A 72,089-nucleotide genomic window follows, 5' to 3' on the forward strand; every position below is an offset into this window, starting at 1 on the left:
CGCTTTGATTGCTACTTCAATTAAATATTACGGAGAAATGAGGTCGTCCATTAAAATCCAGACTGAGGCAAACGATAGCTACTTTTTAGGTAGAATGTTTTCCACAAAAATAATGTTTTGTATTGTTAAACATCAAAGTTGGTTATTATTGTTTCATGTGTTATACACAAATTTGTATCATGTTATACATACACATCTATTGACCTACAACTTATTGTTAAAACTCTTTTTGATGCACAAAAAAAATGATGTTAATATTTGCCTCAGTGTTTAGAACTTATATTTTCACTTCGTGTTCTAGCTATTTTTTTCAAGGTCCTTTGAACTATAGTCTAGTTTACTGAGATTTTAAATTAGCTTGGATCAATTTTTCAGAGCTAAAAGTACCTTGAACAAACAATTTGTGCGGGGACTGGCAGAATACCTCGATTTATCTGAGTTGGTGACACAACAAGGTCCGACTATCCATGTTTTAAAGACTATATGATTGGTATGTTCAGCCTATCAGCTATGTACAAATCATTAAGGAGTAATAACGATAGGTCGTCTCGGTAACGGGATATTGTCTTTCGCATGGGGATGTATTTATTTCGTCATACTTTACGCTTTAATGAAAAAGCCATTTAAAATAAAATCGTTTTTGATGTGTTTTGTTATTTGATTTTGCCATGTGATTATGGACTTTCCGATTAGATTTTCCTCTAAGTTCAGAATTTTATGAATATGAAAAAGTTATGCGCGTACTATTTTTTTCAGGTTATAAATGGATCAATACATTATATAGCTATAATTGTAAATATACTATCTTTAGAAAACATATTTATAAAAAATTCTTTGCTCGCTATTTTTCTTGTTTTTCTGCTACGCAATTAAATTCTTAACACATATGACATCTGAACGCTAACAAGAGGATCTTTCTTTCAATGTTAATGCTTGCCTTATAAAGTTAAACTGAACTGATAAAGTAATAACTTTCTTAATGTAAACTGTTGTTACAAATTTAAACAATGCAAGAAAGTAACCACGTGACGTCTGAATCACTTTTATCGATGTCTCAGATTGTTAACCTATGATATTACGTAAAGGCGATAAAAAAGCTTAAAAAATATACCGAACTTCCTTGTAATTTAAAAAAGGAGGAAGAGGGTATAATACTAACTAATCAATCAACTGGACAATGGATAAAAATAGTGGTCAAAGAGAATTAATATTTGACATTCTTTTGTTTGTGTAGCGTTCCGGATGAAGGTAAACCAGAATAGAGCTTCTAACGCAAACAATTTACATATATTTTTTTATTTATTTTGGAAAATATTGGGTTGACATACATTTTTTTCTTCTTTTGTATAACTCTGGTTAACTATTAAATCTTATATATAATCTTACAAATCACTCCTCAAGATTTGCAAACATCTTTTTCACAAAACTCATATTCCTAAACATCATAACATATCTACATATAATTTAGACTTATGAATTGTTATCAATAAAATTTTAATTTCCGACTATATTGTATCCATCTAATGAGTTATGCCCTTTTTCAACTTATTTTTATAGTCTGTTATTATGTTGAACTTATACACCTCTGTTAACGGGAATGGTTGAGCGCTTACAAACATGTTCAACAATTTCACATTATTCATGTGCCTGTCACAAACAAGGAACCTGTAGTTCAGTGGTTGTGGTTTGTTTTTGTCTGTCATATTGTTTTTTTTTTATAAATTATTTAGTTATAAATTCGGCTGTAAGTTTTCGCAATTGAATTGTTTCATATTTTTTTATGTCGGGGTCTTTTAGATCCGACCATACTGTATGTTTTTTTACTAATTGTTCAAGGCCATAATGTTACCATTTTGTGATATCATCCCCTTCAATTGAACTTTGGTGTAGTATTGTCTCATTCTCAATCATACCAGAATGCCTAATTTTTAAAATGATCACAATATCACACATTTTTGACGTATACCGCTTCGAAGGACAACAATCTTATTTGATAACTTATATTTCTATTTTTCTATTTTTGGTGTTGAAGGGTGACTGCAGATATAAAACAAGGCTTCGATTTCTAATTCCAAAAACGACTTCAACAAACAGGAATTTTTCCCGTATTGACTAAATTCTTCGAGTTTTCAAGCTTACCTAGAACATTTAAGAGTAATTAAGATAGGTCGTCTCGTTGTCATGATAATTTATTTCGCTTGTGCATGTATTTATTCTATCATACGGTTATCAAATATTTTTTTTTTCAGAAAATAGCAAAACCCTGAAAAGAGAGAGAGAGAGAGAGAGAGAGAGAGAGAGAGAGAGAGAGAGAGAGAGAGAGAGAGAGAGAGAGTAATAAGATAGGTCGTCTCGTTGTCATGATAATTTATTTCGCTTGTGCATGTATTTATTCTATCATACGGTTATCAAATATTTTTTTTTTAGAAAATAGCAAAACCCTGAAGGCACACATTATATTTCCTTGGCTAAAAATTCAACCATCCATCATAGTGCCATATTGCTAACAAGAAAAACTTCTCTTATAGGAATTTCATACGAATTTAAAATCAGCACGTTCGATAGAACAGTATTTATAGGCAAGCCTTTGATAACAACTTTTTTGATTTTCTGCCACGAAGTTGAGAGCTCCTATGAGGACCTTTCATTCAACATTAATACATGTATTTTACATTGTAATAAAGTACACTGAAATTATAAATTATTAACTTGTAAACTAACTAACCGTGGACTGTTTCGTGAGAATAGAACAATGCAAGAAAAATGATCGTGAGACTTCCAAATCAGTCTTAATGCTGTTTACGTGTTGTTATGTATTTTTATATTATTTATTTACGTATTTGTTTTGCTGAATGTTCTTGGTTTGTTTGTCCTGTTTTCCTGTCACGTAGTGTTGTCATTTTGCGGTTTTATAACATTTCCATATAAACAGGAGGTTTGGCTAGCCATAAACCAAGGCACCATTTTTTTCTTAAAACGTCTTGTACCAAGTCAGAAATATGGCAATTGATATCAAATAGTCCGATTGTAGTTCAGTATTTTGGTTGTTCCGTATTTTTTTCTTTTTTTGGATGTGCTTCCATCGGTTTTAGTTTTGTAATCTGAAAATGAAACGCTAGCAATCAATGAACAAGGGAAAAAGAAAGTACTCAATGAGAAATAAGATTCATTTAAAATGAATTGTTGGTGTTTTCAGGATGAAAGTAAATCCAGGATAGATCTTCGGATGGATACATACAATCTCTCTCTTTCTTTTTTTTCTTTCTTTCTTTCTCTTTTTTTCTTTCTTTCTTTCTTTCTTTCTTTCTTTCTTTATTTTTGGAAATGTAAACGGTTGTAAGAAAGGTTTTACACCAATTTTTAAGTCTAAATGGTTGCAAAGTCCCATTCCATTTAATTGTTTGCCAATTGTTTTTCATGTTTTTGTCGTATTGTAATGATTTTAGCACTGGTTAAGGTACATCTTGAGTGAAAGATAATGAAAATAGTTCTTTATCTGATTGTGAACTCTCATGCTCAAACTGCAATATGGTGTCTTCTGTTAGACTATAAACCATTGAAGTGACAGATACATCTCAAAGTGTATGCTTTAATACCCTCTTGGTGTGTCTAACAAACTTTGAAACATAATGTTCTTGTCTCTTTTATCCTATAACGTTGTCCTCTGTTATCTCCTTTAAGCCCAATTTGCAACGGTATTGTCTGTGCATATTTCACTGTTTAAAAACAGGCGGTCGATATCTGTTGTTTAGAGGGAATGATTTTGAAAAGTCAACATGAACGTTACTGTATTTTGGTTAAATATGTTAATTGCGAATTGTTACATTTTGTAGTCATTTTATATGTATTAGTATCAACAAGTACATTATTCAATAGGTTGAAAGTGATTTAAGTTCATGAAATATAAAAAAATTGATAGAATAGATTTTTCTGCAGTTCTCAATGTACGCATGTGCGAACAACTTTCATTGGAATTCGAGCATGGACTTGTTTAAAAAGCGAAATAAACACGTCATATTAGAATGATGATTTATGAGTAGGTTGTAAAACTGGAATAAGAGGGAATAATGAGTATGAACAGGCATTTTGATTTCCAATATGTCACTTGTGACAACCTCAAATAAATATTGTAGAAGCAAATGATATAATACGAAATAATGAGTATTTCTTTAGGGTATCGTTAAACTAAATTCATGCTGGAATCGCTGTGCATTATATCTGTCGATTCACACAGTCAAATAGATGCCAAATTGACATAGGTCATTTTTTTCCAATCGTCTAGAGTCTTTTTAATCATACTCACACGCCAAAGATATTGTAGACGAATTTCTCCTCCGTTTTCGGTTCTCAGTTCTGTGGATTATGCTACAACTTCATCTTAAACCACAATCTGATTTAAGGATGTTCGCTTTTCATGTTTTGGGATTTTTGGCAGATTTTCGGAATCCTCTGGTTTTATCCATTTGAATGCCTTAAAAAATTTGCCCATTGACCCCCATTTTTCGTTTATAAATCTTTTACATGTATAATTATAAGCCATCTGTAAAAGTCTTTTAAAATCTCTGTTATTTTTTTAATAGTTTTTGAGAACTTAAACTTGTCAATTATAAAGCTATGAAAAATCAAGAGATAACATTTTCCCGCAAATATTTCAATGGCTAATATCCCGAAAACCAGCACATTGACCTATATATTTGTTTGGCTTTTTTGTCCCTTTATTTATCCCCTGTCAATATATTAGTGATATGAAAAGCTTGGTTCTTCTTTAAATTGAGTAGCGAACTTCTTTAAAACAGGTACCATCTCCATCATAAAGGTAAAATTGGCGCTATATGTGTTGCAAAAAATAAAAAATATCTATAGAATGATAGATGTTCATGACAACAAATTAAACAGGAGAATAAAAATCAGAAAAACAATTGCAACATATATTTGACATCGCTGATATCAAATAAATTAAGGAAACGATTGAACGAATTAGTAATTGTCGATTCACGTTCGTCTAGTGACAAATAATTCGTTTATATTCAATACTATACATGTACACATGGTGCCAAATAAACATACATTTTTAACTGAAAAACCAACATACGTATTCGAATATTACATTACAACAAAACGAGTAGAAGATAGTGTACTATCCCAAATAATGGAAACATCCTCGTGTTCGTTCTTATAATCCACAAAGACAGCGCTTATAGACTGTGCATGCAACAGATACGCAGACTTAACACAGATCTAATATCACGAAAAAGAAAAATCGTTCCACCACTACAATGATACTTAAATAACGAATCTTATTTTGACCGTTTAATCTTGATCTTAGAATAAAGTCGCAACTATTTTTTCTCTCTGTAAAACTGTTTTCAATGAAAAAAAAAGATACAGAAGTTTAGTTACCTTGTTCTTATATATATATATATATAGAGAGAGAGAGAGAGAGAGAGAGAGAGAGAGAGAGAGAGAGAGAGAGAGAGAGAGAGAGAGAGAGAGAGAGAGAGAGAGAGAGAGAGAGAGAGAGAGAGAGAGAGAGAGAGAGAGAGAGAGAGAGAGAGAGAGAGAGAGAGAGAGAAATAAGTAGGGTAAATATATGGTAAAGCTAAAACCTTATTACTGCAGTTGTAAGTCGATCCAAAAACTCCAAAGGTTCATTCTAGATAATGCATGGGTCATAGGCGGATCCAGGGGGGGGCCCTTTCGTGGGAAAAATTTGGTTGATTATATAGGGAATCACTGAAGCATGACCGGAGCGGGCCCCCTCTAAGGTCAGTCAGTGGGCCCCCCTTATGAAAAGTTCTGGATCCGCCACTGATGGGTTTACTTAGCTTAAGGATGTTAATTACACTTGTTTCCGACTTTTTGTCAGATATTCGGAATACATGTAGTATTATTATAAGTTTTGGCCCTCTAGTTATCTTTTTACAATTTTATAACATACTGATTAAAAAGCCATCTTTTTAAATCTTATAAAATCCTTGTTACTTTTTCATTGTTTTTGAAAGAAAAGAGGTGACGATTTTAAAGGTATGAAAAATTTAGTGATAATCATTTCCCGTCGAAATCATTTGATTATATTTCAAAAACAAAGAAACGGACCTGTAATTTTATTTTTGCTTTTTAAGTTCTGTTAATAATAAACTATACTATCAATTTATATAAATAATCTGATCGGACAAAATGACAAAATGGCCGAACGCAGAGAATTGATACTCTAAATTAAAAATCGATGGTCTCTTATCTAGCAGAATAGAACTTTAATATCTATGAATTTGAGCATTTTTATACAGAATGGACATATCAATTTTTGATTTTTTTGCGAAGTTTCCCTTTAACGTTGAATGTATTTCTTTCTAAGACAACATACTTGTGTCTACGTTTGCCATTTTTTTGCAATGTCAGCTCTTTGGATTTGTCTTTAGTTTGTAATGGGAAATACATGTGTAACGTGTGCAAAAGTAGAATGTTTAAATACTATAGCATTGAAAGTGTCTTAGATTGTATGTTTTCTAAAATAGTTTTTAGAATACAAATCTGATTCTAGAATAGGACGTTTCACAATAACTTTGAAGCCCGGTTTTAATGCTGATAAAATTAATGTTAGTAGTTTTAAAAGTGGTTCGTGGTGCTCTTGAAAGACGAAACATGATACCGTTGTTTGTTAGAACCCTTCTGTAGTTAAGGTATCTATCTATATATATTAATACAGTGATGGCAGATCCGTGAAGTTCTTCCATCTTATGTCGAAACTCCAAAGAAACATAGAAAAGACCAATATTATTCCAGAATTTCCTTTTAAGTATCGTGTTTTTTTGTTGAATTTCCAATTGTGAATTGTCCATACCTAATTCATTAATCAAGTAGTTTATGCAATGTTATTTACACACAGAAAAGATGTTGTTTGGGGCTTTGTTTGTGGGGATATCAACAATATTGTCATGGAGGTAAGACAAATGTTTTGCAACATTTAAATCATTAATGATTGATGTAGCATGGGTATTGATAGACCCATTCAGTTTTTAATTCCGATTTGTATCAACGACCTAACAGCCGTAATCCACTGGAAAGAGTATCTACGTCTTCTTTCTCGTGTTTAACCTATTGCTTGGCATAATCTTTGACTACAACATGTACAAATGGCAATACTATGTTATAAATCAGGTCGGTACCGATGCTTTGGTTTACAGTCCAACAGCAACCCAGAACATTTAAATGTCACTTTAAAATTTGTTGCGTACGAAATGCTTTACTGAATTAAACACAATGAAGAGCGCGCTTACACCAAAAAATCTACACACAGAAACTTTTTTTTGTACTCAATATTCAATCCTCATATAATTTATTTCTCAATTCAAAAAGTGCAATCACAAAAAAACTGAACTCTGAGGAAAACAGGCAGTCCAAAATCAAAAGCTGAAACACATCAAACGAATGGACATGAATTGTAACATTCCATCTTTCAACTCATATACAAATTGAATGAAATAAATTTCAAACAAACTCAAGGTCTCATTGGCACTCATAACACATCTTCCTATACCTATCAAGGTGTACTCTTCGTATAACAATTTCAACCATCAAGAATTTGGGCCTCAGTGGCAGAGATCTAAGTAGAAACTACTGTAATCACTAACCAGTCAAAACTGAGGTTGTGAGTTTGAATCCCGCTCGTATTGAGTAGGATTGTCAGTTTTCCTGTTGAATGTCAGTGTTTTTTTCCCAGGCGCTCTGGCTAACTTTACCAATAAACACACTGGCAACCAGGAAATAACCTAAAGGCGTTGCTTAAAAGTGCCTTTAAAACACAAAAAAAAACCCAAAACAAATACCTTCACATGTTTTTATACTGCAACTTCAATTGATACATTCTTTGACAAAAAACATATGAGTACGTAAAAAATTATTTAATAAACTTAACTTATGTAACGATATATGCATGTTCATATATTTATCATTTTTTCTTATCTCTGATAAAATTCGAAAACACTTTAACAGACTTCTTGTTTCGCTTCAAAATTAAGTAAGAAGCAAAATCCCTGAGGTTAATAGATCTACATTTTATGGCAGTTGTTAGTGAGTATGTCCAGATGTTGTACAAGTTACTGTTAATCATAGCATCTATTCCGTGGATACCACCATTCGAAATCCTGTGTTTGCAATGATATCTGACGTAAATTCTATATATACATAATTATCATGAGAATAAACAATTTCAGAATAAAGGGTCCCAGTCCAGCTTGCCAACTCAGATATCTTGACATAACAGCGATATACCTAAAAAATATAAACATATATTTAGTTTTGCATCGCGTTTGATATGGCCCCTTTACAGTATCCGTACTTCAGTTTAAAACCCAGTCATGGAAAAACATTAAAACTACTGTAATCACTAACCAGTCAACACTGAGGTTGTGAGTTCGAAACCCAATCGTCCGGGTGCACTCGACTCCAATCTTAATTGATTAGGATTGCCAGTTTTCTTATCGAAGGTTGGTGGTTTTCTGCGGGCAATCTGGCTTCCTCCCCCAATAAAATGTGCTGACTTTCTTGTTACGTACAATCTGATATATATGCTACATGGTGATTATATTTCACAAATGAGGTATGCGACACGAAATCAACATGATAGCAAACCACCGAGGAGCTATGTTGAATGTCAAATAAAATTGGGTCCAGTAAAATTGTGTTGAGATGAAATCCAGAATAATAATAAAATCATACCTTCTTAGGAATTCTGAATACCAAAAGTTATGAAACCTCAAAACTGCCTAAACAGAACAACCAAAACTGTCAATACGTATGAATAAAAAAATTGAGTATATTATGTCAAAGACACCCCAACCTAACAACAAACATTGACTACAAAATGGAATGCATCCAAAGAGCTGCATAGACAGTTTCTCAGATAAATTAAATCAAGCTTGAATTGCCTTGTCCATAAAACTTGTGAAAGTGTAACCAGAGACTACCAAAGATCTTTTTGTCTGTTTAATATTCGAAAATAAACAGATCATAAAACAACTGCATGTATCTTCATGCTTTATTCAAAAAAGATTATTTCAACAATTTTACCTTGACAGCTGCTAAAACACGTCAATTTATAATAATTTTGATACAGTTATATCATCTAAAAAGATAAACGACATCACATTTGCTTTATTTAATTAAAGGTCCAGTAAAAAACTGATGTTTGGTCGTGAGCACAAAGCTCACTTAATTTGTTCCATGCATTTTATCTCAAAGTTTATATTGAAGTTCGCTCAAGCAATCGCTGTGAGCAATTCCACTGGTCCAACCTTTTCCATTTTTATTGTCCTTAAATGTAATGATCATCAGCTTCTATTTACATTTTGACATTTTGCCAGCGTGCGAGTTTACAAGAACATTTAACTTCCTTCCTACAAACCTGAAATTTCCGAATGCGGTTGAGTAACCGTTATTTGAATTATTTCAACAACACAGATCTTTTACACATACTGTATTGGTTTGGCAATAAATACAAGCCAGCGGTGGGTTTGAGGCTGACGCAACAGTGTCTGAGAACCAGAAAGTTAATTTGACAAGGCCTTATATTGCAGTCTTTGTCCTGTTTTTTTTTTTTAAATTTATTGCAGACTTAGTCCTGTTATTTAAAAGAACATTTCAATGTTATATTTACAGAGTAAAAATGTCTATACCAACAAATGAACAACAACTATCTATGATTTTTACAATGAAAAGAATACATCCCTTTCATAAAATACCAAGTTTCAGAAACTTTTAATTTTTCTAGATTTTTGAAATTTGGGACAATATGAACAAGTGAAACTGCGAGCTACTGCTCACTGATGATAGCCCCGCCGCAAGTGGATAATTTAATAGTGTAAAATCACACAAGTGTTCGGTAAACAGGAAATTGTCGAGTGATGAATCTGAAAACGCATCACACGGTATAGCAGACTTATATAAACCCTGAAACAAAATTTCAGAAATTCTCGTTTTCTAGATCCTGAGAAAAATGTGACGAAAATATTCATGGCACGGACGGACTGACGGACGGGTGGATTGACGGACGGACAGACAAAGGTAAAACAGTATACCCCCCTTTTCAAAGCGGGGGTATTGTAAATAAACAGCTGCGCCATGAGCGCATGATACGCTCGTCGTCTTGTGAAAAAAACATAATAAATGTTTTTGGAATAACACGGGGGTTGTACAGGAAGTCATGATAAGTATATCCTTACTTATTCCTTATTCCTGCTAAATAGGAAGTTTATATGAGAGACAGAAAAAAAATTGCTCACAACATGTTTCATATGATCCCAAATTGAAGCATTATATATCATAATCCTGGGCTTGCTCAGGTTAATAAGTAATAAGTGAACCTTTACTTTATGTCAAGGCCACACACCTTTTTTCACAACTGAGTGATTTTTGTCTGACCACTACTATATAAACACAGCCTCTTTATTTTAAAAGGCCGTACATGGTTAAGTGGACTCGATTTAGTACACGAAATAAAGTTTTGCAACAGACTCTGTTGTAATAACTTATCCCAATCGGAAATATTGAAAATAAATTTCAAAACTTGGCAGAATCTGTCAGCTGTTTATACAGAAATTATGTCGCGCTGTACATCGCGTTTGTACATCGCGTTTAAGCGACAGCGAAAGATATGATAATGACGATGAAATATCTAAATTATTTGCATTAGATTCATTTTCTGGTTTTTCTCAATGTGAGAACATTAATGACACGGAGTTGGATAACCAGGAAGCACAAATATTAATTGCCGAGGACATCCGAATGGCAGTAACACAAAAACAACAACAAACTGAAAATTAAGAGTACAAGCTCTACAAAGGCAAGGCTTCAGCCAGTAAGCAAAAGACACCTTAAAGGCAGGTGACTGAGATAGACAATGAGTTGCCATCAGGGAGCGGAATAACAGTAAGTCCGGTTAAAACGTGATAAAGGTACGAAGGCTACGACACCTCGCACAACCACAGGCACAGTAAAGAAAAATGCTGTAAAGAATCAGCTTGACCAGCCAGAGTTACTTAAAACTCTATTTAAAGGTTTGTCGGATACCCTAGTATCCACATTGAGTCAGAATAATGAAAAGTCACAAAGACCAATATTTAAAGCTTTGTCGGATACTCTAGTATCCACATTGAGTCAGAATAATGAAAAGTCACAAAGACCAATATTTAAAGGTTTGTCAGATACTCTAGTATCCACATTGAGTCAGAATAATGAAAAGTCACAAAGACCAATATTTAAAGGTTTGTCGGATACTCTAGTATCCACATTGAGTCAGAATAATGAAAAGTCACAAAGACCAAGTAGTAATATTGACATGGAATTTTCTGAGAATGAGTCTGTAACCGATAAGCAGGTGATTGACACCAACTGCAATATTTTTTTTCTGATGAAGAGAATGAACCTCAAATTGTTGCATCAGATGATGAATTTGATTATGACCTACCTAAGAGTTTTGAAGGTGATAAAAAATACGTTGTAGAGGTAAGCCCATCATTGTCTAAAGTATTTGACAATATTTGTAAAAATAAATCTGATGTGTCAGTAATGACAAGAGACATGAAGATACCTGTAAATTGTAAAAGTCTTGTAGCACCCCCAGTTAATGCTGAGATATGGCACTTCCTTGAAAGAAAAGCTAAAACTGCTGATTTTAATCTGAAAACTATACAACAATCGCTTGGTTGTGGTATGGTACGGTATCGTACCATTGATAAGAGTTGCTAAAAATTTTTTAATTTAAAACTCCAGATGTAAAATTTATGAGAGAAAACATTTCTAAAGCTTTGGCAATTTTAAGCAATACTCACTTTGAGCTATCAATTAAAAGACGGTGTCTTTAAAGCCACACATAGACAAGAAATATCACCAACTTTGCAATCGCAATGAAGATGTAGGTTCTAGCCTTTTTGGAGATGAAGTTGGAAAGCGATTGAAAGATATCAATGAAATTAACAAAATAAACACGAACATTACTAGTAGCTTTAATAGAAATTCAAATAACAGAGGAAGTTTCAGGGGAAGAAGCCGTTTTTAGGCAGAAGGGGCTATCAGCCAAGACAAAATTGATAGGAAACAGACCCAACACCTTCAATCAGAAAAGAAGATTTTAAAGGTGAGAAATAAAAGTGTAAATATTAAAAGAAAGTCGAGTAAACTGAATTTTGTTTATTTCAAATTGAAAATATTTAACCAAAGGCAATTGGATTATTTTTACGATTAAGGGATATAAGATAGAATTTAATTAAAAGCCGAATCACGAAATTCTGTTCCTATAAAATTTAACAATAAGGAAAAGGCCCTTATTGATTAAGATATAGTTGATATGCTCGAGAAAGGTGCTATCAAAGAATATTCTGATGAATCAGAACAGTTTATTTCAAATATATTTCTAGTAAAAAAATAGGCCAGACATCAATTTTAAACTATTGTATCAATTTATTAGCTATCACCATTTTAAACAAGAAACGCTAGATTTGATTTTAAAAGGAATTTCTAAAAATAGCTTTTTTACATCTTTTGATTTGACAGATGAATATTTTTCCATTTCAATCTATGAATCAGACAGAAAATATTTAAAATTCATATAGAATGAAAAATTATATGAATTTCAATGTCTACCATTCGGTATTGCTTCTGCTCCAAGAGTATTTACAAAAATACTGAAAGTAATATTTTCATATATTCGGAACATTGGTATTGATTCATATGTTTACATTGATAATTCCCTTTTGCAAGCAGACAACTTTGATTTTAGGCAATTCAAAATACAGAAAGGGTTAAAACTTTTATAGAGCCAGTTGGGTTTGACATCAATATTAAAAAATCAGTTTCTATTCCAACAAATAGAATTATATTTTTGGGATATATTATAGATTCAGTACTATTTAAGGTATTTTTACCAGAGGAGAAAGTACAGAAAATAATTGAACTGTCAAAGAAAATGCTTAAAGCTCACAAAGTATCAATTACAAGTCTAGCACAATTAACAGGACTTTATTCATCTGCACATTATGCAGTACAATATGCTCACTTGTTTCATAGATATTCAGATTTAGACAAAACACGAGCTTTAGCTTTACATGCATCAAATAATAATTTCAATTCGTTTTTGAATATCTCAGTAGAAGGCAAATCTGAAATAGTTTGGCGGTAAGAAAATGTTAAAACAGTTAATGGGAGACCTATTAGAAATGATTCCCCAAGTTATTATGTACATACAGATGCCTCCTCAATGGTTGGGTGGGGGAGGGGGGAGGAGGCTGTTTTCATGGAAAGCAAACTCAAGGTGATCGGAGTTTGGAAGAGCAGTATTTACACATTAATATTCTAGAATTAAAAGCTATCTATTTTAGCATACTATCACTTTGTTGTCACTTAGAAAGAACACACATTTGTGTAAAATCAGATAGTTCCACACTGTAAACTATATAAATAATCAAGGAGGATCAATTTTACCTTTATTATAAATAACAACACAAATATGGCATTGGTGTATAAAAAACAAAGTTTTACTACTGGCTGTTCATATTCAAGGGAAAGAAAATATTATACCAGATAATTTATCAAGAAATTTTAATGACAAGGAAACTCAATGAACCGGTTTTTAATGAAGTAACCAAACATTTTTTCATCCCAGAAACAGATTTGCTTGCCTCAAGGCTAAATAAACAATTGAATAATTTTGTAAGCTGGTCTCCAGATCCTGATGCTTATGCAACTGATGCTTTTTTCATTTTCATGGCATAAATTATATTCTTATATATTTCCTCCTTTCAGTCAAATCAGCAGAGTACATAAAAGATAGAAGACGATCAGGTAAGTAGGGCAGTTTTAATCGTCCCTGTATGGACAACTCAGTTATGGTATCCAAAGTTATTGAAAGCATTAATAGATTTTCCTGTAAAATTGCCTCAGTTGTCAAACTTGAACAAATCAAAGTCATGCAATAAACACAAGAAAAATGTTTCTTATCGCATGTCTTGTTTCATGAAACATCTCCTTAAAATCAAGGTTTGTCAGACAAAACTACAAAAATCTTTCTTAAATCTTGGAGAAAGTCAACCAATGTTCAGGGATATTCAGTATGGATACTCTTGGAGAAGCTTGGTTTTGTGGTGTAATTCAGGACAAACTAGTCCCACTTCTCCATCTGCAAAGTTACTCTTAGATTATCTGTCCATGTTGTTAAAAGGACGATCTTATAGCTGTATAAACAGTCACAAATCAGCAATATGTCAGACACTGACTTTATTGGGTAACTTATCTTTTGAAAATAACATTTTTATTCGAAAGGGCTTCGAGGGTTAATATGTAACCTCCCACATTATATAATCAGTTATACATCCGTCCCAAAAATAAATATTAAGACCAATAAATGCCAATAGTGGTTTGGGTTTTTAAAAAAGAGGCTGGTCACGTCTCTGCACGAGCTTATATAGCAGTGGTCAGACAAATCAAAGAGCAGAATGCTCTGAGGGATACCATTGCCATAGTTTTCATTGACACATGTATAGCAGTTCTGCCAACTTTTCATTAAGCAAATGCGTGAGATTTGGCCAAAATTAAAAAGATCAAAGAGGGGGGGAATAGATCCAAGGATACTGCCGCAAAAAAGCGTGAACTTGCGTGAGTCTCACGCATTTTTGGCAGCTCTGGTACAGCTGGATAGTATTATTTTCAAATTCAACTGCACATGCAAAATGTAAAAATTTGAATAGTCACTCAACTTTAAAAATAGGCAATCCTGGATACAAATGTATGAGCAATTTACTTGTGTTTTATTTTTGTACTATCAATTCCAAGTTTACTTTCCACAGCAGTCACCGAGAGTGAGAGAAGGTATTTCACTTCGTATCTTGTCATCGTTAATTCTAGGAGGAACCCCATTTCTAACTCTTTAAATATTAATTTCCTTTTGGGTTCGTGGGAATGACTCCTTTCCATACACACTCCTCTGTTTAAATTGAGATCGTTCTTAATATAATACGACGTTTATCGACATCTAACGAGTTAATTTTTCTTGACAAGTCGTATTGTATTTTGACTTTCGATTTTGACGGAAAATACTTCCGGAAGGGAGATAACTCGAAACGATAATATGGAAGACTCCATTTCGGCTGAAGGGGTGTTATAGGTAAACACTACATTTATTTTAATTTAAATGATGCATATGATTTAAAATTATGCAACAACAATAACCCTCAATAGCAGACAGACATAAACAGAATCCCATGAGTTTCAAATTAATCAATGAAGCGGGGAATCCAGAGCAACCACTCAATCTGATACCCCTTGAAATCAAGAAAACTATACGCATGCGCATTAATACATAAACAAACCCGCGACTTGCGATTTGGAACAAGAACGTTTATTAAATGATATCATGAATGGTTCTCCATTTCTTTATGAGAGTACAGTATCAAATATCAGTTTCATAACGGTAAAATATGGAAAAACTCCACTTCAGTTCTTATATGACAGAAATAGAATTATCGGAATCCAGAGCACTCTCGCATTTATCAAAACTGGGGAATTCCCTCTGACGTGTTTCTAAATTTATAAAAACACTAAATATAAATACTGCTTAATTCTGATTTTCCATGTTGTTAAAAACACGCATATAGGTCAAGGAAATATCAAACATGAAGATTATGAGAAGAACATTACAGGAAAGTTGTTTATGTTTAATCCTTTTGCTTGTTTTTACCTTTTAAAGCAAGACATTCATAAGAATCTGAGATGTTGCTGAATGTTTAGAATAAAACAGTTGACGTGAGGGAATGCAGCATGAGTCAACGGTAAAAGTCTACAGATTGCTTGAAAGCAATCGTATCCCAAAAAATCACTCAGCTATGAAAAAAGGTGTGAGGCCTTGACATAAAGTAAAGGTTCACTTATCACTTATTAACTCTCAAAGCCCTTTGGCTTCTTCATATAATGCACCTTATCCTTCACATCATAAATGATGCTTGGATAAGGTAACAATAATTCTGATTAAGGGAGCAAAGATTTTAGCAACAAAAATTTTACATATCAATACATAAATTGAAAACGTTCATAAAACAGAAAGTGGAGAAAATAGAGAAACAAAAATTGTTACGACATATTTCAGTGTTCATGGTATAATGTTTCTCTACAATAAATTCCACATATTTTAAGCGTGTAAATTATATTAAACTTTTAAGCAACAGAGACAGGGCGTGAAATGTGACCAATAAAAATTCAATAATTCAACAAGAATGTGTCCACAGTATACACAGATGCCCCACTTGCACTATCATTTTTTATGTTCAGTGGACCGTGAAATTGGGGTAAAAATCTAATTTGGCATTTAAATTTAGAAAAATCATATCATAGTGAACATGTGTAATAAGTTTCAAGTTGATTGGACTTCAACTTCATCAAAAACTACCTTGATAAAAAACTTTAACCAAAAACTTTAACCTGAAACTTGCATTATCATTTTATATGTTCAGTGGACTGTGAAATTGGGGTAAAAATTTCATTTGGCATGAAAATTAGAAAGATCATATCATAAGGAACATGTGTATTAAGTTTGAAGTTGATTGGACTTCAACTTCATCAAAAACTACCTTGACTAAAAACTTTAACCTGAAATGGGACGAACGGACACACAGACGAACGACGAACAGAAGAACGAACGGACACACAGACTAGAAAACATAATGCACCTCTACTATCGTAGGTGGGGCATACAAATAAAATAAGGAGTCTTCACGAAAAAGTATACAGATCTTCAAATTAATATAACTAACAAGTGTGTGAAGTTTTATGCCATAATCATAAATAGTTTCTGAGATAAGGTGCGACATGCGAAAACCTCCCTTTTTTTTTTACAAAAAACTCAATAACTCTGACATGTCTGAAATAAAATTTTGAATCATCACCAAAAAGTATACAGATCTTTAGCTTAATATTATTAAGAAGTGTGGTGTTAAGTTTTAAGCAATAATCATAAATTAAATGAGATACGGCGGCGACATGTGGAAAAAAAAACCTTGTTTTAGTTACAAAGTCCAGTAACTCAAAAAAGTTTTAATCTTATTTTCACCAAAAAGTATACAGATTGTTTGAACATCATAAGAAATAACTATGTTAAGTTTCATAAAATTTGGATATGTTGTTTTTAAGTTACAGTGCGACATGTTTACGACAGACAGACGGATATCCAACATTTGTATAGCATAATATGTCCCTCAGATGTTTTACCTGTTGGCATACAAAAATTGACTCTTGCTATTATATATTTTTCAGGCCTCGACAATAACGCTTGTCCTATTGTCCGGTACCAGAGCAAACTAGAGGCTCTCAAGAGCCTTAGTCAGTGTCGCTCACCTGTTACTGTATTTACTGATGTCGGACATCTTGGTTGGTAGGCGGGGTCATTAGACACTTTTTTTAAATAGATACCCTAGTAATGATTGTGGCCAAGTTTGGTTAAATTTGACCCAAAGTTTTAGAAAAGAAGATTTTTGTACAAATTACAAAAATGACGAAAAGTTGTTCAATATTGACTATAAATGACAATAACTCCTTAAGGGGTTCTCTGACAATTTTGGTCATGTTCACTTATTTGTAGATCTTACTTTGCTGAACATTATTGCTGTTTACAGTTTATCTCTATCTATAATAGTATTCAAGATAATAACCAAAAACTGCAAAATTTCCTTAAAATTACCAATTCAGGGGCAGCAACCCAACAACAGATTGTCCGATTCGTCTGAAAATTTCAGGGCAGATAGATCTTGACCTGATCAACAATTTTACCCCTATCAGATTTGCTCTAAATGCTTTGGTTTTAAAGATATAAGCCAAAATGTAAATTTTACCCCTGTGTTCTATTTTTAGCCATGGCGGCCATCTTGGTTTGATGGCCAGGTCATCGGACACATTTTTTAAACTAGATACCCCAAGGATGATGGTGGCCAAGTTTGGTTAAATTTGGCCCAGTAGTTTCAGAGGAGAAGATTTTTGTAAAAGTTTACGGACGACTGACGCAGGACGACGGACGTCGGACGACGGACGCCAAGTGATGAGAAAAGCTCACTTGACCTTTCAGGTCAGGTGAGCTAAAAAGGTCGGACAAGTAAAAGCTATATCAAGCTTGTCTGACGGGACAAGTTAAATTATTCTGCAGAAAATAAATTTGATGAACAAAGTAATTATAAACAAAAAACAACAAGAGAAGATAAAAATAAAGTTTTAATTTGACATGTTTACTTCCAATCAAATATTTAAAACTGGTTCTTTGTAAGGTATTTTTTAACATGTAAAAGGCATACTATTCTCTTAAACCAGTTTTACTAATCTGAATCAGCAATGCGCTTTGCAGATAAGGTAACTTTACAAGACAGTTATCATCAGCTCGGAAACGATTCAGCTCCAAGTTGAATAGACAGTTTGGCACCGTAGGAGACATATTTATTAGACGGGATTATTAGACAGTTTAGCAACACAGGAGACATATGAGACCAAGACAAATCTGTACATCCTTTCCTTCCTTATTCTGTTGCTTTATAATAAATCATGCTGGTAATTTTCTTAACAAAAATACTTCCAAGTTTTAAATAAAAATGAAGAAATTATTTACCATAAAATTCACTAAATCATATTTGATCCTATGAAGAAAAAAACAATACTTGCAATACAGTGACCTACAGTTGTTAATTTCTTGCAGAAAGTTGTCTCATTGGCAATCATACCTCATCTTCATTTTTTGTTATTGATTGCATTTGAATAAACTTTTTCAACTTAAATAAAACACTGACAGGCCTATCTGACGGTGCCTCATGTGCATAGTCTGATGAGACTTTAACATTTATGAAACCTAAAACCTATGACATGACTAGATTCAGTTGTTCTGACTCATATTTTTGAAAAGTATTTCAAAAGATACATTGTGTATGAATCAAACACTGTGCCAGGAATCAAATTCTGTTCTATTGTTTTAATTCATTTTGTTCCTTGAATTGACTTAAAATGCAAAAAAGGTTAGTAATAAGATTTTTTGGACAAGTTACAATTTCATTCGGACAAGTAAGTTTTGGTATGTACTTGTCCTACTGGACAAGTTGAAAAAAAGTTATTGTCGAGGCCTGTATTTTAAGTAATCAATATGAAATCAGGACCTTTCATATCTTAAACCTACAAAATTTGGTTGAAATTCCACCAGTAATTTCAAAGTAAGTGAAAATATGAAAGTGCAAAAACAAATGAATTTGGGTGATTAATGATTCAAAGTTGATTACTAAATCTAACATAACCCCATTTGTTATATTCTTGAAATGATGGATTACTTTTACTATTAAAAAGCAAATAATAAGCACTTACAAAAACTGTTACATATATGACTTGATCAATCCAAGTTTAAGCAAAGGCGGAATTATATGCCTTCTATCCTCAGCTTTAAGAAAGTTGTATGGCTGACTAAATCGTATTACAGGTCCAGTTCCTGGATGAAAAGAAGGATCTCCTCTTCTTATTTGCTCAAAGTCTATCTCAGAACAATCCAAATGTGTAAATGTTATCTGAAAAATAAAGACAAACTTGATTAAAACCACTTAAACAATTTAATCAATCTCTTTAACAGTACTCAGATACTGTCATGACTGTATAACTGGTAATTTTTGGCAGTACTGTATAATACAACTTCCGACAGGATTTTGGTAAGTAAGTGAAAATGAACACCTTTTTTGCAATGTCATTATAAAAACATTTTTTGTTTCTGATGGCTTCATATTCTTCACTCGATTTTTTTCAGAAAAACTAAAAATCAAGGAATTTAAGAACCCACGAAAATTATTGATAACAATGAATAAAAGTACTCTCACAGTAATTGATTTCCTCTGTTTTTGATTTATATTCAATGAATTTAGTAATTGTATTAGTTCCATTATCACCAAAAAGATACATTATTGCTGTTTACAGTCTATCTCTATCAAATGTAAGAAGCTGAAAAAACTTTTAGCATTTCATTATTTCATTTTCAATTTATTATAAACATTCAAGAATTGGTAGCTGGAAACTCCAGTTTAAGTATTAAAAATCAATTAATGCAGAAGAAATGATAATTAGAACTAGAGGCTCTTAAGAGCCTGTGTCGCTCAGCTTGGTCTATGTGCATATTAAACAAAGGAAACAGATGGGTTCATGACAAAATTGTGTTTTGGTGATGGTGATGTGTTTGTAGATCTTACTTTACTGAATATTCTTGCTACTTACAATTTTCTCTGTCTATAATAAACTTCGCCCTTTAGTTACAGAGGAAAATATTTTGTAAAAATTTTCAAAAATTTACCAATTAAATTAAAGAAAATTGGTAAAAGACTGACTATAAAGGGCAATAACTCCTTAAGGGCTCAACTGACCATTTCGGTCATTTAATTACTTATTTGTAGATCTTACTTTGCTGAACATTATTGCTGTTTACAGTTTATCTTTATCTATAATAGTATTCAAGATAATAACCAAAAACGGCAAAATTTCTTTAAAAATTACCAATTGGGGGCAGCAACCCAACAACCAATTGTCCAATTAAACTGAAAATTTCATGGCAGATATATATTAACTTGATAAACAATTTAACCCCTTGACAGATTTGCTCTAAATGATTTGGTTTCAGAGTTATAAGCCAAAATCTACATTTCCCCCTATGTTCTATTTTTAGCCATGGTGGCCACCTTTGTTGGTTGGTCGAGTCACCACGCACATTTTTTAAACAAGATACCCTCATGATGATTGTGGCTAAGTTTGGTTAAATTTGGCCCAGTAGTTTCAGAGGAGAAGATTTTTGTAAAAGATTTCAAAAATTTACGAAAAATTGGTAAAACATTAATAAAAAGGGCAATAACTCCTTGTGGCATCAACTGACCTTTTGGTCATGTTGACATATTTGTAAATCCTAATAAGCTGAACATTATTGCTGTTTACAGTTTATCTATATCTATAATAATATTCAAGATAATAAACAAAAACGGCAAAATTTCCTTAAAATTACCATTTCTGGGGCAGCAACCCGACAACAAGTTATCCGATTTATCTGAAAATTTCAGGGCAGATAGATCTTGACTTGATGAACAATTTTACCACATTTTAGATTTGCTCAAAATGCTTTGGTTTCAGAGTTATAAGCCAAAATCTACATTTTACCCCTATGTTCTATTTTTAGCCATTGCGGCCATCTTGGTTGGTTGGCCGGGTCACTGGACACATTTTGTACACTAACTACCCTCATGATGATTGTGGCCAAGTTTGGTTAAACTTGGCCCAGTAGTTTCAGAGGAGAAGATTTTTGTAAAAGTTAACGACGCCGGACAACGATGACGATGACGACGCTGAACGCCGAACGCCAAGTGATGAGAAAAGTTCACTTGGCCCTTTGGGCCAGGTGAGCTAAAAATGAATATGAATTGAAAATATGCAATGCTCTGCTAAATATGGCATTCAAATTAACCAATTGACAGTTATCTTGAATATGAAATGAATGCATCAATCAGTTGCTGTCAGATAAAATGCTCCACAGGGCGCAGCCTAATATGACTGCAGAGGTCAAACCCTGAACAGTTGGAACAAGTATTGACACAACATTCAAGCTTTATACAGCTCTAAATTTGGTTTGTGATTAAATATTTGACACAGCATAGGTTTCTGACACAGAATGAATGTTGTCTAAGAACTTAAAAATTTGAAATTGGACATTTACCTATTATAGTCCAATATCCAAAATCTAAATACATGGTTAGATTCAGCATATCAAAGAACCCCAAGAATTCAATTTTTGATGACATCAAAAAAGAGTTTAATTTTGGACTCTTTGGACCTCAATGTGGACTCATTTGAAAACGGGTCCAAATATCCTAAATCTAAATACAGGGTTAGATTCAGCATACCAAAGAACCCCACATATTTAATTTTTGTTGAAATCAAACAAAATTTTATCTTGAACCCATTTGGACCAACTTGAAATTGGGCCCAAAATCTAAAATCTAAAAACATGTTAAGATTCAGCATATCAAAGAACCCCAAGAACTCAATTTTTGTTAAATTAAGCTTAATTTTGGACCCTTTGGACCTTATTGTAGACCAAATGTCTTTGGGCACAGACGCCGACTTAATAGCAATATACGACTGCAAATTTTTTTGCAGTCATATAAAAAGTAAGCTTACAGTATTTAAATTTCATACTAAGAAAACATTGACTTATAATTATATACTTTTATGCTCCAGTTATATTTTGAGAAATTTTAAATTATCATATATAGAAATGAACATTGCAACTTTCAACAACACTTACACTGGTACACTGAACAATAAAACCAAAGAGACCATACTGTATTGATGATTTGCAAGGAAAATGTGCAAGCAGTGCACCACCATGTTGTCCAATTAACTTAGAAGATAGATGACAAATTTGCTGTTGGCCTCCTTCTTCATATCGACATCTTTTTGGAGGTGATGGTTCTTCATCATTTTTCAAGGCATCTTTGTTAACCTGAAATGAAACATAAACATGTAGTACCGTAAAGCAGGTTATTTTCACAGGGTGTAAAATTTCACTTATTTTCCCGGATAGAACAAAGTCACCATGCAAAAGTATTGTTAATAGTTTTAAATCTACCAAAATATTTTGCATAATTACCTTATTCAATAGAAATCGTGATTTTACACCTGCGAAAATTGCCAGCTATACGTACGTTATAACTAATGGTAAAGGAAACAATTACCCTTCAAATTACATCCCTGTCAGGGTTGAGAACTTAAGTATTTTTTTTTATTCATGGACTTATTAGTTTTGTTAAAGGAAGTCTGTTGCTTGAAAGCCTTTTTTTAAGTTGGAACACCAGAGCTGTGACAGTCAATTGAAATAAGGAAAACATTGAAATTGTCTAACAAAGACTCCGGGCAGCAAGTTGCTATCTTGAAATCATAAAATATCCATTTTCAAGAACATAAATTATACATCATTCGATTCCTTATTCAATTTACTCCAAGAATATGTAGCTTTCAATCACATACTAACCCTCTGTAGTACAAACAACGTCAAAAACATTATTCCCTTCAACATATTCAACCCCACATTTTTTGCTTTGTCTTTTCACTTTGAATTTTTTTTTACAAGACTGTGTTATTTCATTTCGTGCGCATAGAATTTTGGGAGTTGACATACATGCAAATGATCCCCCAGTGACCAGCATTTATTAAGAAGATTTTTTTTTTCTAAAGAGCCTGTGTTGCTCATCTAGGTCTATGTGCATCTTTATCAATAGACACTTTCCAACATTGTATTCTAGATTATTATACATGACTAAAATCATTTTTTTGGTTGAATTTGAATTGCTTATCATTTTTCCTATATAAAGTTTTTTTTAATCTTCTTTGGTTGGTCTCATTGGGTTTAAGCGTGCACAGGATTGCCAATTTTTTGAAAGCGTGACACCTGAACGTCAAATTATTGTGCCTCGAAAACAGGAAATGAAGTCTATTGGGACATGGGAAATTTCAAAACAATGAGAATAGCTGAAAAATATAGTGTAAGCGGGATACAGGAATCTGACAAAAACAGTAAGTGGGATCCAGGATCAGAACCCCCCAATGAAACCTCCTCTATAGTTTTGAGTAAACAGTCATCAAAGGCCAATAACTTCTATAAGAAGACAACTGACAAAATTTATCTACATGTACATGTATGCTGACATATTTGCAGATCTTTTCATCCTGATCATTTTTGCTTCATAAAGTTTCTATCTATCTATAGTCTTCAAGACAATAGGCAAAAACACAAAAATGTGGTCAAATGTGTCATTTAAGGGCATTTACTCATAGATAGAGATGGCGAATGATTCAAGCAATATCAACTTATTTGCAGATCTTGCCTTTTGAAAGAAAAAAAAAATCGTCATTAAAGGGAGATAACTTTTATAAGGAGTCAACTGAACATTTTGGCAATACAACTCCTTTGTAGATCTTGTCTTACTGATCATTTTTTTCTTTTTATAGTTTCTATCTATCTATTATATTTTTGAAAATAATAGGCAAAAAAGCAAGAAAATGCAAAAATCGTCATTAAAGAGCTGCGTGAATTACTCCTAATAGGACTGACAATGTCGGCCATGTAGATTTATAAGAAGATCTTGTTTGGCTGATCAATTTTGCTATAAAGTTTATGTCTATCTATTATAGTTTTCATGATAATAAGCAAAACTGAAAAAAAAAAAATGGTAAAATTCATCATTTATTAGTTAAAACATGTTAAAGGCAATAACTCCTAAAAAAATTGTCTGATAGTTTCGATGTAAATAAACAGAAGGTAGATCTAATAATTTTGAAAATTTTTGCTACTGTCAAATTTTCTCTATCTCTAATAGTTTTCAAGATAATAGACAAAACCTGCATTTTTACTTCTATTTTCAATTTTTAGCCATGTCAGCCATCTTGGTTGGCAGGCAAGGTCATCAGACACATCTTTTAAACTAGATAAATAATGATGATTTTGGCCAAGTTAGCTTAATTAGACCAAGTAGTTCAGAGGAGATGATCTTAGTAAAAATTACAAACTTCAAATGGCAACAACAGAAGACGACAGAAGACCAATGCCAAGTGAGGGGAAAATCTAAATTGGCCCTTTGGACCAAAAAAGAGGGAAGAAAGATACCAGAGGGACAGTCAAACTAATAAATCTAAAATAAACTGACAACGCCATGGCTAAAAAAGAAAAAGACAAACAGACAAACAATAGTACACATGACACAACATAAGTAAGCTAAAGGCTGTCAGACTAAGTTAAAGGATGAATGTGGTTAGGTTTGGTTACACTTTCCTTGCAGTTAAATTCATAGGTTTTTGTAAAAATTAATTAGCCACATCAGACATGTCAGATTATAGATAACAAAAAGTAAAATCACAAAAATACTGAACTTAGAGGAAAAATCTAGGAAAGTCCATAATCACATGGCAAAATCAAATAACAAAACACAAGTGTTAAGAATCATCATTGATCGTTGAGAATAGCTCATACTTGTCCTTTAGGCGAGGTAAAACTAAAAGTAAGTTCTAATTAAATGGTAAACATCCTGTCACATTCTTTGCATCATAAAAACACAATCAAAGTGCTTGTAAACACACTGAACAGTAAAGATTGCTTCAATTTATCAGTGGGAAGTAAAATTAAATATTGCATTGGTTGTAGTTGATTTAACAGCTATTCTAGACAAAGGAAGATAACTCCAATTTTATTAAAGGTGAGGTTAACAAATTTTCTGGTTAAACATCATTTTGTGCCTTGAATATCTGAGCATATATTACATTGATAAATTTCTGGAAATGTTCATGTATAGGAAGTATAGAATATTATAATCAATGCACTATATTTTGTGTATCAAAAAGATAAGGGTAAGTTTTGGAAGATTTCGGTATCAAGTCAGTCCAATAAGGTGACCTATGCTGTCTTTATTGTCTAAACAATTTATCCTCAGAGGAAACTTGTTGCTTGCAAAACCTACCTCACACACAACAAATATCTTTGATCCTTGGTCATGGCTGCACTTAGGAAAGTCATAATAAACTAGATTTGCTGTTGATGTTACTTCTACATCTCCAATCCTCAGGGTCTCACATTTTACACCAGGTGCACCACTGCAGTTAAACATACAATGTTCAATGAATTACAAATTTTATATAGGCTTCATACATGTCGTATGCATAGATTTACAAAACCATGAAATCAAATATCCAAATTTTCCTCAATCCATGAAAAGTTATACCCAAGAAAGTAAATGAATCCACAGTCATGACAGTATTGATGATTTCAGTGTCTCTAGTCTTTTATAGGAAAAAAATACTATTTACTTGTCACAAGTGGAAATGAAAGAGAAAGGATTCAGAAGGAACATGTTAACATCAAAACCACAATTAAGTTTTACTTGTATCTTATTACAAAATCATTGGTTAAATGTATTATAGAATTCATAAGGAATCTAAAACAAGAATGTGTCCATAGTACACGGATGCCCCGTCCACACTATCATTTTTTATGTTCAGTGGGCCATTCAAATGGAGTGAAAACTCTTTAATTTGGCATTAAAATTAGAACGATCATATCATAGCTGTATAGGGCACATGTGTACTAAGTTTCGAGTTGATTAGACTTCAACTTTATCAAAAACTACCTTGACCAAAAACTAAGGTAACCTGAAACGGGACAGAGTGATGGAGGAATAGACAGACAAACAAACAGACAAACAGACCAGAAAACATAATGCCCATAAATGGGGCATAAAGATCTGAATATCAACAACTGGAGACACATCAGCTGGTCCATCATAATTTATTGTACCAATTTCAATCTGGTTTTCATAGGTCTCATTCAACTGATACTTGTCTTATCCATCTATTTGGTCACATTAAATTACAAACATCAAAAGATTTATTTACAGGAATGGTAATGATAGACTTACAAAAAGCACTTGACACTGTGAGTTGACCATCAAATATTATGCCAAAAATTAAAATCTATGGGCTAGAAAGATGTCAAATGGTTTGAGTCCTTAGTAACCAAACTCAGACGGAATCAACTTGGTAAATTGTAATTAGGACAGAATCTGTAATGTACCTAAGGGGAACATTTTAGGCCCTTTTGCTTTTTCTATACCATACACATGGAAAAAAGTACACCTTGATTTTTTAAAATTTGAAAAATCAGCCTCTTTTTTTGGATGAAATATAATAAAATATTTCGTATAATGTTATTGAAACATAGTTTATGATAACATTGGCATTGAAACGAACAAAAAATGTTTGGAAAAAAATGATTTATATAACCACAATTTTAATAACAAAATGAAGTGTTTTTTGTAGAAAAAAATGCATTTTACAACTTTTACTGTAGTCGAACTTTACAATGTCAGACATTACAAAATTAATCTTCAGATGACTGTTCACATCATGGTTGATCGTTATACGCCAAAGAATTGGTACTTTGTGCGCAGCCTCCATTCAAACGGATAACCACATCTAAACGTCTTCTGATTCCTGCCAAAAATCGACTAATTTGTTGCTAAGGTAGCAGCAACCATTTCTGATGAAGGGCATTGTTTATTTCATGATGTGTTTGAACGGGGGTGTCCTTTCGCGCACATTCCGCCCAATAGTGTCCCATATATGCTCGATATGGTTCAAATCCAGGCTACGAACCGTCCAAGGAAGATGAACCGAATTCCACTGGAACAATGGATCTTCCTCCACGATGCTAATTTTCAACTTTAGCGAGTTCTGCACTACATTGGATACGGAAAACTGTGTGTCTGTTCGTAAGCAAAGGTCTCCGAAATGGTCTTATCGCACGATAACCAGTAGCGATAAGTCGATCGCGAACAGTTCTTGTTAAAAGGCTCCTGTATGCCCACCACTCTCTTTTTAGGATTGTATTGTATGCAATGGGTTTCCTTCTGACCAACCTTCATTATGCCTGATTTTCCCTAGCAAATGGTATAGGGGGTCTTCTTTATCTCGGAAGGTCTTTAACATCGTTTAGTGCCTTATTTTTATTCTCAAAACGACTTATAGTGGAATGGTGATGACCAAAAATATGTGCAGTTGTTTCAGCGACATCCCTGCTTCTCTCATGCTGTTAATCTGCCATCTTGCTGCAGTTTAGAGTTGTCGAGGACCCATTACAAGGTGTCAATCACATAACTTTAAAAACTTGGTTATTTAAAGTGTTGAAAACATTGAGGATGAAAACATCTGTTTTGCTGTTTACGGGTACAGTAGCTGCATGTGCAGATAAAAACTTATCGAGTCGATATTTATTGTTTAAACTCAGGTGATACTTAAATAATGTTTAATTAGTTCTATTTTACCAAATTATATCACAAAAAAATAAAAAGTGTTTTTTTAATTTCAATTTCAATTTGGTGTTGCAATACTTTTTTCCATGTGTATATGTCGATGATATATCTATAAGCATTGATAAGTATTAATTCAGACATAGACCAAACCTTGTCAGATGAAAAACAGTGAACTTAATAACATATAAAAACAAAATCACCATAATATCATCTACTCTTAATTCACACATAATATCCAGTGGTGGATCCAGGGGGAGGGGGGGGGGTTTCCGGGGTTGGAACCCCCTTTTTTTGGCCGATCAATGCATTTGAATGGGGACATATAATTGGAACCCCCCCTTTGTCCTGGGTTGGGAAACCCCCCCTTTTTAAAATGGCTGGATCCGCCACTGATATCATCTATTCTTAAATCACACAAATATGAAATTAAGGCACAGATTGATTCATGAATAAGAGCCAAGAAAGTGTCTGAAGAATTAATAATGTTACTTCAATGCACTTTTGAAATCTTTACTTACATTGCATCTAATCCAAACATTGCACTGAAATGTTGAAACAGCTCCTGGAACAAATGTTCTGAGACTGGTAAATCTTGCTCCCTGAGCCATGTCATATACATCAATCTTTTGCTGAACAGTTCTCCATTGATTCTAAATCTGTTTGAAAAAAGAAATATTTTAAACAACTTGATAATCATGATAATCATGATAATTGTGTTAATAAAAAAAAAAAAAGATTTGGTATTGCCAATGAGACATTACTCTGTTCAAGAGCCAAAATTAAATGACACAGAAATTCTAACTAAATTATACTGTATGGCCTTCAACAATGACCAAAGCCCATCATGCCCATAACACATAGTCAGCTATAAAAGGCCCAAAAATAACAATGTAAAACTATTCAAACGAGAAAACTAACAGCCTTATTTAATGTAATACATTATAAAATGTATTTATATACATACATCATGTACATTTGTACATGAGATGAATATATTATATGTCTGGCCTTTATCATGTTTATGTACTTTTGATAGTACAAAAAATGTATAAACATGATAAAGCAAATGTTGAAGTTAAAATGAAAATACTTTAACCATGTATTAACTACACACAACATTTCAAAGTCAATGAACCATGACTGAATGTGCAGGACCAAGATTTAAATAATGTGTGTGTGGAAAAAAGTAAAATCACAAAAATACTGAACTCAGAGTGAGAACTGCTAATTATTAAAATTGAACTTTTTCTGTACATTGCAGTCATTGCATGCGACATTTCTCATGTTTCTGTAAATTTTACTTTTTTCATTGGGGACTTTAAATACCTATATGGTATTGATCATGTTGATTAACAGTCAGAGATACATTAATGTATACCACTATAGGGTTATTACAGAAAATAACATGCATGTATTATTACAGATACTTTCATGAGTTGTCTACTCTTTATTCCTTAAATTTGCTTAATTTGTAATATGATCATATGTTTATTATTTGTAAAATATTTTAATTTATAGTGGGCTCTAGGGAACTCAGGAGTCTTCATGGTCTTTGCACAAAAACTGCATTGTACTTCAATTTCCATTTTTGTTTGCATGAAAAGTTGTTTCTTTGAAATAACATCATGAACATACAATCGATCTACAGACTCAACATGCTCAATGCTTTCAACACATTTCTAAAGAAATAAAAACATGTAGTCTATATCTTTACATGCTTTATATTACTATATTTAAAAATGAAAATTTGCCATTACATCAATATGGTAAAAATGGAAAATTGCTGATGACCAAAGAGACTGAGAGCAACTGTTGAGAACTACCGGGCGGCTAGATATTGCTCTTGGTGGTCTGATATATAGCAAAGTGAGGAATGAAATGGAGACTTTTGCTTCCATGTCATCCAGAAGCATGAGTGCTGAAGTCATACAAAGAGCTTTTTCAGGCTTTTTAATATTATACATATTAAAGTAATTTTCAAATTATTCATTTACACTGATGTAAAAAAAAAATGAACATTTGTTCAAGAAAATAGTTACAGCATGTAACATGTTATTTGCTGTAAGATGTACTTGTACATTTGTATATAAGTACATTGTATCATATATAGATATAAGTAGCAGTTAGATCCTTTTTTGAAAATAGACCATTTTCGAGTTTGTCTGTTACTTTGTACTAGCAAAAACTCATCAATTACGAGCACCTGCCTTTATGATGTCATTTACATGTACCTGTCAGATAGAGGGGATCACCTGCATCCCTGCACTATTTACGTTAATCAAGCATATTAGTGATCATCAGTGCCTAGGATGAACTAGAACATGCTAGAAATAATATTTGTTTCTTAGGTACATGTACCTAATCACCATCACAATTCCAGGGAATTCCCTTATGTCTTATGATCATGATGATAACAGTGCTAAATATCAACTACATGTATAAGAATTTTATTTGCTGAATAATTGGTGCAATATACATGTAGCTAAAGCATAATCATTTTTTTCACCAATTGCTCAACAAAGGAACGGAAGTGACAATGCCCCTAAACACACAAATGATGTTCACTGTTCACTAAAACCAAAGTTTTTGACAGATTTGCAAAAAGTTGTCTATTTTTCAAGCTGTATTATAATTTTGACTTTACCATATTTTAAATTGTATTATTTCCGAGTTTAGTCAGGTGTTTTCCTATTCTTTGTAATACATAAAGCATTTAAAGCTGTTTCATGTAGTTGAAATAGCATCAAAATTTTAAACTATATACATGTTTATACATGTTATATGAAACAACCAATACTTTACTGTAACCTTTTTTCTATAAATTTATCTAATAGTAATTCAACCAACATGATGCTAAATTTGTCTTCTTATTGCTTATTTTTCTTCATGTTGTCTCTCTGCACCAAGGATTTAAAATCTAATATACATTTCCTTGTTGACACTAATTAGTGAGACCCCAATTACATGAATGTTTTGTATATCTTTTCTTTACGGCTGGTATACATGTTATATTAACAGTCAGGGGACTTACTTAAATGAGTGATTTTCTAAATCGCTAATTTAAATAACATTATTTCCATAAAGATTGGAAGTAAAAGTTGTCTTTCTTTAATAGTCACCTATTTAAGTAGTACAAATTAATCACCAGAAGGAGTGATTTAATTTTATAATAGCTTTTAATATAGAATACTAATGATCCAGGGACTAATCATGCTAATTATGTTTCTAAAATTATCAAAACCAACATCTGTGTTGTCTAGGATGACCACGTCATTTCAGGTGATGACCTTGTACTGAATCTAGAATAATGACATTAAAATCACTTGCTTAAGGGGTAGACCTTGGTACAGGGAGATAACTCTTTAAATCAGTTATGTGTTTGTAAAAGTCAAGTTTCCTCAATGAATTTTAAGCATCTACCTGAAACAGATTGAAAATAATCTATGTATCCAAGAAGCTTAACATATTTATGAAAATGGATGACACAAACATACTGATGATTTTAAGAGTTATTTCCCTTAACCTAGGTCTACCTCCTTAACCCTCTTGCTGCCAAAGGGACATTTATGGCTTCTACACACAAATCTTGTTGATTGTGTAAAACGTCAAAGGTCCATTGTAAAGTCACAATACTCAGGGGCACTGACAACGTCAAAATACGGCGTCCGAAGGGCGATTTTGGCGGGAATGAAGCAAACTGAATAAAATGCTTTAAAAGTATACTTAAAACGGATGTCAAGAAATGATACAGGATCATAAGCTTATTAATACTATAATACCAACTTATTTAACGTGTTAACTAATTATCTAGTTCGTCATTTTAATGTAAAATGTTGCATTCTTTCGGGAAATTTGTTTTACGTTTTTTCGTACATCTATCAATCAGAATAGCTCATATAAATCAAAAATCTTATCCCTGATAAATAATCATAAAAAGGTAACTGTTCTACTTAATTACGTTAAATATTAATATTCATTCACACTACACCATACACGCTTTATATAAAAGAACTTCAGATAATGTATTTAGGGCTCAAATACCACGATTGAGATCTCAGTTAGGATTTTTTTTTTGTAAAAGTACACACATGTTAACTGATGTACTTGTATTGCCATACGATATTTCAATACATTTTAAACCTGTTTCATCCTGGAAGCACGTCTGCCTTGAAAATGTTTATTTTCATTCAAAATGGGGATGTTAAATTAGAAGTAGACACAATAATTTCTATTCCTATCATATCAAATGCATATATATCATAGATATCCTTTCCCAGTGGCAACCTCTTTTTTCTGGCATTCACCAGATCTTTTACTTTGTACATGTAGGACTGATTAAGCAATAGATTTATTGTATATTGAATTTCAGACATCCTTAATATTGCATGAAATATTTGCCACTGAACGTTGAGAAGAGAACAATTTATCAATTAACAGATTTAAAGATATTTTGTGTATGTCAATTACCAGTCAGAGCTCTGACATAAACAAGTCAGAATAAAATGACTTCCATAGGTCAGATATAATTTGATGTAAGTGTTGTCTCCCTTCTTGCACTCAACAGAATATGACTTGTACAGGTCAGTTTATGTCAGACTTTAATTTATCATAAAATGACTTCCACAGGTCAGCTTTTGCATAAAATATTGTGACTTAATATTTTCATATTCTAATAAGATTTATGTCCCTTTTTAATGCATTTTGACTTAGAGAGGTCATTTTTGTTCTGACTTGAAGCAGTCATTACTACCACTTTGTTATCAATCTCCATAAAATATAGTGATTACTAGTTTCGAATCAAAGAGTTTAAAAAGTGGGCTCATCATACCTTCTTCTTTCCAGAATCTTAACATAATATTTTTTTCTCATCAAATTCAATCATTTCAAAATACAAACAAAAACCAAAGCAGAAAAAATGGATCATACGTACAATTTTCTGTCAATATCAAAAGATTTATAAAATACAATATTGGATACATTTACTAGTACCATGACAATACTTCAAATCTTCCAAGGAAAAAAAAAGGGATCTATTCTCATCCACAAGAGCAAAACATTTATTATTTTAATATTTCATTGAGGTAAATACTGTTGTGCAAACTGACTCAAACAAGCTGACTTCAAAAGTCAGTCAAAACTAAACTTATTTCAACCTTTAAGTCTAGTACTGTCATATTGATTTAAAAATGTATGGGAAAGCCAGATATAGGACAGAGAAAATATTAAAGGTCCCCTAAAGTCACAATGAGGACTATAAAAAAAAATATTTGGTATATTCAATATTTAAATGCAATTTCTTTTAAACAGGTCAAATCATGTTTTGACTTAAAGCAGTCAGCCCAAAACTAAATTTATTGAAATTTTTAGAGTGGGGCACTGACATATGATATTAAATGAAAGTATGGGAACCTCAGACATAAGAAATATATGTAAGATCCCCTAAAATAAATAACCATTTGACTTAATTGTTTCTAAACATTTATCAAATAAATTCACAAATGGCAGATTCAGAAGCAGGGCTTAAAGGAAGTACACCTAGCTTTGATTGGAAAATTTGTTCTGCAATCTGACTTGAACAGGTCAAATCATGTTCAGACAAATTGACTTAAACAGGTCAAATGGGCATGTTCGGACAAATTGACTTAAACAGGTCAAATCATGTTCTGACTTAAAAGAGTCTGTCAAAAACTAAATTGCTTGCAAAGTTCTGTAAAAGTCGTGCATTATCATGATTGTCATGATTGTGATGTGATTGTTAAAATTGAGAATGGAAATGGGGAATGTGTCAAAGAGACAACAACACGACCATAGAAAAAACAACAGCAGAAGGTCACTATCAGGTCTTCAATGTAGCGAGACATTCCCGCACACGGAGGCATCCTTCAGCTGGCCCCTAAACAAATATATACTAGTTCAGTGATAATGAACACCATACTAATTTCCGAACTGTACACAAGAAACTAAAATTAAAACAATACAAGACTAACAAAGGCCAGAGGCTCCTGACTTGGGACAGGCGCAAAAATGCGATGGGGTTAAACATGTTTATGAGAGCTCAACCCTCCCCTATACCTCTAGCCTGTATGGATACAAGTAGGAAAAAAAATCACAAAAAATTAAGTCACAATTATAAGAACTATATATATAAAAGATAATTTGGTATATTTTTGATATCTTAATATTTCATTGAGGTAAATCCTGTTGTGCAAACTGACTTGAACAAGTCACATTATGTTCTGACTTCAAGGAGTCATTAAAAGACTATACTTTAATTAAGTATTGCAACTTTAAGTCTGGGATTGTGACATATGCATTTAAGAATGTATAAGAAACTCAGATAAAAGACACCCTATAATAAAGTCACAAAAATGTGGACTATAAAAAAGTATATTTGGTATACTATTATTTAATATTCAAATGTATTTTGTTAACAAATTTCTCCAAATTATTTTAAAATTTTATTATATTTCTGTATTTTCATGACTTTTTTTCTGTTAAATTAACATTTGGAACTTTCGGTTTTAAAAAACATTATTTTAAAAACCATTTGACTGAATTGTTTCTTAAAAAAAAATATGAATTAATTAACTCAACAGTAGCAGATTCAGATATGGAGGGGGCGTAAAGGAAGAAGACTTAGTTTTGATTGGACATTTTTTTTCTGTCAACTGACTTTAACAGGTAAAATTGTGTTCTGACTTCAAAGAGTCAGTCCCAACTAAACTATTTCAACTTTTAAGTCTTGTTTTTTCATATTGATTTTAAAATGTACGGAAAAGCCAGATAAAAGACAGAGGAAATAAGGTCCCCATACGGCACAATAATGAGGACTATAAAAAAGTTTATTTTGCATATTCATTATTTAAATGTATTTTGTTTTAAACCGGTCAAATTATGTTCTGACTTTAAAGAGTCAGTCAAAAACTTCACTTTAGCTAATTATTACAACTTCTTAGTCTGGCATTGTCATATGCATTTAAGAATGTATGGGAAAATCAGATAAAAGACACCCACTAATAAAGTCACAATAATGAGGACTATAAAAAAATGTGTTTGGTATATTTTTTATTCAAATATATTTTGTTTACAAATTTCATCAAATCATCTTTAAATTTTATTATATTTTTGTATTTTCATGACCTTTCTTTTCTGTTAAGTAACACATGGAACTTTTGGTTGTAAAATATATTATTTTAAACCATTTGACTGAATTGTTTCTAATAAACCTATCAATTAATTCACTCAACAGTAGCAGATTCAGATAAGGGAAAAAGGGGGAGAGGGGGGCTTAGAAGAAGAATACCTAGTTTTGATTGGATTTAATTTTCTCTGTAAACTGACTTTAACAGGTCAAATCATGTTCTGACTTCAAAGAGTCAGTCAAAACTAAACTTATTTCAACTTTTAAGTCTAGGATTTTCATATTGATTTTAAAATGTATGGGAAACCAGATAAAAGACTGATGAAATAAGGTCCCCTTAAGTCACAATAATGAGGACTATACAAAAATGTATTTGGTATATTTTATATTCAAATGTATTTTGTTAACAATTTCATCAAATTAATATCTTAAAAATTTATTCTATTTCCGTATTTTCATGACTTTTTTTCTGTTAAGTTAACAAATAGAACTTTTGGTTGTAAAAAACATTATTCTGAAAACCATTTGACTGAATTGTTTCATAATTTTTTTTTAACTCAACAGTAGCAGATTCAAATAAGGGAAAAAAAGGGGGGGGCTAAGATGAAGAAACCTAGTTTTTATTGGATTTTTTTTTCTGTAAACTGACTTTAACAGGTCAAATCATGCTCTGACTTCAAAGAGTCTGTCAAAACTAAACTTATTTCAACTTTTAAGTCCAGGATTTTCACATAGATTTAAAAATGGATCGAACATTTTTATTTGATATATTCAATATTCAAATGCATTTTGTTTTTTAGAGATTTTCATCAAATTATCTAAAAAAAAATATATTGTATTATTTCTGTACTTTCATGACTTTTCTTTTCTGTTAAGTTAACACATGGAACTTGTGGTTGCAAAAAAAAATTATATTCTAATAACCATTTGACTGAATTGTTTCTAAAAAAACTCAGTAATTAATTAACTCAACAGTAGCAGATTGATATTTAGTGGGGAGGGGGATTAGAGGAAGAACACCTAGCTTTGATAGGACATTTTTTTCATGTCAACTGACTTTTACAGGTCAAATCGTGTTCTTACTTCAAAAAGTCAGTCCCATTTAAACTTATTTCAACTTTTAAGTCTAGTTTTTTCACATTGATTTAAAAATGTACGGAAAAGCCAGATAAAAGACAGAGGAAATAAGGTCCCGATACAGCGCAATAATGAGGACTATAAAAAAGTTTATTTTGCATATTGATTATTCAATATTTAAATGTATTTTGTTTTAAACTGGTCAAATTATGTTCTGACTTCAAAGAGTCAGTCAAAAACTTCACTTTAACTTATTATTACAACTGTTAAGTCTGGCATTGTCATAAATATATGCATTTAAGAACGTATGGGAAAACTAGATAAAAGACACCCAATAATAAAGTCACAATAATGAGAACTAATATTTAATATTCAAATATATTTTGTTTACAAATTTCATCAAATCATCTTTAAATTTTATTATATTTCTGTATTTTCATGACCTTTCTTTTCTGTTAAGTTAACACATGGAACTTTTGGTTGTAAAATATGTTATTTTAAACCATTTGACTGAATTGTTTCTAATAAACTTATCAATTAATTAACTCAACAGTAGCAGATTCAGATAAAAGGGAAAAAAAGGGGGAGAGGGGGGCTTAGAAGAAGAAGACCTAGTTTTGATTGGATTTAATTTTCTCTGTAAACTGACTTTAACAGGTCAAATCATGTTCTGACTTCAAAGAGTCAGTCAAAACTAAACTTATTTCAACTTTTAAGTCTAGGATTTTCGTATTGATTTTAAAATGTATGGGAAACCAGATAAAAGACTGATGAAATAAGGTCCCCTTAAGTCACAATAATGAGGACTATACAAAAATGTATTTGGTATATTTTATATTCAAATGTATTTTGTTAACAATTTCATCAAATTAATATCTTAAAAATTTATTCTATTTCCGTATTTTCATGACTTTTTTTCTGTTAAGTTAACAAATAGAACTTTTGGTTGTAAAAAACATTATTCTAAAAACCATTTGACTGAATTGTTTCATAATTTTTTTTTAACTCAACAGTAGCAGATTCAAATAAGGGAAAAAAAGGGGGGGCTAAGATGAAGAAACCTAGTTTTTATTGGATTTTTTTTTTTCTGTAAACTGACTTTAACAGGTCAAATCATGTTCTGACTTCAAAGAGTCTGTCAAAACTAAACTTATTTCAACTTTTAAGTCCAGGATTTTCACATAGATTTAAAAATGGATCGAACATTTTTATTTGATATATTCAATATTCAAATGCATTTTGTTTTTTAGAGATTTTCATCAAATTATCTAAAAAAAAATATATTGTATTATTTCTGTATTTTCATGACTTTTCTTTTCTGTTAAGTTAACACATGGAACTTGTGGTTGCAAAAAAAATTTATATTCTAATAACCATTTGACTGAATTGTTTCTAAAAAACTCAGTAATTAATTAACTCAACAGTAGCAGATTGATATTTAGTGGGGAGGGGGATTAGAGGAAGAACACCTAGCTTTGATAGGACATTTTTTTCCTGTCAACTGACTTTTACAGGTCAAATCGTGTTCTGACTTCAAAAAGTCAGTCCCATTTAAACTTATTTCAACTTTTAAGTCTAGTTTTTTCATATTGATTTAAAAATGTACGGAAAAGCCAGATAAAAGACAGAGGAAATAAGGTCCCCATACAGCGCAATAATGAGGACTATAAAAAAGTTTATTTTGCATATTGATTATTCAATATTTAAATGTATTTTGTTTTAAACTGGTCAAATTATGTTCTGACTTCAAAGAGTCAGTCAAAAACTTCACTTTAACTTATTATTACAACTGTTAAGTCTGGCATTGTCATAAATATATGCATTTAAGAACGTATGGGAAAACTAGATAAAAGACACCCAATAATAAAGTCACAATAATGAGAACTAATATTTTATATTCAAATATATTTTGTTTACAAATTTCATCAAATCATCTTTAAATTTTATTATATTTCTGTATTTTCATGACCTTTCTTTTCTGTTAAGTTAACACATGGAACTTTTGGTTGTAAAATATGTTATTTTAAACCATTTGACTGAATTGTTTCTAATAAACTTATCAATTAATTAACTCAACAGTAGCAGATTCAGATAAAAGGGAAAAAAAGGGGGGGGCTTAGAAGAAGAAGACCTAGTTTTGATTGGATTTAATTTTCTCTGTAAACTGACTTTAACAGGTCAAATCATGTTCTGACTTCAAAGAGTCAGTCAAAACTAAACTTATGTCAACTTTTAAGTCTAGGATTTTCATATTGATTTTAAAATGTATGACAAACCAGATAAAAGACTGATGAAATATGGTCCCCTCAAGTCACAATATTGAGGGCTATAAAAAAAATGTATATGGTATATTTTATATTCAAATGTATTTTTTTAAACAAATTTCATCAAATTTATATCTTAAAAATTTATTTTATATCTGTATTTTCATGACTTTTTTTTCTGTAAAGTTAACATATAGAACTTTTGGTTGTAAAAAACATTATTCTAAAAACCATTTGACTGAATTGTTTCTTAAAAAAAAATTAATTATCCCAACAGTAGCAGATTCAGATAAGGAGAAAAAGGGGGGGCTAAGATGAAGAAACCTAGTTTGATCGGATTTTTTTTCTGTAAACTGACTTAAACAGGTCAAATCATGTTCTGTTAAAAAAATGTTGAGGAGAAAATACTTAGAAAATCAGATTAAGTTTGGTGACTTTGTTGTCCTTCATTTTGAATTTTTCAGAGTGGGTCCATAGCCTAAATTGACCACAATATATATGTTTACCCTTGTGCAAAGTTTCATGCTTTTATCATCAAACCCACAATTCTTTAGAAAATATGCACGAATCAGCTGGACTATCAAGAAGTGGTACATGTATATATAAATACATAATATTTTCACTACAACTATCTATTGGGTGTTTTTTAAATAGATTTTTTAGCAACATTTATAACTTTGTAATTTATGTTCAATTGTACACTTGTTATTCTTAATATATATTTTTTTGGGAACAAAATCTTGTCAGGGTTTCTTATGGTACTAGCATGACAAGAGCATTCATATTCTTAAATACTCTAAACATAAAAAGCAAGTCATTATCTTCAGATCATTCTGAGTCTTTCTGGCCTTATTAAATCAAAGTCAGAACATTGAGACTTTCATAAGTCAGAACATTCAGACTTTTATAAGTCAGAACATACTGACTTCCAATATTTCAAATAAAAGGTTAATGCTTTATGTGGCTAGGCATCTGGGGCAAGAATTATAGATGTGTAACTTCATAGTAAAACATATATGCCATATAATTAGGGATTGACCCTGTATGTCATTCAAATCTTCTTGAAATGACGAACAGGAATATTATATGGTCTAGTGGTGGTGATCCAGACCATTTCAAAAAGGGGGATGGGGATGACCCCCATGGACTTTCCCTTTATTTCATTTGATTCGTTGTATTGTCCCATATAATAATATATAGGCTTATGGGGTGGGGCTCTCAACCGTTTACAAGTTTTCAAACATGAGGGGGTGGGGTGGCCCCAAGGGACTTTATCTTTATTTCATTTGATTTGTCTTGTTGTCCCTTACACTAATATATATGGTTCAGGGGTGGGGATCTTGACCATTTACATGTTTTCACACAGTAGGGGTGAAACACTCCCCCCCCCCCCCCCAAGGGACTTCCCCTATATTACATTGGGTTTGTTTTATTTTCCCATACAAGAATATATATAGTTTAGGGGTGGGGATCTCGACCGTTTACAAAATATAAGAACATTCGCAAATGGCAGGGGAGGGGGTAAACCCAGAGACTAGCCCGGTATATTTCATTCAAATCAATTTGACATTATAAAAAGGAATATATATGGTTTACAGGTGGGGATCTCGACCATTTTCAAGATATAAGATCATTCTCAAATGACAAGGGGTGGGGCGACCCATAAAGACTAGCCTGGTATATTTCATTATACTTTACAGAGAGAACAAAATGAGTTTAGGGGGCAGGGATCTCGACTGTTCAACATTGTCAAATGACAGGAGTAGGGTGATCCCTGGAGACTTACCCTACATTTCATTTGATTTGTTTTTAATATCATATTCCATGTTCATAATTGAAAAACCCGTTTTGTGAATCTCTTTATAATGTTCTCAAGTTAAAATCAATTTTAAAATTAAAATAAAAAAATATTTCGGTTCTTTAGTTAAACCCTCCCTTCCCTTTATTAAAATTATTCCGATTTCATTTCATTTTCATTAATATCAATATTCAAAAGATCGTTTTTCTCATTGGGAGAAACGAAAAAACAAATATATTTATAAGCCGCAAACTCGGAAAGGTTAAAAAGTCACTTCATGATTGAGTTTAAAAATAGAACAATCACGTGATGATGTTCAGCTCGAAGCAATAATTTTACTTTTAAAATTGCACCGACTGGTTATTAATGTTAATACTGTTTAAGACAACAGGAGTTGTCTCCCGAAAATAACAGTTCATTATCATAACAACATTTTCTGACCTGAACAAGTCAGAATTGTCAGACACCAGGTCATCTCAAAGGCCACGCGTCCGTATTTACAGGTCACGCGCCTTCATGAAACAGCAAAAAAATCACTTGCAAAGACCTTCTTCACACGCAAAAAATATTAAAATGGCCATGAAAATACGGAGGTAATATGTATTACCTTCTGAAAATGACCATATTGACCTAGATTTTCACTAAAAAACGTAAATAATCACTATATTTTCAATAACTTCTCGTTCGAGAAACTCCCAAAACAACGACTTTAAAACACGTGATCTCTTGCAGAAAACCACGTGATCGTATGTGTCTTAGATCGGCGGCAAATTCAAAATATCTTCTGGTTTGACGGACTCGATGGAAAACTACGCAAACAAAAATTGACCCGTACAGGTCAGAATTTCAAAACATTTTCTGACTTGAAGAAGTCATTTTATTCTGACTTGTTTATGTCAGAGCTCTGACTGATTACAGTGTGTACTTTATCATAGTAAATGAAAATGAATTATTATTGATTCAGGTTCACTTGTAGACAATAGAAATTCATTTTAGAGAATTTCTTTCCTCGTTTTTACTATGTTTTTTTTGAATTCGTATTCTCTAAAATTTCGAGCAAGAAGTTGTCAACAAAATTATAATAAACATGATTAAAAAATAAGGAAAATGAATATGGATAATCATTTTTATATAAAAAATATTTCCTTGCCTACCGAAACAAGGTTTGAAATCATGATAATTTTAATCTGACACGTTTGATACTTTACAACAAGAAGTAGTTCATAGAATCATAGAACCATAGAACAGCTGCTCGGAGATTTTATTTATTTTGATTAATTTGTACACGCTTTGTTTTTATTTGCATTTCCATTGAGTGCCGTTGTCAAGTTTTGCAGTTTATATAATGATTTGAGAGATTTTTTTTACAGTATTTATACCAATTATCTAATAAAAAACGATAATAAATATTTTACAATTGTATAGGTGGTTAAGAATCATTTATGCAGTTCACTTGACAAAGAAAAAACAAAGTCGTCTTTAAAGCTAGTATAGCAATTGGTATATTATTTTCACTTTATTTTAAGACAAGAAAGATGAAAAAAAAATATATTCCAAGGTTAAAAGTTGTATTTTTTAATAATCTTGTATTAAAAACATCGTTTATGACAATCTTAGAGCATATTTAACTTCCGTAAAATTACTTATACATGTACATCGTTTTCATAATTACGGCTACATTGACACGGGAAAAATTATGGACGGCGGGAAAGCGAAGTTCTACAGAGAGGCACAAGTATTGCAACGTCACAGATAAGAAACGTCAAGATGCTTTTGGCGCGACAAAGCAAGAAAAAAACTCGGCAGCAAGAGGGTTAAGTATCATACCTCAATTTCCTTCCCAAAAAATCACTTATTTAAGTATCATTATTTCAATACCCCCAAACAGTAAAAATTTTATCGCGAACAGTAGAATTTTATTACATAATCTGAAAGATGAAGCCTTGAACTTTACAGGAAAAATACTCCCACTGCTGGGAAAAATCTGTGAAGAAAGTATCAGTTCATGTACATGTAAAGCCATTATTATAGCATTTTTTCAAATAAAATAGAATTTGCAGATAAATGATAGCATCAAAGGCATAAACCTTGCTACATAAAAGAAGCAAAAAGTTCATTTTTTTTCAATTCTATTAATGAAAAGATATTATTTAAACATACATTTTGTACAAACTGTATGTGCTTAAAATTTTGGTAAAATTACAAAATCACAATATGTGACATAACTTCAAATTTGCTAAATTTTTAAATCACTTATTTCAGTAAGTACCCTGACTGATTAAGGTATGTTGGAAAACCTGCATAATGACAACTGATAAAAATACCAATAGCTTATTCTCCCATAAAACCTATAAGATTTGAATTTCTGTTGCCTTTTTGCAAATAAGTGCAAATTGGGTCCTGTGATGTAAACATGTAGGCATGGTAGTATTTGTAGATTACTCTGACGTCCAACAGCGGTTTTGACAGACAAGCTTGGGCCGTCCCACAGCCCCAAATTGTCTGACAAAACAGCCATTGGACGTCAGAGTAAGCTCAGACTGGCATGGTACATGTATGTAGGCATTTTGAGGTAGAGAAAAAACAAAAATAAATAACTCACAATTCACGCCAATATTCATCTTTAGCATTTGGAGGACCTGGTAATGGTGGAACATGAAAACTTTTCTCATTCCATGTACCATCATACTTATCATACAACAAAGAAGTTGCAGTCTTGGAAGGTACTGATGAAAAGTCATCAAAATTTAAAGCCTGTAATCCACTTGGCATACACGAAAACAAATGATCACTTATTTTTTTCACTCTCTGATCAATGAATACTTCATAATCATAACTGAGTCTATATATTTTAAAACTATTTATGATGTCCATTGGTGTGTATGCCTTCGACAACACAGCTGAAATCTGCAGCTGATTCAAGTGGTTATTATCCCAATTTGATGTACATGTTGGGACCTCCGTTTGTCTTTCGTTGAAAAGAGCCCCAGGCGATGGAGCTGACTCCCTTTCACATATTGAATTGGAGGACTGTCGATCAACTTTATCCCTTAATCTACTCATGATTCATATTAGCAAATTTGGTTCACAAGCCATCTTCTGTTTTCGCAGGGGAATATAAGTAAGGGGAGGAAAACCAATGATAATATACTGGGAAGATCTTATGTATCTTCTGTATCTTCCTCCTTTCGTTGGAGCACCACCATTGGTTATGGTGTAAACAGGATTACATTTAACGATACAGATTTAATGTGAACGTATTGTGACTTTTACCTTACCAAACGAATAAATATCAGAGATTCGAAAAATAAATCGTATCTTGCCATTGGGTTTGAAAACATAAATTTACGTCAAAATGATTATAATTAGGGACGACATCAAAAGATCGATGTAGGATAAAAAACGTTTACAAATCAAATAGTTTGGGGGTTAGAAGGGGGGGGGGGGGTCAACATGGCTGCATTTTTTTTTAATCCAAAATTGATTTTACATATATCCATATAGGTAAATCAGTTTTTCCCAAATTAATTTAAGAAGGGGGGGGGGGGGGTCAGTTTTTTTTTTTTTATCCTACATTGAACTTTTGATGTCGTCCCTTAAGTTATAAATAACATAAATATTGACTATATTTGAACAACCAACGCGTACTAATTACAACCATGCTTAATGCAATATTTTAATGTTTTGTAATTTTTTTTTTATTTTGGTTCTCATACCTGTTTATTTGTGTACAGATACAATTAATGACGCAAGGCTAATTAAACAAAATGACTTGTTTTATTATCTCAAGTTGAACTGTAAGATGTATTAAAACGGTAACGATGTCTTGGGGTGTGAGGGAAATAAAATTAGCGATATGCCTTTTTGTTTTGTTTAAAGAGAAAGTAAATAAACTCTATGATAGAGGTCAGTTGGTCAAGATCGATACTGGTAGATTGTGTATATTAAGCTTTGATACTGTAACGATGTGATTTTCTTTGAAGTCGTGAGATTGATCTGTATGAGCTTGTTTTTAAAGTAATTATATGTTTGGAGTTTGTAGCTGACTTTGTCAATATGTCTGATTTCGAAGTAACGTACATTTGTGAATAAACTTATAAAATATACCACGTATCATTTAGTTCATGGGATTTACCATAGTATACATTGTGATATATGTCGTACTATAGTATGGAACGCCATGACTGCCTTATGTTAATGATCAGCATTATATTCAGTGCTCACAACATTATATGCAGTGCTCACATCATTATATGCAGTGCTCACAACATTATATGCAGTGCTCACAACATTATATTAAGTGCTCACAACATTATATTAAGTGCTCACAACATTGTATGCAGTGCTCACAACATTAATGCAGTGCTCACACCATTATATGAAGTGCTCACAACATTATATTAAGTGCTCACAACATTATATTAAGTGCTCACAACATTATATGCAGTGCTCACAACATTATATGCAGTGCTCACACCATTATATGCAGTGCTCACACCATTATATGCAGTGCTCACAACATTATATTAAGTACTCACAACATTATATTAAGTGCTCACAACATTATACGCAGTGGTCCAAACATTACATGCAGTGGTCACAACATTATATGAAGTGGTCAAAACATTATATGAAGTGCTCACCGCATTACATGAAGTGATCACAACATTATACGTTTTTTGTTGTATGATGAGATTGATGTATGATGAGATCATTCGGTAAACTTCGTTTTTTAGCGGAAATTACCGAACCCATAATTGGTAAATTACGGTAAATTAATGCCCAGCAAAAAAATTTCAACAGTTATTATTATATATGTTATCATTAAGGCAGTATACAATATTTAAAACTGATTGAAATAAGTAAATTAATAAGTATGATCAATTTAACACAAATTTATTCCACACCAGGGCAGTTTAAACTTATTTTGAGGATCAGTTTCACCATATTCACAACTTAATATGTATATAAAATTATATTTAAAATTAAGTCTTTATTAAATTGCTTCGCCGAACGCAGTTGGATACGACCGCAGAGGTCCAACCCTGAACCGTTCGGACAAAAATGGACACACTATTCACGCTTGATTCAGGTCTGAATTTGGAATTTAATTAAATATTTGACACATAATAGGTTTCTGACACAGAATAACTGTAGTCAAAGAACTAAAAATTGGTTATATAATTTGAATTTATACTTACTTTTTTGCTTTTGCACTACGCTGTTGCGAATTGCCCCACCCCCTCCAAAAATTAAAAAAATACCCTCCTTTTTTTGTGCAATATACTATGCTGTTGCATACTGACCCCAACCTCAAGAAAAGAAAAATGTATCCCCGACTTTTTTTCTTTTTAATTTCTGAAATCTGATATGGGAAAAAAAAATCTTTACACACAATTTTAAAGCAGTGTAAGGGAGGTAATCAAAAATGTCTGGATTACCTTAATATATTGGGATTACCTTCCTTACACTGGTTTCAAATTGTCTTAATTAACCATTAACCAAGAAACCCTTGTTTTTCCCTCTTTTTTGCCTCTAATTCCTAAACGGTTTGAGCCATAACACCTCCCCCCACCTACCCCTCCGAGCAAATCATAACCATCCCTTTTGTAGTTTGGAAACTTGTGGTATAATTTCATAGAGATTCATACACTTAATGAGTGGAAACTACAAAAATGTTTATTTCGACCCCCTTTTTGGCTCCTAATTCCTAAACAGTTAAGACCATAACCCCCCCCCCCCCCAATCAATCCTAACCTTTCTTTAGTGGTTATAAACCTTGTGTTAAAATTTGATTGATTTTTATTTACTTAAACAAAAGTTATTATCCGGAAAACATCTGTCTTCGGCGACGCTGACGACGACGACGTGATAGCAATATACGACCATTTTTTTGTTTTCATTTTTTCTTGCAGTCGTATTAAAACATGTAGATTTATACACATATATTGTGCATTTCTGAAAAAATATATTCAGATTACTCGGGATTGTAATTAAGATATGTTATGACCCAGTATTTTTCAAGGAGAACCAAATATATCTGTCAGAGGTATACTGTTCATTGCATTTTTTTTTATCAATGTTGGTCAGCAATTGCAAATAGAATGTTACTTAAACATTTACGATTTTCAATCATATTTTAAAAAGGCATGTCACAGCAATGTTTGGTGCAAAATAACAAGTTTGTGAATTTAAATTCTTTTAAGAATATAATTCGGACTATGCTATACATAAAAGTCAAATTAGTTTTGGACAATTTTCCATTTTTTTTCCGTGAGTGATCCATATCCATGAGAAAGAAGCCCCACAGAAACAATCAAGATCCGTCGTCAAAAGTAACTTTCCAGATAACGAAAAAAATATTCAGATATGAAATTTTCAACCTTTTACATTCATTGATCCTAACATGGGATATGGAAAAACAAGTTGCTTTCTTTGAAAAAAGAAAAGCAATACATGAACCTAAGAGGTCACCAAAAGAGTGTTGCTGAATTTGTGTTTGCTTTTGAATTGAAATAATTGACTATGAATATAAGAAGCCAGTTGAAAGTATATATTTACAGCTTCTATTTGAATAGTTATTTTAAAGCTTGACTATTTTATTTATTACTTGGGAATGTACATAATTTTTCCGATTATAACCCTTTGGCAAATCCTAATTTCTACTAACCGGATGACTTATGCAAATTGCACAAACCTACTCAGTTTGCTTTATAATGTGGAATTCTGGATGCATTTATTTTATCTATCATATCTTTATATTTTGTTTCCTACATGAAGGCCTTTATATTCTCAACTCGTATTTGAAGCTGTCTTTACTCATGGTAGATGTTGTATGCGGTGAAACCTGTGGCATACAATTGATTGGGACCTCTTATGAAGAGACTGATTTTGGTCTCATAAAACATCTCAATTTTTTTAAAAGGATTTCCTGATTTTACTTAAATCAATTCAAACATTCTACAGTGAAACTTAGTTTTGTCGAAGAATTTCTTAATTCAGAAGTCTATGAATACCTGTACACACTTTCAAAATAACCAATTTATATAAAAAGGTATGTAGATATAAAAAGATACCAGAAATAAAATGATGTACGCCAGACACGAGTTCAGACACAAAAAAGCACCATGCCAGTGACGCTCGAATGAAAAAAGTTAAAAGGCTAAATACATTACAAAGTTAAGGAATCTATTCCTTGTGTAGACAATCCTTAGCTTTTCGAAAAGGTCAAAGTTTATAATAGGACAGTGACTCAAAAAAGAAACAAAAGAGAAACAACTCGAGGTCAGAATACCGTTAGAAATGATGACCGTGCTAGAAAGTCATATGTGAAGCTCTTTCTTCCGTGTCCTGAATTTAGATAACAAAAACGAAAATAAGCTTTCAAGAGTGAATTTAATAGTATTGCATGCAAGTAGTATCTTAGCGCACGAATTAGTAAATAGAAAGCATCTCACTGATACTAAGGAAAAGAATACACATTTGCATCATCACATATCTTAATCTAATAGTTGAATTCGAATGTCAAACGGCCCACATTAAATGTTTTGACTCCGGATTCACTGACATTTTATCCGGAATTTTTGAGAACGCAAACCGATAGTGTGCTTTTGACATGTGATCTATAATGTGAATGCATCAAGAGGTGTAGGATAGTTGGTCAACACATTGAATACAATTTTCAAAACCGTACCATATAGTACAAATATGTAGATGCTATACGGTTAAACTATTAAAACAAACAAACAAAAATTGAATTAAAATTTTATAAAAAACTAACGTTCCTGTTATTATTTTATTTTCAAATTCTTTTGAATATACATTGTATATAATATCAATAAACACGAACGTCAAGTATTTACGGATGGACAGTTTATTTATCGAATGAATCTACTTTTAAATTCTAACATTCCACTATGTGAATATATTACTATACAAAATATAAGCAAAAACTTCTAAATCCATACTAAAACGGTATGAAATAATCAACATTATGGTTGTAATTAAATTTTGTTGTGATTATTGTAAATTATTTTTACCGGTTGTTGTGAGTTGCAAGGATTTAAAATCATGCTATATGAATTGAAAACACACAAGTATTTTTATTCACGACCGTTTAAAATTGAAATATTTACTAAATTTATCGTACTTTCCGTTTTATGGATATATTACAATACAAAAAATAAATAATAATTACTCATAAAACCTAAATACTAAAATGGTATGAAATAATTAACGTAGAAATATAATGATTATTGTTTATAAACATTTTTTTTGTAGGATGCAAGAATTTATTTAGATTTAATTTTTATGTTTTCTTTACAAATGAATATTTAAAAATACCGAAGCAGAGTATCTTGTAATATAAAATAATTATTTCTTAATTGCAAGTCTGAAAATATTCTGATTTCAATCATTGTTAGTTTCTTCAGAAACATAAATACAGTATATATTTTGTATATATTTCTTTGATTCCGATTGAATACTTTTGATAAGAATATTATCTTTCTTTTTTCCGATCTAATATTTTATTAATATGGTAACAAGAATCTTCTCTCCCATAAGTCTATGATGAAATACACACTCAGTATCCCGTGGTTAAATCTTCAAACATAATTAGTTCACATGTTATCGAGACAACATACAATACCACGTTATAATTGACCCAGATACACACAGTGTACAGTGGTCGTTTTAAAACAAATATAATTGCGTCGTCAAAGGCCATCAAGGGACCATATCAAAGGCGTAGATAACAACCTGTTAAGACCTGTATAAATGACCGAAAACTTTCGAGACGTTCCGAGAATTTTATTCTGACTTCCGGCCGAGAGATATCGAGTGGTCCATAGACACATCCAAAACTCGCCAATATATAAGCATGAACCCCTCAGTGGGTTCATGCAAAAATTAGTAGCAAAAATAACAGAAATCCCCAGACTATAGACAAGCTTGTATGTGAGAAGAATTAGAACGCCAATAACAACAACGAGAAGAATTCACAGTAAAACAATACTAGAAGTTTTCCATTAATATAATTATATTACAATTATATATTGACATAATAACGACTATTCTGTTACAAAATAAATTGTGAGGACTTAAAATAAAATCAAAGAAGTGCTCAGCAACAAATAGCATTCCTCTTTTGTGTGTTGTTGCTATCATCTGGACCTAAACACAAATTTGAATCTTTTTTCGAGGTCCATTGTTATCAAAGAAGTGCGATCTAAAAGATATTATTCTTCTATGACTTGTAGTTGATTATATTTTGTATCTTAATGTACCTTAACCAGAATTAATTTAGGTCAAGTAGTTATCAAAGGTACCAGGATTATAATTTAGTACGCCAAATGCTCGTTTCGTCTACATAAGACTCATCAGTGACGCTCATATCAAAATATTTATAAATTCAAACAAGTACAAAGTTGAAGAGCATTGAAAATGACTCTTTTTTCATGGACAATCGTTACTATCCAATAATAGTAAATCATTCTTTTTTTACTCACAGTTTGTTTCAATCTTTACCTAAATCCAAAACTTAGATGCATGTTTTTTTTTACTAGTTGTTAGTGGCTTTGAACTAGCTGTCAGTAACTGCGAGTACTCTCAGATCAGTACTTATAGTGTCTTTTTGTTGTTGGGATATACAAGTACCCTCCCACGTCCACTCTATTTTCTTGTTAGATGTATTGTACCCATCTGATGAGTTAAGCCTTTTACAACTGATTTGCATAGTTCGTTCTTATGTTGTTTTGTTACGCCATTGTCCCAGGTTAGAGGGAGGGTTGGTATCCCGCTAACATGTTAAAACCCGCCGCACATTCTGTATATATGTGGCTGTCCCAAGTCAGGAGGAGCCTTTATTTCAGTGGTTGTCGTTTGTTAATGTGTTATATACATGTTCGTTTTTCGATCGTTTGTTTGTACATAAATTAGGAATGTTTTACGTTTATCATTTCGGGGCCTTCTATAGCCGGGGGGGGGGGGGGGGGGGGGGGGCATGAAAGGGAAGGGGATTGTAGTTATGACGTAAGGAACATATCCGATATCATCTGTGAAACGGTAATTCTATAACGGTCAACCAACTCGTGATGGCGTTAGTAAAATTTACGAAGGGATGATTTCAACTTCACCATTTGGAACTCTTGGCTTAATAGCTTCCTTGTGAGCAGCAGTCCTCTATCAAGAAAATTATGATAGGAAATACAAGCACGGAAATATCGTATCAATTGGGAGATATATACCCCGTATGCAGGTGCTGCTGGAATGTTGCTACTTAGAAATGGGAACTTCACAATTGAAAGCTGAAATCATCTCTTTTGTCGTACATTTTTGTTTCATTGTTAATTTCTAGATGTAAGTCAAGATATGAGGCCGACTTAACTGTATCCGTAGTATCCTTTATCTCTAGTTTGATGGGATAGATGCATTCAACAGTCACCAAATTTGAATTATTTAGTGAGAGAGCATCATCTATACAATGTCATACATTACTATGGCCTGTATTTTCAAACAACTACTTTGGTCTCTGGTAGTGGAAAGTTGTCTCATTGACAATCATACCACATCTCCTAATTTTATATTGATACAGATCCAGGAAAATAGAAGCTACAAGTATCATTCTATTAAACATACAACATTTCTGAGAAAGCCAAATCTATACTTATACACACCACATCTTCCTATATCTAATTATGGATACTAGTATATGGTATGTATGGTATGCTAATTCTTGAACTTTTAAATAGACAGTTAATTTGTATGTGAGCTTGTCGGTTTTAATTTAAATGGTTGACAGTATATCATTTATCCATTTCATATCCTGTATATGATCAAATTTATTTGTTCATAGTGTGTTAATTTACGTTTTTTGATTGAGTTAAGCCTTCCAATTGATATTTTATCGTGTGGGTTTCTATGTTGTGATGTTAATATGCTATTGTTTCAGAAAAAGGGAGCAGGTTTGGTACCATTAAAACGTTTAATCCCGCTGAAAATGTTTGCACCTGTCCTAAGTCAGGAATCTGATGTACAGTAGTTGTCGTTTGTTTATGTAATTTATACGTGTTTCTCGTTTCTCGTTTTTTATATAGATTAGATCGTTGGTTTTCCCGTTTGAATGGTTTTACACTAGTAATTTTGGGGCTCTTTATAGCTTTTTGTTCGGTGTGAGCCAAGTCTCCTTGAAGGCCGTACATTGACCTAGAATGGTTTACTTTTATAAATTATTATTTGGATGGAGAGTTGTCTCATTGGCACTCATACCACATTTTTCTATATCTATATAACATGAAATGAAAAGAAAGATAGTTAGACATACCAAATAGTTCTTATATTTAGTATATATGTTAGTATTTTCCTGATAGCAGGTGTAATAACCAATTGACTTGTTGAAAAGATTTCTTGGATTCTATGAATAGGAATGCCTTTCTTTTATATATATGCAGTATAAAAAATGTTGAGTTGATGTCTACTAGCAATTTAAAGATCTCCCCCATGTATGCTGTGCTGTCTTTCTGGTATTTTAGAAATAATTGCATGCAGCCACAAAAGTTTTATTGCTATTTTTTATGCTCTTGTCAAAACAGTTTAAACAATTTCAAAATCGTTTTTGGTATATGTAGGTCAGTTTTACCCGAAAAAGAGAATAGTCTTATAGATATTTTTTGATATAAATGAAGAATAAACAAAACTGGCATGTAATTTATAAAAAGACAGTGGCAGATCAAGAACTTTTCATAAGAGGTGCACACTGACTGACCTAAGGGGAGCCGCTCTAGTCTTGCTTCAGTAATTTCCTATATAACCATTCAACGATACCAGAGGGACATGCAAACTCATATCACGTGAATTAGAAGACAATGTAATGGCTAAAAAAGTGTACACCAAAACGTCTTGATTGGTTAAAAATGTCATAAACAATGGAAATTCAACCAATGACGTGACGTTATTTTCATTTTTCGGGTACGAACAATGAAATTACTTATGATTCTTTAGATTCTTATACGGCCAATTGACAAACAATAGTACACAAAACACAACATACAAAACTTAAGACTGGGAGAAAGAACCCCACCCAAACTGGGGTGATCTCAGGTATTCCAGAGGGGTAATCAGATCCTGTTTGCCAATTTACACCCGTCGTGTTGCTAATGTAAGGATTTGGACCCGTGAATCACGGTAGATATATAAATTGTCGAAATGTGCATCTTGTGCAAAACAATGGTACCATCAGTGTTTAACATAGTTGCCTGTCCCAAGCCAGGTGCCTCTGGCCTTCGTTAGTCTTGTATGATTTTTGATTTTAGTTTCTTGTGTATAATTCGGAGTTTAGTATGACGTCCATTATCACTGTACTAGTATACATATTTTTAAGGGGCCAGCTGAAGGACGCCTACGGGTACTGGAGTTTCTCGCTACATTGAAGACCCATTGGTGACCTTCGGCTGTTGTCTGCTCTATGGTCAGGTTGTTGTCGCTTTGACAAATTCCCCATTTCCTTTCTCAATTTTATTCTTCCTATAAACGGGAACAATCCTTCTTTTCATGCCGATATAAATGTTCAAGCATTGCAAAATCTACATTTTTTCAGTGTATAGGGTCTCTGCACTTAATCCGTTACATGCGTAATGATTTTTGTTATTTTTACAACTGGTAATTGCTGGATATGTTCTAAATTAGTATACGGCTTGCGTTTTACTAACTGTTAATACCGTGAAGTAATGTATACAGTTGTTTATATTTGCGACATTAGGACTCTGTCAGTTGGTTGTCTCATAGGCAGTATTATTAAATGTTCGTTTAACTTCCAGTTATTATTTCATTAAAAAAAATAATCATATTCTTGATTGATATGTAAATATATGTGTTTATATACTTTTTGCTGCTTCGACCCTGTTTTGTAATTCAATCATATAGTATGTACAATTAAAGTGTTGATATCTTCAGGTGTGTATAGATTTGTTCCAACCGTGTCTCGTTAATTGTTTATTTCGATTCACTTTACGCTTTCGTGTTTAATTGCTGTTTTTTCATCACTCCTTCACTTCGCATTGTGCATGCAACCTCCACGGTCATAACTTTTTTCTTTAGTTGATGTTTTATCGATATTTACAAGAATAAAAGTATTACCAAAGGCGTTCAAAAAGGTTACTAGGTTTTATATTTCTATATTCAGCATACTTAGTATACATTTCTCAGTTAAAAACTCGTTATACTGCATTTGTTCACACAAAATCAAAATTATGCACTATACGTAGCATATATACTTCATGATTTACAACCAACAGACGATCTACAGCTTTCTACTATTACTTAGATTAAGTATAGTTCCTTAAATATGTATCACAATACAACAGACTTGATTGCTGCTAGACGTCTTGAGGGTTATTTGGAATTGGTCTAGATCTAGTGTCTAAACTAAATTTCCGAGAGGGTAAAGATGTTGCAGTATTGTTTAACTAGAGGCTCTAAAGAGCCTGTGTCGCTCACCTTGGTCTATGTGAATATCAAACAAAGAACATAGATGGATTCATGACAAAATTGTGTTTTGGTGATGGTGGTGGTGATGGTGATGGTGATGGTGATGGTGATGTGTTTGTAAATCTTACTTTACTAAACATTTTTGCTGCTTACAATTATCTCTATCTATAATGAACTTGGCCCAGTACAAGTAGTTTCAGTGGAAAATGTTGGTGAAATTAAATATACAAATTTTATAAAAATTGTTTAAAATTGACTATGAAGGGCAATAACTCCATAGGGGGGTCAATTGACCATTTCGGTCATGTTGACTTATTTTTAGGTCTTACTTTGCTGTACATTATTGCTGTTTACAGTTTATCTCTATCTATAATAATATTCAAGATAATAACAAAAAAACAGCAAAATTTCCTTAAAATTACCAATTCAGGGGCAGCAACCTAACAACTGGTTATCTGATTCATCTGAAAATTCCAGGGCAGATAGAATTTCACCTGATCAACAATTTCAACTCTAACAGGTTTGCTCTAAATGCTTTGGTTTTCAAGTTATAAGCCAAAAACTGCATTTTACCCCTATGTTCTATTTTTAGCCATGGTGGCCATCCTGGTTGGTTAGCCAAGATACCGGACACATTTTGTAAGCTAGATACCCCAATGATGATTGTGGCCAAGTTTGGTTTAATTTGGCCCAGTAGTTTCGGAGAAGATTTTTCTAAAGGATTACTAAGATTTACAAAAAATGGTTAAAAATTGACTATAAAGGGCAATAACTCCTAAAGGGGTCAATTTTGATCATAGTTACTTATTTGTAAATCTTACTTTGCTGAACATCATTGCTGTTTACAGTTTATCTCTATCTAAAATAATATTCAAGATGATAACCAAAAACATCAAAATTTCCTTAAAATTACCGATTCAGGGACAGCAACCCAACAACGGGTTGTCCGATTCGTCTGAAAATTTCAGGGAAGATAGATCTTGACCTGATAAACAATTTAACTCCGGTCAGATTTGCTCTAAATGCTTTGGTTTTTGAGTCAAAAACTGCATTTTTTCCCTATGTTTTATTTTTAGCGTGGCGGCCATCTTGATTTGATGGCTGGGTCACCGGACACCATTTTTTAAACACGATACCCTAAAGGTGATTGTGGCCAAGTTTGGATTAATTTGACCCAGTAGTTTCAGAGGAGAAGATTTTTGTAAAAGATAACTAAGATTTACGAAAAATGGTTAAAAAATGACTATAAAGGGCAATAACTTCTAAAGGGGTCAATTGACCATTTCGGTCAAGTTGACTTATTTGCAAGTCTTACTTTGCTGAACATTATTGCTGTTTACAGTTTATCTCTATCTATAATAATATTCAAGATAATAACCAAAAAACAGCAAAATTTCCTTAAAATTACCAATTCAGGGACATCAACCCAACAACTGGTTGTCCGATTCATTCGAAAATTTTAGGGCAGATAGATCTTGACATGATAAACAATTTTACCCCGTCAGATTTGCTCTAAATGCTTTGGTTTTTGAGTTATAAGCTAAAAACTTCATTTTACCCCTATGTTCTATTTTTTGCCATGGCGGCCATCTTGGTTGGTTGGCCGGGTCACCGGACACATTTTTTAAACTAGATACCCCAATGATGATTGTGGCCAAGTTTGTTTTTTTTTAGCCCAGTAGTTTTAGAGGAGAAGATTTTTGTGAAAGTTTACGACGACGGACGCAAAGTGATGGGAAAAGCTCACTTGGCCCTTCGGGCCAGGTGAGCCAAAAAGATCTTAAATTTATCTAAAGATCTAAAGATGTTTAATCTTTCTGACCAAAGGTTTGACACCATATAAAACCAACAGAGAGATGAACATAGGTCCATCTTTCTAGAAAACCTGACGCCTTGAAATAAACATATTTATCGCTATTTTACGAAATTTTCGTTTGATCTTACTGTCTGATAATTGTCTTTCTCAGCGGAGTCGAGTGATATAAAAACGGAGTCGAGTGATATGAAAATTATCGCTAGAAACTGAGGGAGCACGTGACGTTGCCAATAAAATTGACATGAAATGGACAAAGTCGGCATAGGTAAAATAGCAATAAACAGATAATCATTGGTCATCTCAACTCGATTACTTTTCTCGCTTTCGCCGTCCCCACTCGAGCGAGAAAATCAATGCCGTTGAAATTAACAACGATAATTCATAAATCTCTCTTCCTCGAAAAATTGAAGCTGTTCAAATATGTCCCAAATGATTAGATACATACTATATATAAGTTCCATCTAATGATAAAAAAAATCTAGATTATTTACATATTGAATAAACAACTTATAAATGTGTTTTCTCAGTCACACCAATTAAACAACACTCTAAATAGCTATTTTCAATCAATTATTCATATTGTTTTTTAAAAATCTTGATATATCAAGCACGTACAAATGTTTTAGCTAATCCCAATCATTGCTTAGATTTTTTCATTCAAATTGGGTCTAATAAGGTAAAATCTCATCTCTGTTAATGATAAGTCTGTTGTATGTGATAGTTATGTCGGTCTGGGACTTTAGTCTATTTTGACCTGATTATAAGATAGTTCCTTGAAAGGGTGGATCAAAGATAAGAGTCCATCCAAAACTAATTATTTTTTTTTCGATTTCATCGTCCCTGTCATTGATAATGCTTGATGATTCAATACTTTGTTTGTACTTTTATTTTCACTTTTAATTTTAACAGATAAGAGGTTATTTAGTAAAGGAGTATATTCAGTAAAACCCCTTTTTGGCCCCAAAATATACCAATTTTTCAAAATTGTTATAATGTAAACTTAAAGCTATTCATTGGAAAGTATAATACTTCTGCTAGATAAATATGGGCCGGTTTTTTTTTTTAGATGAAATGCACATATTTCGGGTACTAGCATCATTAAGTCATGCTAAATTATTGAAATCTTCACAATTTTAGCATTCGAGTTAAATTCTAGACGTCATCATTGGTAATGAAAGTGGCCGCATTCGTGTTCATTATTGATATTTAAAGGTAAGTTGTATTTGATGATAATACATAACATATATAAAGGTTGAGGATGACCACGTATGCGGCCACTTTTTTTTTTGTCAAAACCATCTGAGAAGTGACATATTATGGCGTATTCGATAGATATTTTATATTTAAGTTTCCATATGAGCATCTGAAATGACTAAATCAGTTTAAATACATCACACAAACTAATTGAATCGAACTAAGGTGTTTAAAAAGTTGTAATGAATTCAGTGGTTGATTAAATAATTCTATTATGTAATTACAAAGTCAAGAAAGATTCTAAAGATCAAATGTTCAAATGTTCATAGGCTTATGCCTTTTACGCATATTATGCCTTTACACATATTATGCCTTTCCTCCCAAAAGAAAGAAAGTTCGGTAAAATACGATAATCCTTCTTCCTGTTTGCTATTATTATGGAACGCAAAAACTGTCTTGTTATGACCTTTTTTCATTATATGATGTGCATTTACCTTTATATGATGTGCACTTGTTATTATATGATGTGCACTTGTTATTATATGATGTGCACTTGTCATTATATGATGTGCAAACACCTTTATATGACGTGCAAATATGCTTATATTATGTGCAAGTATCTTTATATGATGTCCAAACATCCCTATATGATGTGCAAGTACACTTATATGATGTGCATGCATACTTATATGATGTGCATACATACTTTTATGATGTTCATACATACTTATATGATGTGCAAATGTACTTATACGATGTGCAAATGTACTTATATGATTTGCAAATATACTTATATGATGTGCAAATGTACTTATATGATGTGCAAATGTACTTATATGATGTGCATTTTCCCTTATATTATTTTTTTCTCTTTTTGAATAACTTCAGATTTGATCCGGGTTTATATCAATTCTCCAGAAGCAGATCGGAATCAGTTATGACGTAGACAGTAATCATTGTAATCGTAATCATGTTCATTGACCATAACGACGATGAAAGCACATCATATAATGAAGTTTACCGAACCACATGATATAAGATTACAAGCACATAATATAATGACCCGACCACATCATATAAAGATGTTTGCACATAATATAAGGGAAAATGCACATCATATAAGTATATTTGCATATCATATAAGTACATTTGCACATAATATAAGTATATGTGCACATCATACAAGGATATTTGCACATCATATAAGTATGTTTGCACATCATGTAAGAACATTTGCACATCATATAAGTATTTATGCACATCATATAAGTATTTATGCACATCATATAAGTATATTTGCACATCATATAGGGATGTTTGGACATCATATATAGATACTTGCACATAATATAAGCATATTTGCACGTCATATAAAGGTGTTTGCACATCATTTAATGACAAGTGCACATCATATAATAACAAGTGCACATCATATAATGACAAGTGCACATCACATAAGGTAAATGTACATCATATAATGAAAATGGTCATAACAAGACAGTTTTTGCGTTCCATATATTATAAATTCTTTAGTTCATTGTTAAGCTTTCGATAACCATCATAGCATATATAGTTCATAAAATTTGGTAAGTCCAACATCTGGATACATAGATATCATAAAATCCGTCACCATCATAGTATCTGCTGAAAAGGGAGCTATTCTTTGTACACGTGTCGGTTGTCATCTGCTAGTAAATCCGGTCATCAACGATGCATGTAAAGTTTACTATATAGTGCCATAACGAAACTCTCGGTACATCGTTCTCAAGTGATTGTTAACATCGGTCTTCAGTTAAGTTTCGTTCTCGATCAATGTAGCAGAGAAAGACATCTCCCCGGAAGCATCTGTTCCAACCTATTGCGTTGACACCATTTTTTAACATTTGCTCGTGTTATTAAAACCAAAACTCACAACTTCCTTTTTAGCTAACCAAGATATATTTTGAATGAATTAACAGTACAAAAATATGGCTATTCCAACGAAGATTGCAGCTAACCCCAATAATAAACTTATCCCAATATGGAAAAACTTAAATTCAATTTCTATGTATAATCAATATGTTCTCTTAAATATCAAACTATCTGGTTTAAACAAAAAAAAAAAAAAAAAAAAAAAAAAAAAAACTGTCGTATACAACTTCTACAATTTCAAGAATCTTACATAATAAAAACAAAGGTTCGTTTATCAACACAAGAGATAAGAAATATATTTAAAAATTTACAACAAATAAATCAATTTGATCATTTTATATAACCCCTTCATCACATGATATTAATTCAATATATTCCAAAAACTATATGTGTTACTTTGTTACCAATTTTAATACTTTTACTTCCCTAACCGTAGGTTTTTTATTACTTAATCTTAAATCTAAATATGGACCACAAATTTATGTTGAGATTCTATTTATTCTAATTCGTTTAAAACCCAACTTACATCTCAAAAACTAAAACAATTTTAAGTTTTTCCTATGCTTTTATATGAACCAAAGGCATTGTCTGTCTCATGGTTTTTGTTTACTCCTAAATTGAAAATTTCCTTATTCTTTTTTTCTGATATAATACTTATTAGTGTTTTGTGAAGACAAAAAATCTATTTTACTTTAATGATAGTTTTCCTTTAATATCAATTATTTATTTCACTTAAATTTTGTCATTAAGTTCGTATGTCTCTCTTTTTTTTTGAATATCAATCTACCACAACAAAACTAGTGTGTAAATCCCTTAATGCAAAACATATCAATGTTTTTCTTTAATGTGCTATTTTCTGCAGAATCTTCTCTTCATCTATTAACATTTAAATTAAGTAAATTAGGCGGAATCTAACACCAAAAACAACTTGCACCATGTAATTACTAACATCACTTATGTTAATCATCTGAAGAAAGGGTTGGAATCTAAAAGTATAAACTATTTGTTTTCTATAAACAAATGTGCGTACACACTACCCAACTGCGCGTCCATAATCATCAATGGCTATAACACGCAAACATATGTATCCTCAATATACCCTTAACTTCATTTACATATTTACTTCAAACGAAAAAATAGCTTCTTCAAACTGATATATCCTATCTATTGAAAATTAACAGCATATAGAATTATACTAAAAAATAACGTTCTATTCTGATAAAAAAATGTGTATTCATATTTTTTGAATTGACATAAAATACCTCCAAATACCTTATAAAAAAATTTGTATCAACCACATCTCGTGAACAAACTTCTGATTTTCAGCCTTTTGATAATACGACCTTACTCCCTTTTAAATTGAAAACTTTACTAAATATGTGTACCATATCCCTTGAAAAGCCATTTCTTCTTATTGTACTGACAGAGAACTATCTTGATTGTCCATTAATAGTGGAAGATATTAGCAAGCAAAATCGAGGGAATTGTGCTAATGATGATACAAGCATGAAAATTACCACCAAGCATCATTATTATATACTATGTAAGAAATAACTGCTGGCCATAAAAAAAAAAAATTTCAAGATGGCCACGGCCATTTTCTAAAATGGTTGTTTTCTTTAGTTTGAAAATACTGATTTTTCTGGAAAACTTTTCTTTGAACTTCTTTTATTAAAAACCAATTACCAGGTTTGGTGGATACCTTCATTTCATCACATATTTATTAAGAATGAATATTTGACATATCCAGTATTTGCGCATGCGCGAAAATGTAACAACATTCTTTCAAAAACATTTGAACTATTTACTATATATTTAGTGTTTTTGGATTTCTAATGATATTATAAATTGGTTTAATAACATTTTTCAAGGTTATGATTCACATGTGTTTCAAACTTTTATGCATGTGCAAACTATTTATAGACATCAAGAGCGATTTGTATGCCCTACCAGGCAATTATCAGGTATTCTTTGGTTAAGGCGAAAATGTAGTTAATCTGGAGAAACATCAAATGTAACTGCAGATCAGCCACTTTTGGAAATGCCTAAGCAAATTCAGTGGGAATGGCCTGATTTGTAAGGAAAATACGTCATGTTTGGTGGATTGCACATTGAAATGACTTGTTATAAAACTCTGGGTGATATATTGCGTAATAGGGGATAGACATGTTGTCTTACGGTAGCCAATATTGCAACACAAAGAACGGCAGATTCTTTTTATGTTTGTTCAAATGTACCTAGGACTAGACAGGCGCATCAGACAACTGCATGTTTATTGCTTAAAAAATGTTAATTTCAGATTATGAAAGCTAAACTCAGAATATATAATTATGTCATGACTCTGTGACGTTCAATAATTTAAAAGACTGGTGTAAGGAAATAGAGTCATCTCGACCACAGTTTAATTCCTGGCGTTCAATTATAAATTAATAACTTCTTCTGATTTTGGTATTATGCTCATTTCATGAGTTAGACAGTCCATATAAAGCATGATAGCGTATTGTTTTAGGTCTTGATCGTGTAAATTATGCTCGATCGTCACCGACTCATCTCTGAGATATGACTTCCCTTCTCGAGCATCACCCACAGGTGGCAATGGAATTTGAAAATGATAATTTCACTGTACGTAAGACCAGTAAATTTCTTTCTTGTAACATAATTGATCAGGCACAAAAACAGAATAATGCAATTGTGAAGGGCGATATCGGTGCCATAGGATTAACCGAAGATCCCATTTAGACAAATGGATGGTAGCTGGATCAGGAGTCAGTATACTAGAAGATTAATTTGAAGGATCTAGTGGTTTGGGTCATTCTAAACAGACGAACGACATAATGAAGACTCTACGAAAACACAAAAAGATTTATTTAAACAGCTTTAAAGGCTTTGCAAGTATGAACGAGTTTGGAAATTCATTTCTAGAAGAGTTGTCAGATTTGTAAAAAAAATACTTCATTTAGGAAATTGTTGATTTGGAAACAGGTACGATATGTAAATAAACTCCAAGATATTGGTCCAAACAATACGAAGATCTTTTGAAGCAAATGCAAAACGAAGGAAAACCTGCTTTTTATAACCAAATAAAAAAGAACAACTTCCTATTTTGACCACAAAATGAAACTGGAAACGTCTTTGTCAAAAACAAAGCTAGAGAACCTTAAAAGTGATTGCGATATCTTTTCTAGACTTTTCATTTCTTGTCACAGTAGACAGTTTTGCTTGGAATATTTCTTTATCCATAGAAACCAAATTGCTCCTCCGTCTTTATCTCAGGATGTCACTTTAATTGGTGGTATTAAATCGCTGCAAATGGGTTTACTTGAAACATTCTGCGATTTTCTGATCCGAATTCGGACGCATTTATCGTTGGTGGGGCAGCAATGGTTAATTCCAGGTCACAAAGTTGGGCCAAAATATTTGATGATTATGCTAATGATGTCATACTACCTTATGTAAAATCTTGCATCGATAAGTATTCAAAAGTAGACATTGTATTTGATGTTTACTAAATGAATAATTTAAAGGCTGTGACAAGATAAAGGCAAGGTTCTTGTGCCAGATGGAAAGGTGTTGGTTCTGGTAGAACACCAAGGGTATGTAGTAGTTTTCTCTGTGAAGATGACAACAAAACGAAATTGTTCAAGTTTCTTGCTGACAAAAATGCTTTTTAAGAGACTAATACAAATGTGTATGTTACTCATGGTGAAAATATTCGTTGTAATCTCAATAAAGATACTTGCTATCTATCCTTTGTAATCATGAAGAAGCATATACATGAATGTTTGTCCATGTTCGGCATGATAATGAAAAGTGTTGTAAAATGTAATTTTAGGTAGTACTGACACAGATGTAATAGTATCAAGAATTGCAGCAATCGCAAAATTAGGTAGAACAAATTGCGGATAGGTTATGGAAGGAATAATGACTTTTGATGGCTTCCTGCACGTGACATATCAAATGAGTTTGGTCCTTGTGTTGCTGCTTTTCCTTTCGTCCATGCATTTAGTGGATGTGGCACTTTGTCGAATTGTCATGAGAAAGGCAAACTGTCAGCTTGGCTAACAATGAAAGGTTTTCCAGATGTAAAGGATGTTTTTTTAGGCTTAAGTATAGAGCGAGGCACGATGTGAATTGTTAGCCAGGAAGTAGTGGCATTGTGATTGCAATTCCGTCTACAAGAGGTTCTTTTCCAGAGCACATCAAAAGAGAAGTATATCAAGGAGGAGTTGCTTGGGCTCAGCCTGATTCATGTATTCGACAGGTACGTGTTCCAAGTCATGAACACTGTGGTTGGATGAAAGAATGAATCAATGACAGTTGGAAACCAAAATGGACTTCTTTGACTGCCGTTGCATCATCGTATCAGAAAATTTTGAAATGCGGAGCCGAAAACCGAGCTGTGTTGGTAACTGTAGACGCTACCGTTCTGGCCTGCCTTGTACGGGTTGTTGTATAGGCAACTATCAGATAATTATAAAATAAGCAACCTGTCTTTCTAACCAAACCAGGCATTTAAACTTAACAAAGAGTGTTAACACTTGTTAAGTTGATGGAAATTATAAAAATATTTTTTACGTATTTGCCGCCATTTTGGAACCTGAAGTCACTATTTTTCTTCATTTATGTGTTGTTTTGTCGTACTTATGAACTTTTTTTTAACGTTTTATCATAACTTACATTGGATTATACATCCCTTGTGAAGTTGGTTGAAAGTATAAAAATTGAATTTTTTGACTTTTTTGCCGGCATTTTGAAACCGGAAGTCACCTTTAGTTTGTCTAGTCGTAATTTAGGAACTGTCATTTACTTTTTATCAAATATAACATTGGATTTTTCATATAACACACCTTTTAAAGGTTTAACGAATTATTGTCAATTTGTAATGACGCCATTTCCGAATTGTTTGGTGGCCATCTTGAAAAAAAGATTTTTTTTCTGGCCAGCAGCGGATTTTATTTTAGTATCATTTAGTCATCCTTTATACCAAATTTCATGCTTGTATCATAATTTGCACAATTATGTCCATAATATCTCCCACTAAAAGAAAAAAATTGTATGTTATAATTTGTAGCAAATTAAAAGCTTTTTTTTTAATATACTTTTAGGGCTTTAATATTTGAAAAAAAAATATGGTATGATTGCCAATGAGACAACTCTCCACAGGAGACCAAATTAAACATAAATTAACAACTATAGGTCATGGTACGGACTTCAACAATGAGCAAAGTCCATACCTCATAGTCAGTTATAAAGACCCCAAAATGACAAATAAAAATCAATTTAAACGAGAAAACTATCGACCAAATTTATGTACAAAAAACGAACGAAAAACAAATACAAAACACATCAACAAACAACAATGTTTCTTTGATATAATCAGTTTTTCAAAAGAAAACATAACTATATTTAAGGAATGACTGTAATGTTTTTTCTTTCTATGACGAAATAACATAAAAGGTTTGGTGCACACTGAATATCGCGCGTAGCGGGTAATTCAACAGTGTGCACCACATTTTTTTATGTTATTTCGAATAGACAGAAAAAAAAAATTACAGTCATTTCTTATAATTTAATTCTAAATTCCATTTTAAACCGTAGAAAACCATGAAAAAACGTTGATGACGTCACGGTCACATGACTAAATTATGTCTATGGGCTCATAACAAAATAACGTCAGCCAATCAGAAGACGCGTTACATCCAAAATTAAATTATATAATAATATGATTTCATTAAAATTATATTTTTAGTTAAATGTCTGTTCAGTGCATATTTCTATCATTTAAAAGTAATTATATTCATTTGTGTACCTACCAATCTCAACACAAATGAAGGAATTGGGATGAGTTACAGCAAGTATTAAGTTTATTTAATGTATCGTTACTTTTCATGATTTGTCCTGTAAACAAATAGACAGATATTGACAAGGAATAAGTCATGTGCATTAAATTACTTTTTGGATCTTCATTTTCCATAATGAAAAAGAATATACGTAATTGTTTTTTTCAAAGCTCTGGATTTACCTTCTAACCCTTAAAGTGTATCAATGAATGTTTTTTTCTCATTTACTTAAATATTTAACCGCAAACTGCAATTACGCCTTAACATAACATCTTAGTAAGAAAGGTTAATAAACTGTTACATCAAATGAGACTAATTAAGACCGTTACGTCTCATGATTATTTTCTTGCATTTGTTTAAATCTGAAAAACCTGTATACATTAACATATTAATATTTGATTATTTTCACTTAACTTAATCTGAGGATGTAGATGTAGATTTACCGTATATATAATAAAGACAAAAAAATATAAAGAATACAAAAAAAAAATGGCCATAAATAATATAGAATATTGAGATGCTTTAATATAAAGCAATGGGATTAATGATAAAAAGTATAAGAAATAGAGAAAATTACCTACAGGTTAAAGAAATCAGAAATAAATCAACCTACCTACCAAAACCACCACCCAGAAATACTTATCAGGCAATAATTATAATTTAAAGCAAGGTCCTATAATGTAATATTTAGTAAGAATCAATAAAAAAAAAAAGGAAATCGAACGCATTGTTTTATAGCTATATGAAGTTTTAAACCAAAGTAATTTAGTAAGTGCATAACATTTCCCATTCCTACTAGGTTAAGACGCCTCTGGGTGCGGGAATGTCTCGCTGCATTGAAGACCTGTTGGTGACCTTCTGCTGTTGTCTGCTTTATGGTCGGGTTGTTGTCTCTTTGACACATTCCCCATTCCATTCTCAATTCTATTTGATTTTTAAAGGCTTTTTCATTAAATCGCAACAGCATGCCGAAAAGATACATGATCATACTCCCACAGAACAACGAGCAAAATGTAAAAAGTACAAAATGTTTAGTACTAAGCAGAGAAGCAGGACATGCAAATTCAAAAAGAAAGAGGCAAAGGATTCCAATGGAATATTCAAACTCATAAAGTCGAAAACAAACTAAAATGATAAAAAGAAAAAAAAAAACCCCCCAGGCAAACAGCAGTACACAAACCAAAATATAAAATACTGAAGACTGTCCAACACGATCACCACTAAAAACGGAGGTTGATCTTAGGTGCTCCGTTTACTATGCCAACAATGCGATTAGAAGAAGTGTCCTTTCCCTTGAAACTAGTGTTTAAAATCCCCTCTTGCGTTTTTATCCTTGTGCGTTATAAAGATCACCAAAACAAAGCTCATAGACTGTTCATGCACCAGACACTTATCTATACTTTGGACGACTGTATGACTTTGAAAATAAAAAAAAATGAAAACTAGGACTGACATAAATAATTTTCATGAATTCTAATCATATCTTTCTTTCTGAAAGCTTAATGTAAATGTATTTACCAATAGCACCAAAACGAAACAAACAACAGTTATTTAATCCTGACCAAATGGTCACTTCAATCCTTCTAAATGAACTTATGTCATGAAAATGTTTTCGACCATTGCTTGCATAATAATCTTGATCGACAAATGCATGACCAACTACTTTAAATAGTAAAATCACAAAAATACTGAACTCCAAGGAAAATACAAAACGGAAAATCCCTGAACAAATGGCAAATTTTAAATCTAAAACACATCAAACGAATTTAAAGCAACTGTCGTATTCCTGACTTGATACAGGCATTTTCTTTTGTAGAAAATGATGGATTAAACCTGGTTTCAAAGCTAGATGAACCTCTCACTTGTATGGCAGTCACATTAAGTTACATTAAATTGTTAACGATGTGTGAACAAAACAAACAGACACAATAGGTAAAAATATGTCTGGTATATTTATATCGATAAAACTGAATCTACAGAAGAATAGTAGTTTCCTAGAAGTAAAAAAAGGTTAAGAACAGTAATACCCGCAATTAAGTGGAAACCCCACAACTATAGGTTCAATCTAATATTGATAAGTGCTTGATATATTCTCTGGAATTTAAAAAACAAAACAAAACGAAAAAACATGTGAATAACTGATCAAACATTTGTTACTGAGATTGTTGTTTAATAGGGTGTGACTGTATGATAACATTTATAATGCCAAGCAATAAGTTGTTAATTCAATATTGATTAAATCTCGTTTTTTACCATCAGAAGCAAATAATAAACTTACTAAGTACATATCAAATCATTTGAGAACAAATCAGAAAAAAAAAATTACGTTTACGAGGAAAAAGGATCTATGTTTATCTCTCAGTGTCAGTTTTTTTTTTTTTTTTTTTTAGGAAAATGGATCTTTATTTATCAGTGCTTAATATATTCTCTGGAATCGAAAAAACAAAACAAGACAAAAAAAAAAAAAAAACCCAAAAAAAACATGTGAATATTTGATTAAAAATTAGTTACTGAGGTTGCTGTTTAATAGGGTGAGACTGTATAATAACATTTATAATGCCAAGCAATAAGTTGTTTATTCAATATTTATCAAATCTGTTTTTTTTTACCATCAGAAGCAAACTATATACGAACTAAGTACATATCTAGTCATTTGGAAACAAATTAGAACAATTTCAAGTTTTCGAGGAAAAAGGATCTATATTTATCTCTAAGCGTCAGGTTTCGAGAAAGATGTATCTATATTTATCTCTCTGTTGGTTTTACATGGTATCCAGCGTAATATCCAAAAGATTAAACATTACAAGTGGTTCTTTTCGGAAAGACAAATACATGGATTTAAGTCCTCTGATAATTTTTGACAAAATCGGACCAAAACAATGTATTGAAAATTGCATGCTTCATAATGGTTGCAATGCTGTTAATTTTAAAAGAAACGACTTGCATTGTGAGCTGCTAATTCTCCGAAATTCTAATGCCCAACTTTTAGACATAACAGGAAGCTATTTTACAGAGATTACAGAATGGACACAGGTAAAGCAATATTTGAATATTTTATATGCCTGATGGTTTTAATATCATTCGGAGTTTCGAGTAACATTTCAAAATCTTGAGAGCTTTGATTTTTTTTTGTTTCTATCTCATGGGCAAAATATTCAATCTGTCACACTCAAAAAGTAGGAATATTAAAGAGTCGATACTTGAACTGTTTAACAAATTTTAACAATTGTCAAAGCATCAACGAGTTTTTTCAGCGTAACAAGTTGTCGTAGAGTATCACGATACCAAATTTTAAATGTACATGTTGCTTTTTGTTTTTAGCTCACCTGAGCTTTTCCCATCACCTTTCGTCTGTCGTCCGTCGTCTTTCGTCCGTCGTCCGTCGTCGTTAACTTTTACAAAAATCTTCTCCTCTGAAACTACTGGGCCAAATTAAACCAAACTTGGCCACAATTATCATTTGGGGGGGGGGGGGGGGGTTAATTTTTAAAATGCGTCCGGTGACCCGGCAAACCAACGAAGATGGCCGCCATGGTTAAAAATAGAACATAGGGGTAAAATGCAGTTTTTGGCTTATAACTCATAAACCAAAGCATTTAGAGCAAATCTGACAGGGGTAAACTGTTTATTAGGTCAAGATCTATCTGCACTGAAATTCAAATGAATCGGACAACCCGTTGTTGGGTTGCTGCCCCTGAATTGGTAATTTTAAGGAAAGTTTGCTGTTTTTGGTTATTATCTTGAAAATTATTATAGATAGAGACAAATTGTAAATAAACAAAACTAAGATCTACAAATAAGTCAACATGACCGAAATGGTCAGTTGACCCCTTTAGGCGTTATTGCCCTTTATAGTCAATTTTTAACCATTTTTCGTAAATCTTAGTAATCTTTTACAAAAATCTTCTTCTCTGAAACTGTTGGGCTAAATTAAACCAAACTTGGCCATAATCATCTTTGGGGTATCTAGTTTGCAAAATGTGTCCGGCGACCCGGCAATCGAAGCAAGATTGCCGCCACAGCTAAAAATAGAACATTGGAGTAAAATCCAGTTTTTGGCTTATAACTCAAAACCAAAGCATTTAGAGCAAATCTGACATGGGGTAAAATTGTTAATCAGGTCAAGATCTATCTAATTTTCTGATGAATCGGACAACCCGTTGTTGGGTTGCTGCCCCTGAATTGGTAATTTTAAGGAAATTTTGCTGTTTTTGGTTATTATCGGTAATATTATTATAGATAGAGATAAACTGTAAACAGCAATAATGTTCAGCAAAGTAAGATCTACAAATAAGTCAACATGACCGAAATGGTCAATTGACCCCTTTAGGCGTAATTGCCCTGTGTAGTAAAATTTTAACCCTTTTTTTGTAAATCTTAGTAATCTTTTACAAAAGTCTTCTCTGAAACTACTGGGCCAAATTAATCCAAACTTTGCCACAATTATCTTTTGAGTATCTAATTAAAAAAATGTGTCCAGTGACCCAGCCATCAAAGCAAGATGGCCACCACGGCTAAAAATAGAACATAGGGGTAAAATGCAGTTTTTGGCTTATAACTCAAAAATCAAAGCATTTAGAGCAAATCTGACAGGGGTAAAATTGTTTATCAGGTCAAGATATATCTGCACTGAAATTGTCAGATAAATCGGACAACCCATTGTTGGGTTGCTGCCCCTGAATTGGTAATTTTAAGGGAAATTTTGCTGTTTTTGGTTATTATCTTGAATATCATTATAGATAGAGATAAACTGTAAACAGCAATAATTTTCAGTAAAGTAAAATTTACAAATAAGTCAACATGACAGAAATGGTCAATTGGCCCCCTAAAGAGTTATTATCCTTTCTGGTCAATTTTTAGCAATTTTCATAAAATTTGTAAATTTTAACTAACATTTTCCACTGAAACTACTGGGCCAAGTTCATTGTAGATAGAGATATTTGTAAGCAGCAAGAATGTTCAGTAAAGTAAAATGTACAAACACATCACCATCACCAAAACACAATTTTGTCATGAATCCATCTGCTTCCTTTGTTTAATATTCACATAGACAAAGGTTAGCGACACAGGCTCTTCATCGCAGAACAAATCACATTAAACCAATCAGGAATAGGCAACCCCTTGACTAAAATATATATTTGGCTCGTTAGAATTGTCATAAAATTTTGGCAATATATTTACTTTGACCTATGATTAGAAATATAAAATGTTTACATTTTTTCGAACTATTCAAGAGTTGGTATTGCTTTGTTTCATAGAAAAGAATGGCCAACGTCGATACAAGTATCTTGTCTTATGAAGAGGTAAATTCTACTTTGTAAAGGATAACACTGATTCAAACAAAAAAATCTCTGAAACTGACATTATCAAGATGCTTGATTTCTTGATTGACAACATATCTATTACATTTGGAAACCGTGTTTTTAACAGACTTAAATTGAGAATGGAAATGGGGAATGTGTCAAAGAGACAACAACCCGACCAAATAAAAAACAACAGCAGAGGGTCACCAACAGGTCTTCAATGTAGCGAGAAATTCCCGCACCCGGAGGCGTCCTTCAGCTGGCCCCTAAACAAATATATACTAGTCCAGTGATAATGAACGCCATACTAATTTCCAAATTGTACACAAGAAACTAAAATTAAAATAATACAAGACTAACAAAGGCCAGAGGCTCCTGACTTGGGACAGGCGCAAAAATGCGGCGGGGTTAAACATGTTTGTGAGATCTCAACCCTCCCCCTATACCTCTAACCAATGTAGTAAAGTAAACGCATAACAATACGCACATTAAAATTCAGTTCAAGAGAAATCCGAGTCTGATGTCAGAAGATGTAACCAAGGAAAATAAACAAAATGACAAAAATACATAAATAACAACAGACTACTAGCAGTTAACTGACATGCCAGCTCCAGACTTCAATTAAACTGACTGAAAGATTATGATTTCATCATATGAACATCAGGCACAATCCTTCCCGTTAGGGGTTTAGTATCATACCATCATAACATATATGAGAAGAACATAACCCGTGTCATGCCAACAACTGGTTTTTTTAAAAAAAATAATGTGTTTAATTCCGATGCAAAGACCTTATCAGTGACTCAATATTAACGCCAAAATATGCAATCTTTAATGACTTGACAACAGTATCGTAATTATATCCCTTCTTAATAAGTCTATTCAAAGGTTTTGTAAGTTTCTGAGGTGAATACTGACACCTTTGTGCTTTATAAAGAATATTACCATAAAAAATTGGATGTGAAATACCTGAACGTATTAGAAGTCTGCATGTTGAGCTATATTTACGAATGATGTCTTTATACCGATGAATGTCGGCATTCCAATTGGAAGCATTTGTGCCCCTCTGCTAGAGAACTTGTTTCTTTATTAGAATGAGGTCAACTTCGTACAGGAACTTCTTCGGATGAAAAATTAGAAGTGAGCAATATCCTTAAACTTTACTTTTCGCTTTGAAGATGATTAAATAATTCAAAATTTGGTGACTGTTGAAAGCATCTATCCAATCGAACTAGAGATAAAGAATACAATAGATACAGTTAAGTCTGCCTCATATCTTGACTTACAACTTTTTCAACTTATTTTTATTGGTCGTTCTTATGTTGTTCTGTTATACCACTGTCACAGGTTAGAAGATGGTTGGGATCCTGCTAACATGTTTAACCCCGTCACATTCTGTATGTATATGCCTGTCCCAAGTCAGGAGCCTGTAATTAATTGTTTTTGTCGTTTGTGCATGTGTTACATTTTTGTTTTTCGTTTTTTTTGTACATAAATTAGGTCGTTCATTTTCTCGTTTGAATTGTTTAACATTGTCAATTTGGGGCCTTTTATAGCTGACTATGCGGTATTGGCTTTGTTCACTGTTCAAGGTCGGACGGTGACCTATATTTGTTAATTTCTGTGTCATTTTGGTCTCTTGTTGAGAGTTGTCTCATTGGCAAGCATATCGCACCTCCTTTTTTTTTATAAAAACATTGATGATTCCATTGGTTTACACCTAATGCACATTTCGACATTTATTGTCTGTATTGCTCGAGGCCAACCTATTTGGAAGTCGAAAGAGCTGATAGAAAAGAAATAGAGTAAAGTCAAATACATACAAGAATTTTGAGCTATGCATGAGGAGGATCAATTATTGAATTGATTTCGAAATTTTATTACACCAAATTTGAATAAAACCATATCCATGTATTCATGTTTGTACCACAGTTTTACATGACGTAGATAAATTCCAAGAATTAAACTTATTTCGAAAAGTTTGAATAAAAAAAAAAAAGCATGCTATTATGCAAGCATGTACCACCGTCATGTTATAAAACAAAAAACACCAAAGAATAAGGGGTATCCACATATGAGACAAATAAAGTACATCTACAGCAAAAACACAAAAAAAATCAAAAGAAGAAAGCTTTAATTGCTGTTCTTTATATCCCATTCGAATACGCATTGAGGTGAGAGCTATTTGTCAGTGTTAGAGCTTTACTGTTACTTTGAGATAGAGTACAGCAATAAACAAGATTTTCTTTGAATTGAAGTTTCTTCAGTGCTTGTATTTGTTTTTTTTTAAACTAGACTTATTATTTTAGAGTACGCTGGTGCTAAAGTCACAAAAAAAGAAAAGATAATAAGAACGGAGGAATACTATAAAGATAA

At 32.3% G+C, this 72,089-nt stretch overlaps 1 protein-coding gene across 1 annotated transcript; it reads right to left on the minus strand.

The window, feature by feature from the left end:
• Positions 1–7,823: 7,823 nt before the first annotated feature.
• Positions 7,824–43,293, minus strand: LOC143055643 (uncharacterized). Its single transcript, XM_076228808.1, has 6 exons — positions 42,767–43,293; positions 28,403–28,540; positions 25,539–25,671; positions 22,334–22,531; positions 19,372–19,568; positions 7,824–8,271 (listed from the first exon to the last, which is right to left on the minus strand). The coding sequence occupies exons 1-5, from the start codon at positions 43,225–43,227 to the stop codon at positions 19,380–19,382; spliced, it is 1,119 nt and encodes a 372-aa protein (XP_076084923.1). The 5' UTR covers positions 43,228–43,293; the 3' UTR covers positions 7,824–8,271; positions 19,372–19,379.
• Positions 43,294–72,089: the final 28,796 nt, after the last annotated feature.

The sequence above is a fragment of the Mytilus galloprovincialis genome, chromosome 12, assembly GCF_965363235.1.
Source record: "Mytilus galloprovincialis chromosome 12, xbMytGall1.hap1.1, whole genome shotgun sequence".
NCBI lineage: Eukaryota > Metazoa > Mollusca > Bivalvia > Mytilida > Mytilidae > Mytilus > Mytilus galloprovincialis.

Excerpts from the sequence above, each read along its gene's own strand:
- LOC143055643 (XM_076228808.1), bottom strand. The coding sequence starts at position 43,227 with ATGAGTAGATTAAGGGATAAAGTTGATCGACAGTCCTCCAATTCAATA. Across the intron at positions 22,532-25,538 it reads AGATATTTGTTGTGTGTGAG|GTTAACAAAGATGCCTTGAA; the intron begins GTAGGTTTTGCA and ends GTTTCATTTCAG. Across the intron at positions 19,569-22,333 it reads TTATTGTTCAGTGTACCAGT|ATAACATTTACACATTTGGA; the intron begins GTAAGTGTTGTT and ends TTTATTTTTCAG.